Source organism: Lolium perenne, chromosome 6 (assembly GCF_019359855.2).
Source record: "Lolium perenne isolate Kyuss_39 chromosome 6, Kyuss_2.0, whole genome shotgun sequence".
Lineage (NCBI taxonomy): Eukaryota > Viridiplantae > Streptophyta > Magnoliopsida > Poales > Poaceae > Lolium > Lolium perenne.
The window spans coordinates 109,745,236-109,817,324 of record NC_067249.2 but is presented as its reverse complement, the minus strand read 5'-3'; the positions used below and the strand labels follow the sequence as shown (position 1 = coordinate 109,817,324).

The window sequence follows — 72,089 nt, the reverse complement described above, 5'->3', positions numbered from 1 at the left end:
TCTGGAGCATTGGGATCAACATCATCTCCAGTTTCATACTCATTGTCCTCATTAATAATCATAACTTTGCTGTTAGGACAATCTCGCTTGAAGTGACCCTTGCCACCACATGTATGACAAGCCATATCGCGGTTTCGCGCTGTCGACATGTTAGAACTAGTTCCACTTGCTGCAGGGACGGGCTTCTTTGTGTTGGACACATTGGAGACCGGCTTGCTAGATGAAGTAGGAACATCCGCAGGGCGCGACGATGGCTCCATGGAGGGCGGCGCACGAGGTGTGTAACACCCAGCGCCTGTAGCACGGCCCTTCATTTGTTGTTCTTCAGCCAACTGTGACTCAGATTCTCTTGCATGATGTAGCAATTCATTCATAGTAGCGTAAGTATGATGACGCACAATGCCCTTGATAGTAAATCTGAGACCACTCAGAAATCACTGTAGTGTCATCTCAAGAGACTCACGGACACGGGCACGCTGCATAAGCATCTCCATCTCCATGTAGTAAGCATCAACTGTCAACACACCTTGCTTCAATTGGGTCAACTTGTTAAAGACGGAACACAAGTAATTGGTAGGCACAAAACGAGCTCTCATAGCCGCCTTCATAGCACGCCATGTGATAATGGGCAGCTCACCATCTTCTTCTCGAGCACGAACAAGTCCCTCCCACCAAGGCAATGCATAGCCATCAAATTCAGAGGAAGCAAGCTTGATCTTCCTATCTTCAGTATAGTCAGGATGTAAACGCCATAATCTCTCAATCTTCAGCTCCCATGTAAGATATTCTTCAACATCAGTACCTCCTTCAAATCTGGGAATTGAGAACTTTGGCTTACCCAAACCATCTTCTTGTTGTTGTGGAATACGTTGGGCTCCGACGGGGACAAAACCACGACCACGGAACGCTTCACCAACACCACGGCCAATACCACGACCCATACCACGCCCTGGACCATTAACAGCTTCAGCATTGTCACCTTGCACACTGCCATCGTCATCATGCGGTGGTTGTTGTGTTTGCACCATAGTACATATCTCACCAACGACATTGGTCAAAGTTTGTATAGATGCTTGAAGAGTCGTCATTGTTGTTTGAACGGTGTTAACCGCTTGAGTAGCTTCATCGACCTTCAAGTGAACACCCTGAATATCTTTATCCAATACGTCATTAGCAACTCGTATTTGACGTTGCATATGATCACGAAGTGCCTCAAATTCACGCCAAGTAACTGTTGTGTTGGCGTCCTTTTTCTGCATCACATCAACATCCTCAGTAGACATGATTAGTAGGTTAGTGCACTAAACAAAAAATTGTGGTGGTACTCTCACAACTCACTCAAAACTGATAAGAAAGGTAAATCTTACCGCTCCAAAGTGAATTAGTATTGCTTACCAACTTGGATTGACGGACTAGTGCACGGATGTAGCGAAGCGAATATCAAGGGTATAAGAACAATCACACGACAAAGCAGGATATAAGTGGGGCTGTAGGTGGGCTACCTATTTGAACCAATAACAAGCTCTAGCGCTGACCGTAGACAACCAATGATAATCACACAAGGCGATATAATGGGGCAATGCAACTATATGTAGGAAAGGTTGCAATGCACTAGAGAGACGCTAGCAAAGCTCAACGAGACAGGCACAAGATTGCTCAACTACGGGTGCAGTAAAGTAAACTTAGGCCTTCACTTGATTCAACTAGCACTTCACTTTTCTTTTTGGATTTTTTTTCTTTTTGTATAACACACGCAACTATGTAGCTCTTTTTGCTTCTTTTCAATTTTCTCCGTTTTTTTTATTTTCTGACGCAACTCCTTGATAACACGGCCAACAGAAATATGCAAAGCACCAATAACCTAACGAGCAGCCTGTCGAGCGGTAAAACTAGTCTCTTCTGGGGAAGTTCCTAGTCACTTTATATCGAAAGGCTGTGTCTATGGTTGGGAACAAGCACACTGTACGCTATGTGGACTCGGAGTAACAAAAACTGACACTAGACGAATAAGTAACACAAGATGATAGAGTAAACACAAACCCTAAAATACTAGATGAAAGAAAAAGGGACGCAAAAACAACTACGAAAAGCAACTAAAACTTGAAATTAGTGCAATCTAAGGCTATGGCAAACCCTAACCCTAACTTTTTATGGCTTTTTTTGGATAGGAAAACACTCACAACTCAACTATGGGGTGGATTGTGGATGGCTTACCGAGGAAAACTGGAAATCTGATACCAAGATGATATGGGGTGGCCCGATCTTCTCAGTAAGCGACGGGTGGTGATGAACACACGATGGTAGCAGCGGATGGAATCGATGATGATGAGAAGGATAACTTGTATGATGCCGATGAAGTCGCTCGATTGATTCCTGATGCCAATGCAACAGCTCTCAACCCTGCAAGATATTCGCAACTCCACACACTTGCGCATGTAGCCGCCGACCACGAAGCGGTAGATTGCAATCTTCTAATCCCCAATGGAACAGCAGATCACACAAACTTTCAGTAGCATAAAAATCCAGATCGCAACGAACTGGAGAGTAGTATTCAATAGTTTTGCATAGCAAACAACTAAGAACTAGGGTTTATCTTAAACATGGTCTAAAGCAGCTAGGGGGTCGTCCAAGGCACTTATATAGGCGTCCGGGATGAGTTCTGGTCGAAAGATACAAGTAAAACCGACCCAGAATAGATCTGGTCGAGATAGACTGGGACTAATCCGGTCTGGAATCCGGTCAACCGGGCCTGGGACCGGGCTGGCCGGTCTGGCATCCGGTCAATCGGGCGGCAACCGGAAAGTTCACAAAACTTCGTCCGGTTTGGCCCCGGTACGACGCATCCGGTCTTCCGCCCGGTCAACCGGGCCAGGGACCGGGCGCGCCGGTCTGGAGGCCGGTCTAACCGGGCGCTGGGCCGGCCTGGACGTCGACTTCTCCTCTCGCGCATGCCTCCCGCTCCTCCCTCGCGCGTCAATGAGATATCTTCATGTCCAGCTCCATGTCCAGCTTCACGTCCATCTTGACGTCCGTCTTCATGTCCAGCTGCTCCTCTACTCCTCGTGCGATGCTCGTCTCCTCTTGATACCTAATGATACATAAGTAATAGGACTTAGGCAGTATAAAGTTCTCATCAATCAAAGTATCGTTTAGAAACAAGTTCACTTGTTGTTTAAGTAGCTTCGCACGAGCCCTTGTAATTGGTCCAATCCGAACTTCATTGGACTTGAGCTTCACAACAGGTTCATCTTCATTTATCAATGACGGAGGTAGTGGTGTAGTAGGGATGTCCTCATCATTTGGAGATAATAATAAAATAGTATCCAAGTACTAAATAACCATAGGCATGTGTTCCGTATATAGTCGTACGTGCTCGCAATGAGAAACTTGCACAACATCTTTTGTCCTACCAGCCGGTGGCAGCCGGGCCTCTAGGGAAACTACTGGTAATTAAGGTACTCCTTTTAATAGAGCACCGGAGAAAAGCATTAACACTCCGTGAACACATGTGATCCTCATATCACAGCCTTCCCCTCCGGTTGTCCCAATTTTTGTCACTTTGGGGCCTCGGGTTCCGAACAGCAATATGTGTATACAACTTGCAGGTAAGATCATAAAACAATGAATATCATCATGAATCAATAACATGTTCAGATCTGAAATCATGGCACTCGGGCCCTAGTGACAAGCATTAAGCATAACAAGTTGCAACAATATCATAAAAGTACCAACAACGGATACTAGGCACCATGCCCTAACAATCTTATGGCTATTACATGAACAATCTCATCCAATCCCTACCATCCCCTTCAGCCTACAACGAGGGATTTACTCAGACATGGATGGGGGAAGCATGGATGGTTGATGGAGAGGCGTCGGTGGCGATGATGGCGATGATCTCCTCCAATTCCCCGTCCCGGCAGGGTGCCAGAACGGAGTTTCTGATCCCGAGATTGGGTTTCGCGACGACGGCGGAGTTCTGGATGTCTTCTGGAAAATTGGTCGAACCCCCGTGCGTTTTTAGGTCAAGGGATTTAAGAAGTCCAGAGGGGAGCATCGGGGGCTGGCCGAGGCGGCATCACCATATGGCGGAGCGGCCCAGGGGCCCACCGCGCCGCCATGTGGTGTGCGCACCTCGTGGCCCCCCTCCGTATCATCTTCTGGCACCGTAAGTCTTCTGTGAAAATAGGCCCATTGCAATTATGTCCGGGGATTTTCCTCAAAGAGTATTTTCTGCACAAAAATAAGACACCAGGGCAATTCTGCTGAAAACAGCGTTAGTCCGTGTTAGTTGTATCCAAAATACACAAATTAGAGGCAAAACAATAGCAAAAGTGTTCGGGAAAGTAGATACATTTTGGACGTATCACTTGGGGATGCCCATGTCACCCCAAAAAATATAGCATTTATAGCAATAGTATCAATATTACAACGTAATGATCTGGTACGACAAATAAGGGGAGATACAACTGGCATAGTCAAAATGACTAGCATTCAAATAAAGTTCAAATATCTAACACAGCGGAAATAAAGTAGCATGGAGCCTCCATCTTCATCATGCGCCACAGGCAGACATGTTGGAATGTAGACTCGAGATCCTATCAGTAACCTTCATCAGAGCGACCTGCACGTTTGAATATGCAGCCCCACGAATAGAGGTCAGTACAATGATGTACTGTCAATTGACACTTATTTGGTGGCAATTTTGAAAAGACTAACTACATGATATTTGGCTGGTGGAGCTAGGCTATTTGCATAAAGCCAGTTTTGTCATATATTTGAAAAAACGTTTGATAACTTTGTAAATTCATCATGGGTGTTCAGAGGGCGCACCATGACACACCATGAAGTTTGTAAAGGGGCACAGAGGGCTCACCATGTGCACCTAAAAGAGGTTTCTATCACATTTTATTTGATTTCAGAAAACAAAAGGGGTGTTGAGATCCTTCAGTACAATCCCTGCCTAGTAGCTCAAATTGTCCATGACCGGGGACACGGCTAAGATCTTAGATTTAACTCTCGAGAGGTTGTGCACTTTCACCTTAAGACCCATCCTAACCAAGAGTAAGATGAGACAAGACCTTTGGGAAGAGAAGTTCACCCATACTAGCCAGACCCGTTACTCACTACAATTCTGCTACCACCAACTGATCTGACAACAGGATGAACCTCCACAACTTAAGAATCTTGGTAGAGCCATATACCATAAGGCTGCACTGGAAGCTATCTAAAACAGTGAAGACCTACAAATCTCTTTGTTCCTGGGTGGCAGTCCACAAGTGCACTCTCAGGCGAAGACAACCACATGACAAGTACTAGACATGAGTCATGTGGCCATGAGTAGCCACTCAACATTCAACCACAATTCCAAGCCAATCCACCCAGGGGTGCATTAAGGTTGTTAGTTTTCAAAGCTTTGCAAATTTTGTAATCCACCAAACAAATACAAAAGCGGAGACAATTTTGATAGTAGCCAGGTACGGCAAAGCATTTACCTAAGAGGGGGTGGTTCATGGTGGCTATACACTACTAGGAATTCTAGCATTGCATAAACTTGGAAAACAAAATCAATCTATCATGCATACTACTAGAAAAATACTAATGCATTATATAAAACTGGGTGAGAATGGAGTGTCACTTGCCTTGCCCAAAGCAGCCTGAACAATCACAACAATCACAAGCAAGACCATGGTTCTCCTCACAATATAACAAGACAAATAGGAGCCAAATAAACATAACATTCCAAATGCACAATCATAGATATGTATGCATGCATGATATGCATCGTTTCATTTCCCACATAGGTATGATGTGAAAATGTTGTATTTAGTGTCCTATGATATTTAGGATGTTGGTAATGATCTCTGGTTGATTTGATTTATTAGGATTTCATTTATAGCACTATCAATCACTTGAACAATACATAGACATCAAATAAAATAGCTATTGCAAGGTTTTATGTTTTGTAAGAATATAAACTTGACATCTCTGGATAGGGTACAGTAATACGAGACTAATGCAATTGGATTCATTAAAAAATAGTTTGTAGAATTTGAATTATTATCATATTACTAATTTGAACATATTTGCAAAAGAAAGTTTGCGCACGTAACAACTTTGGTCAACTATGGTTCCATGATGATCTATATGTTCTAAGGATTCCAGAGACTACAAATTTGTAAATTTTGGCCCACTGGATTAATTTACACGAATTTTGTAGTGTCAGAGGGTTAATTCTCTGTTTTGAATTATGGTGCAAAATTCATCACAGAACATGTACTGTATTATTCCATGGTTGTATTCTACAGGTTTCAAGCTTTCCAACGGTATAAAATTTGCTAAATTTGGGCCTATGGTTGATTTTATATCAATTTTACAAGTTAGGGACAGAATCTGGAATTTGAATTCGAATTTAAAACAGATTTGACTGGGCGCTGACTGTGCAGGCCACGTGGCATCACGCGGTTGGCTGCGCGGGCATCACGCGGATCGCCCTCTGGGGAAACCGTGGCCATCAGATCCCAAGTGATCTGGATGGTCCAGATTAGAAAGGAGAGGGGAGGGGATAAGGGGGAGGTGTGGAGCTCACCTTGGCCGGCAGGTAATGGCGCGGCGGCGGCGTGCTCGGACGTCGATGGGTCGGCGGAACTGGCGGTCTCCAGCGGCGGAGAGGACCACGATGGGATGCGCTGCGGCTCGGCGAGGCGCCTGGTGGTGGCGGCCTGGCGTGCTGCTGCCTCTTGTGGCCGCAGGCGGCGGCTGGGGTCGGCGGCGCGAGGCGCAACTCCGGCGAGGAATTACCTCGGCCTGGAGGCGCTATGGCAGGGGAAAATAGGGGGAAAAGGAGGGGGGCGCGCGGGCTTTAAAGGGGGCAGCTCGGACCGAGGGGAGAGGGCGCGAGGTGGAGGAGAGGAAGTGGGGCGGCGACGTGCAGGAGGTGGCCGGGGTGGCGGGCAAATCCTACACCGACCAGATCGGTGCCTACCAGGCACCGCAGACCCTGGTTGGGTACTGGGCCTGGCCCATTTTCACCATTTCTCTTTTTTTAGTTTTCTGTTTCTGTTTTTGTTTTTGTTTTTTCTTTTCTTTCTATTTCTGTTTTCTTTTTTGTTTCCTTTTCTTTTCTGTTTATTTTTTTATTTTTGTTCAAAATTGAAAAGTTCAAATTTGAAAAGTGTTCAAAACGTAAAATGTTCAAAGCTAAAAATTGTTCGTATTTGAAAAATGTTCAAATTTAAAATATGTTCATTTTCTAAAAATGTTCAAATTTTGGGAAAATAGAATTTTTGGAAAAACGTTCAATCTATTTTTTTCAAATTTTGAAAAAAGTTCAATCTAAAAAATATTAAAATTTTGAAAAATATATTTCAAACAGAAAAAATGTTCAAATCCGAAAATTGTTCAAAGTCCAAAAAATGTTCAAATTCGAAAAATGTTCAAATCCAAAAATTGTTCAAATTCAAAAATTGTTCATATAAAAAAATAAAAAAACTCAATTTTTTCAATTTTTCGAAAATATATAAATTTAGAAATATTCAGATTGGAAAGTTCATATTATAAAAAAATATTATTTTTCCGAAAAAATTTCACATTAGCATTTTAGATTTATAAAAAAGAAAAGAATGAAACTGCAAAAAAGGAGAAAAGGAGAAAAAACAAAAAGAAACGTGACTGGGCCGGCCCAACAGGCTCCCTTGGGGGTGCAGTACCTGGTCCGCACCGACCAGGGTGGTGTATAGCACCTCCCGGGGTGGCGCTGTGCGTGTGCGTGGGCAACGTGGGGAGAGGGAGGTTGGAGATGGCCTCGTGGGTGGGGCCCACGGAGGTGGGGTCCGGTGGCAGGGGCGCGCAGCCTGACCGTGTTGGCCGGTTCGTTTCATTTTCTTTTCTTTTCTTTTCTCTTTTTCTTTTATGTTTGCTTTTATAACTTTTGATCTACAAATCCGAATGACTTCAAACCTTTTTCTAAAAATTTGTAAAATCCAGAGGATTGTTTTAGGACTAAGAGATACAAAAAAGGTTCATTTGAAAAATAAATAAAAATAACTTTGCCACATAGGTCAAATAGCAACATAATACCACTAGGGTTTTACTTATTAAGGTTTATTTATTTTATTTGGATTTTAATGCATGGATGAAATGAATGCATGATGAACTTTTAATTTTTAAAATATAGGAATTTTCCAGCCTATAGGAAACCCTTTCGACTGGTCGATGTTGAGTCTTGTACTTGTGAAAACTATTTGAAAGCTAAAAGTATTTGCAAAAATCTGAATAGGACTCTTTTTACTCCTTATCTGGTCACTCTAATGCTGAGTCATCTTACCTTGTTTTGATTGAAAAATATTTTACCTTTACCATGTTATTTCCAAACTTATAGGATCTACGAGTTTGGGTTGTTTTCTCCAAAAGTACTATGTACTTGGTTGCTTAACTCAGTGTTCCTAAGCTTACATCAGTTGATCTAAATCTTGCTCCTTTCATTCAGTGAATCTTATCATTCCGTTGAATTCTTTCCAAGGAATCCGTTACTCATGATCTTTGTCTTTCTCTTCAGGATGGCTGGTCGTGGTCGTAACCGACGTGGACAAAACAATGCTGAACAGGAACTGCCGCCACCTCCCACAATGGCGCAGGTTCTTAACAACATTGAGACCAACATCCTGAGGAATGAACAACTCCTGGAGCGTGTAGCTCAAAACACAGAACGTCATCCCGACAACTGTGTTGCACTTGGGGACTTCATCCGTGCACTTCCTCCTGGCTTCACCCACCCCAAGGAGCCTCTTGATGCTGATGATTGGCTTCGCACCATCGAGCGCAAGTTCAACGCTCTTCATGTTCCACCAGGTGAACGCGTGAACTTCACCACCTACAAGTTAGAAGGTGCCGCTGGTTCTTGGTGGGGAGGTTTTCTGGCTCTTCAAGCGCCATGACATGATGTTACCTGGGAGGAGTTTGTCACAGCTTTTCGTGCAGCCTATATCCCAAAGACTGTCATGGACATCAAAAGGAGGGAATTCCTGGACTTCACTCAGGGGAAGCTGGAAGTGGAGACATATGGACGTGAGTTCACTCAGCTGTCTCGCTATACACCCCGTGATGTGGTTGATGATGCTGACAAGCAAGATCTGTTCCGCAAGGGACTTAACCCCGAGCTTCGTTATGAGATGCTACATTTCAACTTCCTGTCATTCCAAGACCTGCATAATCGTGCTCTTCTGATGGAGAACGGAAGGAAGGATATGGAGAAATCCAAGAGGCGTGAAGAAGGTGATTCTTGTGCGTCTTCCTCTAACAACAAGAAGCGTCGAGTCTGGATCCCTTACAGTGCTATACCTCGTGCTCCCTATGCACCAAGGTCTTTTGGCAATAACTCAAAGCCACCCTCTGGTGGTTCAAGTTATCGTTCTGCTATGGGTACTGTGCCTAGTGGTGCTTGCTACTCTTGTGGTCAGCCTGGCGACTACTCAAATGAGTGCCCCCAGAAGTTTGCTGGTCGTGGATATTCTCAGCCCAAGAAGGATGACAAATATCCCTCTGGTCGTGCTTGTCTGACCCATGTCTCTGCTGATGAGGCTGAAGAGGATCCAAGCGTCCTCATGGGTACACTCTATATAAACTCAATCCTAGCTATAATTATGTTTGATTCCGGAGCATCACATACATTCATATCTCAAGAGTTTGCACGAAAGCATGATATAACCTTCGAGACAATGCCCTCCCCTCTAGAGATCACAACTCGTGGTTCTTGTTGGCAAACCATCTGGGTTACCCGTGAGGTTATAATCAGTATAGGGCATATGTGGTTCCCAACCTCTCTCATTGCCCTCAAGTCAACTGATATTGATGTCATTTTGGGCATGGATTGGCTAGTAAAGCATAAGGTTGTCCTTGATTGCGTAGCCAGGTCTATTGTACTGACCGATCTTTCCAGCAAAAGAATTATATACTGGGTTCCATCCGCCATACCTTCGTCGGCAAGGTTTACTCCTGAAGCCGAGTTGTATGCCATTGAAGCCCTAGCTAAACCAGAAATCTCCGATGTCTGGGTGGTCTGTGACTTTCCAGATGTCTTCCCTGAATAGCTACCTGGCATGCCACCTGATCGAAGTGTGGACTTTGTCATTGAGTTGGTTCCCGGAACTGCCCATGTTTCCCGAAGACCATATTTTATTCCTCCGGAAGAGTTGGTAGAACTGAAGAAGCAGTTAGAGGAGTTAGAAGAGAAGAACTTCATCCAACCTAGTACTTCTTCCTGGGGTTGCCCTGCCCTCTTTGTCAAGAAGAGAGATACCAACATTCCGCGGTTGGTTGTTGATTACCGTCCACTCAACGCAGTGACAATCAAGAACAAATACCCTCTTCCTATAATCAATGATCTTTTTGATCAGTTGTCCGGTGCCACAGTATTCTCAAAGATGGATTTGAGATCAGGGTACCATCAAATCAAAATCCGCAAGGAGGACATTCCAAAGACAGCGTTTACAACTCGTTATGGCGTTTACGAGTACACTGTCATGTCCTTTGGACTCACAAATGCTCCTGCCACTTTTATGCGGCTCATGAACTTTGTTTTCATGGAGTACCTCGATAAGTTCGTCGTGGTCTACATCGACGATATTCTGATCTACTGCAAAACCGAAGATGAACATGATGAACATCTTCGTCTGGTGCTAACAAAACTTCGTGAGCACCGTCTCTACGCCAAGTTCTCCAAATGTGAGTTCTGGTTAAAAGATCTCATCTTCCTTGGTCATGTTATCTCTGAAAAAGGTGTTGCAGTCATTCCAGGTAAAGTTCAAGCCGTTCTTGACTGGAAGACACCTAAGTCAGCTAAGGAGATTCGAAGTTTCCTAGGTCTGGCGGGTTATTACCGCCGATTCATTGAAAATTTCTCTAAGATTGCAAAGCCAATGAACGATCTTCTCAAGAAAGACAAGAAGTTCGAATGGTCAGAAAAGGCTGAAGAAAGTTTCCAGGTTTTGAAAACCAAGCTGACTACTGCTCCAGTGCTCGTCCTTCCGGACACAAGCAAAGACTTCGTTGTCTATTGCGATGCCTCTCTCCAAGGTCTCGGATGTGTGTTGATGCAAGATGGCCATGTGGTGGCCTATGCCTCTCGACAGTTGAAACCACATGAGCTCAATTACCCTACTCATGATCTCGAGCTTGCAGCTGTGATCCATGCTCTTAAGCAATGTCGACCTTACCTTTATGGTAATCGTTGCGAGTTGTACTCGGATCATCAAAGTCTGAAGTATCTTTTCACCCAACCGGATCTGAATATCAGACAGAGAAGATTGTTGGAATTCATCAAATATTATGACTTGGGTCTCAACTATAGACCCGGCAAAGCCAATGTCGTTGCTGATGCGCTAAGTCGGAAGTCCTACTGCAACAATCTGATGGGTAAGCAAGCGCAACCTTCTCTCTATGAGGAACTTGCAAAACTCAACCTTGAGATTGTTCCTAGTGGATTCCTTGCTAATTTATAGGTGAATCCCTCTCTTGAAGACCATATCAGTAAGGCTCAGAAGCAAGATTCTGGCATTACCGAGATCAAGAAGAACATTGCTAGCGAAGTTGCTAAATGTTTCCCCATCGATGATCAAGGTACCATTTATTTCGGTAAGCGTCTAGTCGTGCCGGATAAATCGGATCTCAAAGAGCTAATCCTTAAAGAAGCTCATGAATCACCCCTCTCCATCCATCCTGGTAGTACCAACATGTATCAGGATCTTTGCTAAAGATTCTGGTGGTCCAGGATGAAACAAGAGATCGCTAAGTTTGTTGCTGAATGCGACGTGTGTCGTCATGTGAAAGTTGAACATCAAAGACCTGCTGGCACTCTCCAACCTCTATCTACTCCAGAGTGGAAATGGGATGAAATTGGCATGGATTTCATTACTGGTCTCCCCAAGACCAAAAATGGAAAAGATGCTATATTGGTAGTGGTTGACCGTCTATCCAAGGTTGCTCATTTCCTTCCTGTTCGGGAAGATATTCGTGCTAGTCAACTGGCCGATCTATACATATCCCGGATAGTCGCTCTTCATGGTGTTCCCAAGAAGATCATCTCTGATCGTGGAAGTTTGTTTACCTCCAAATTTTGGGAAAGCCTTCAGAAAGCTATGGGAACTCGTCTTTCCTTCATCACAGCCTATCATCCTCAAACCGGTGGTCAAACCGAAAGAGTGAATCAAATTCTTGAAGAAATGCTCAAGGCCTGTGTTATATCCTTCGGTAAAGATTGGGGAAAGTGCCTTCCATTTGCCGAGTTCACCTATAACAACAGCTTCCAATCTATCCTGGGCATGGCACCTTTTGAAGCTTTGTATGGCAGAAGGTGTAGAACTCTTTTGAACTCGTCCGAAACTGGAGAAAGAAAGTTCTTTGGATCAGATATAATCAATGAAGGAGAAGATCAAGTTTGCATCATTCACGAGCGTCTGAAAACTGCTCAGTCACGTCAAAAGAGCTACTATGATCGCCATCATCAAGAAATGAAGTATGAAATTGGTGATGAAGCCTATCTTCGAGTTACTCCTCTCAAGGGTGTCCGTCGTTTCGGTATCAAAGGCAAACTAAAACCTCGCTATGTTGGTCCTTTCCGCGTCCTTGCCAAGCCTGGAAATGTTTCTTACAAGTTGGAGTTACCTTCCAACTTTCCTGAAGTTCATGATGTCTTCCATGTGTCCCAACTCAAGCGTTGCTTCAAAGATCCTATCCGTGGTGTTGATCACGAGACTCTTGACCTTCAAGAGGATCTAACTTATCGAGAACATTCCGTTCGTATCCTTGATGAAGCCGAGCGTAAAACTCGACATCAGAGCATCAAGTTCCTGAAAGTTCAGTGGTCTAATCATTCTGAGCAAGAAGCAACCTGGGAACGACAAGATCGTTTACGATCTGAGTAACCTTTCTTCTTTTCTAAAATCTAGGAATCTCGAGGACGAGATTCTTGTAAGGGGGTAGAGTTGTAACATCCCAACCTTGTGTTCATAAATAAATGGGTGATCATGAGCATTGCATGCATATAGTTTGAATTTGACCAAAGTTTGCATCAAACCCTGATATGCAAGCAAGGAACCGGATCAATGGTCTGACACAAAAAAGCGGTTCCTAGTGTTGGTTCGCTTCTTTCTTTGTAAAGTATGCATGCATGCATGAGCTAAGGAGAATGGGCCCACATGGCATAGACTAAAAAGAAAAGAGAGATTCATCAATTGGCATGCATGTATGTCAGAGCAAATCGATTCACACATAGTAGCGAATCAAAGCCGGTTCCTAACCCTGCCATATTTTCCTTTGAACCGAACACACGTAGTACATGGTCTAAGGCATTTTCGTATAGGAACCGATTCAAGAGGCAGAGGAGCTTTCATGAACTGCTACCAATGGGGCTCACCTTGATTCTCTCTTTCCCCTAGCCTGGCACCAGACTATCCTTCTATCTCCTCCGGTGGACATCACCTCCGCAGCTGGCAAAAATCGGGCTAGCTGGCGCCGCCCCGGAACAATTCCTCGCGGGTAGAGGATCTCCACCTTGCGCGGATCTATTTGTATATATCTATCTGATTGGGAATTTCTCTGTTTGTGGCTAATCTCAAGTACGTGGGCTACAGAGCCATAGAGCCTCGATTTGTATCGATGTCTCCGCAATTTGATTGCAAGAATCACGGGACTAAATCAAATCAGCTGGTCATGCTCCACCGAGTTCACCCCTTCTCTCCCTGCCATCCCATGGCTGATATCCATCGCCATGCCCGAGCTCGTCCCATCCTCCAAGTCCCCTCCCCTCCTGGCTTACTCAGCCAAGCTCGTTTGACCTGACCTGAAGAATGTTCAGTTCCTGTTATTTTTTGAAATAGCTTTTGAAATCATGCAACTTGATCTTCTCATTCTCTAAATTGGACGTGTGGCACAATGTTGCTCCTGCACCTAACCACAGCTAACAGTCTGACGCTGCAAATAACACAGGAACGCCAAGCTAATGCAAATTAATTATTTGTCATGGGAGATCTCCATTTATCGAACCAAACATCATCATCCGAAATACAATAGCAGACAGAGGCTGCAGGGCGAAAATTTCAGGCTTAGCTCTAAAGGCACGATGTTGATGGATCAGAGACGAAAGCCGTTCGTGAAGGTTCTGACCAGCTGTGGAAGAACCGAAGAAGTTGTCGCTTGTGCCCCCACTCCCGCAGCACCTACCCGAAGTCCCGAACGCACGCGAGCCCATCCTCCTCCAGCGACGTGGCGGGCTTCTTCTACTCCTCTTTCATCTCTGCCTCGACGACTACCAGCATGGGGATACAAGGGCGCGGTCGGACGATGATCAACCAACCACCAAAGAAAACGACTCCATGGCGGTGCTCTCGACCGGCGACAATGAAGATGATACCTCGCCTCCACGGCTCCACCACCAGTTACACCCTTTGCGCCACCCTGGTGAGCCGCTGCACAAGCTCGTCGGATCCACGCAGGCCGCGTTCAAGGTCGCCGCGCGCGGCCGGGATAACACAGCTGACAGTCTGACGCTGCAAATAACACAGGGAACGCCAAGCTAATGCAAATTAATTATTTGTCATGGGAGATCTCCATTTATCGAACCAAACATCATCATCCGAAATACAATAGCAGACAGAGGCTGCACGGCGAAAATTTCAGGCTTAGCTCTAAAGGCACGATGTTGATGGATCAGAGACGAAAGCCGTTCGTGAAGGTGATGACCAGCTGTGGAAGAACCGAAGAAGTTGTCGCTTGTGCCCCCGCTCCCGCAGCACCTACCCGAAGTCCCGAACGCACACGAGCCCATCCTCCTCCAGCGACGTGGCGGGCTTCTTCTACTCCTCTTTCATCTCTGCCTCGACGGCTACCAGCATGGGGATACAAGGGCGCGGTCGGACGACGATCAACCGACCACCAAAGAAAACGACTCCATGGCGGTGCTCTCGACCGGCGACAATGAAGATGATACCTCGCCTCCACGGCTCCACCACCAATTACACCCTTTGCACCACCCTGGTGAGCCGCTGCACAAGCTCGTCGGATCCACGCAGGCCGCGTTCAAGGTCGCCGCGCGCGGCCGGGATGGGGGGCGTTCCGCTGTCGACCATGAGGCGCGTGGCGCAGGGGTGCTGGACTGCAGGTTAGTTCTCACTAGATTTAAATGTGCGCCTTGGCGCACGACCCCGTGAAATTCAAATAGATTTACATTTAAATAGAAATACGTTTTAGAGGATTTAGAAAACAAAATTAATAGAGTGCAATTATAACTAAACACACAATTCGGAAAAGAACAACAATGCTTATGCACAATCAGGAAAATAACTAAATATACTACAATAACTAACATTATGTGTTTCCTTTTGAGATCAACAGAAAGTACAAAAGTTATAACATCTACATAAGCTTGTTGCATTTCGATCTTTAGAGGCCACAATGCATACAAAACATAAATCTAATATGTGGTTGCACCGCCAAATGCTAACACCACTGACATCACCAAATGGAAAACCCCTGCCCTGCATCGTCATGGAAGATCTCTATCCTGGGAGCACGCAACACTGTTTCTCTGGCCTTTTACCCAGCAAGTTACGGTCTCACTCCCCTTCCCAAGCCACTGCAGGAAATAAGTGTATCTTCATCTTCATTGAGCACACAAGAAAAATGAGGTACAATCATATAATGCACAGGAGAGCTCCCCTCAAGAACATTTTTTAGCATATAATCATGCAGCAATATCTCATATAATCAACCTTATATTATGAAAATGAATAAAAGAGACAAAAGATCAAATGTGAAGAAAAATCACGCAAAAACTTGTACCTCAAAACATGATAGTACCCTTACTTTTTACGTGCTCTGTGATTTTTCCATTTGCGATCTGCACCTCAAAACATTTTTACCTCAAACCGGAGGCCAGCAATCAAAAGTGTCAGTCGGTCACTATGCACCAAGAAGAGGGGCAGAGGATAGAGGCGGCACCGTGAAGGCGGGGATGGAGACAACGGAGCTCTGCTGCTATTGCATGCAATGAAGTTAAACATCGACTAACCTCAACACAACGCCCTTAAACTGAAAAGTCGACAATGTTTAATCTAGAAAGCTATCACATGTAGGAAATATTTAGGGCTTCAACGAAAAACTGGGGAAAAAAGTTATTGCCCATAAGCTGTTTATTGCGCGTTGATGATCGTTTAGTCATTCACTTGATAATAAGCTAAACAATGCTACATTGGCATTTATACCATCCATGATATATACAGATGGATGATATTTAGAAGTAGATCAATTAAAGATGGGTAGTTTGTAGTATCCATAGACATTACGAAAAACATTTGAGGACGATGATACGATTTCTTGTGTATTATAAAACAAAATCGTAGGAAGAACTTAGGGCAGGAATAACTTAGTATAAAGCACACAAAATAACAAACAAAGTAGGAATTTAGATGTGTGCCTTCCCATAGGATCCATGGAGCTTGTGTGATGTATATTTTATATAACAATGATAAAATCAAATGCCAATATATAATACATTTCTTAGGTTTCGCAAAACGATGTCCCTAGGATGGAACTGATATAAATCACACGTAAGTAAAAATGGAGCAGACCAAGTGTACCAAATAGGTAGCAATTTCATGGACAGATGCATGGGTAAAATCATTGCATAGGTCGGGAGTTGTAGTAGAAAACAAAATATAAGTATACAAATAGATGCAAATATTAATTTAACATCCAGCCTGAGAGTTTTTTCCTTCCAATATCACTTTGTGGCAAAAAAAATAAACAAGCATAGTTTGGAAGTTTTTTGGCTATTTTTGAACTACGGCTAGGAGTACTACCACTGAAGCCACAAGTTACAACATCTGACATCACTATCATTCACTGATTTGGTAGAGAAATTGGTACATCTAGCAAAAATCTGTCCAACTCTGCTCTCTCCCCATGTCGACCAAAATCCCCAATCCATCTTCACGTGCAGCTTCAGCTCTCTCCATGTCGAACAAAATCCCCAATCCCTCTTCACGTGCAGCTCTAGCTCCTATCCTTGGTCCTTGATTATTTATTCCCAACGGATTGAGAATAAACAGTGGAGATTGGGACGACGGGAGAAGCTAGCTGGTGGAGGCAGCGCGCCAGCCGCATGGCAACTTGCGGCAGCGACAGAGCTGAGAGCTCCATGGCGCCTGCACCTGGTCGCCTCGCCGCTTGCTTTTGCCCACCTCGACCGCCGACAAGCCGCCGTCTCAGGCTCTCGTCCAACAGCAACTGGACCGCTGAATCTCGGTGAGGCCCTATACTTTTCAATCTTGCATTCGTATTGAAGCTGCTGGTATTGTGCCATTTTAGAAATTTTAGTGATTAAAGCAGTTTTTATTTCAAGATTATATTCTTTGTTACAATTTCTGGCTCGAATTATGTACTCCCTTCATTCAACCAAAGTTGTCTGAAATTTGTTAAAATTGGATGTATCTAGAGAGTTGTCAAAATTTGTGTGAAATATCTTAGGAAAAGACAGATCCAAATTTGATAAAATAAATGAAACATACCTTGAGGTAATATGGTGAGTCACTACCAGTCTCAAAGCAAAAAATCCCGATTCAAACTTGCATATGCTTCTGTTGCTCAATTGTCCGAATAACACAAGGCATTCTCAGCTAAACCTGAAGTATGAAGGTATCAACTGTAACATGACTTAAAACCGTAATAATGCAAAATAATACATCCACAACCTAACTTGTACACAATAGCTGTCTTAAACCTCCATCTATTCAGTCAAAAAAGAGCAGAGAAAAGAAGAGATATTTTTGGAAAGGCTACTGCATAAGTAGTAAATACTCAATCCGCCTGTAGAGATACAAAACAATCAAAGCATCAAACCTTGGTAATTAGTAAATATACTTGTGTTTTGGAAGCATTCGTAAATAACTTATATGCATAAATACTCAATCCACTTGAGTAAAAAAATTCTAACAGATACAAAACAATCAAAGCATCAAACCATGTTAATTAGTACATATACTTGCTTTTTTGCAAGCATTTGTAAATAACTTATCGTATATTTCTCTAATAAATGATTAACCTGAAATAGTATCCCAATGCAACCTTAGAGGGCATCAACACTTGTTTGCTATTTTGTTGTAGAAATCATGAATCCAGAGCTTAATATTCAAAAAGATTGTAGAGCCATAAATTGTAGGCACCAATGCTTTTATTGGGAATTAAAAGACCATATTTTTGGGACAAATTAATTGCCGAATGTTGGATTAAACCAGGCATGATCCAATCCAAATTTTCACCGTGCTAATGTTAGTGGACTCCTTTGAGTAAAAATAGTGTAAGAAAGGTGCAAATTATATCATAGGAAAGGTGTGAATTACTCAATACAAAATTCTAATTGTCCAATTTTCCTGTACCTTTTGGGCAGAATAATGGTGACCAAGTACGCAAGTACTGCAGAATTCAATCTCCATTTCACACTTTCTGCACACAGAAATAATAATACCAGCCATGTTAGCTTCCTATGGCGATGATGCACTATTGAAGGCCAAATGCAAGGAAGAAAATACAGTACTCGTACCCATCAGATTAGGTTACTTACACATTCTACGATAATAATATATAAAGCCAGCGACATGCATGATGCTCAACCATATGCATTTATACATGCATCAGTTGCAAAGTTTTCATCCAGTGAAACGTATGTCGAGTCTTTAGCTTCCATAACACCACCTAGATGGGGCATGAAACTGTAATTCTAGGTAAAACTACGGGTGATGCACCTAAATGCAAGAAAAGCAGAAAAGAAGATCCCTGGTTCAGAATAATGAGAGAGTGAGAATTTTTTTGATCTTTTCTACTATACAGATTGCAGGATGCCTGCATTTTTCTTAGATAATACAATTTACAAGTGAGCTATGTAGCAATATTATGATACACACACATCCTAGGATTTTCATTATTATATTTAGACAAAAGAAAATAGAAGTCATCGGTCTCTACTTGCGTCAGTTCTGCCTCACCGCTTAATCATTAGGAAACATGCTCTCAAAAACATTAAAAAACCAAGATTGCTTCAGCAAATTGAAAAAAAATTACTTGAAACATCTTTAGGAAAATGCAAACATAAGCACCTCAATACTAACGAATCAGCAATTCAAATCATATCACTTTTACTCGGTGTCGTACAGAACCACAGATTTACGGCAATTTGTAAATGAAGAGAACCAATACCATTGGTCAAGGCTAAGTTCTGTGATGACAACAATACATAAGAACTTAGTTTTCTGCAAAGAAATGCCAAGATTAAGCACTCCGGAAGATGATAACAGACAATAGATAGACCACAAAATTGTGGACACACCTCATAAACATTTCCCTCCTAAAGCCTTTCCATGAACAAATCAACACATTCTCGGGGAGATTTCTCCAGACATGTTGTTTCCCTAGAACAGAAAAATAAAGATCCGTCAATGAACAAGTCATGTAGCCAATTATGTGTAAAGCCTAGGCAGTAATGTGTGTTGTCCACAAATAGCAACACTTATGTAAAACATGAATAAGAAAGCATCTATTTGACACCGACAAAATAGAGGAGTTAAAGCACCATTGTTTCCATCCAATGTCTGAACCATATGTTCTTTCCCGATACAGATATATGCATCTAATAAAGCCACTATATGCGATGAAGTATGCAATGCATTGCCGCTGTACAGATACATGCGTAGTATTTTGTAAACAACCTTACAGAGTATGCAATGCATTTTGCATTCACATTCAACTTATGTGATCAATGAATTGTGTCCCTATTATACATCTCCAAAGGTCACCAGCTAGGCCATTTTCTTCTCCTTAAATAGTACATACAACCATATTAGCTAGGATTTTTATCAAGCACCTTGTAAGCAGAGACAAAAATAGATCTGCACAAACAAAGATGAGATTGTCCCGTACGTCTGAGAGAGAGAACCTGATGGTCTTTGAAGAAACTCAGTAGTGGCAAAAAACAAATATTTTAGCTTGCATAGTTTTATTAGGAAAGTGACATACCACTTTACAGGAAGAAGGCTAATTCAAACTTTCGATTGTAAAACAGTGAAATCACGAATAAATGTATAAAAGACATGTTACCAAAATTGTAGGTCAGGCTGACAAATTCATCGCATCAACCCTTAGTTACAAAATAGAATATTCTAAAAAAGGAAGTATTAATAAGCATGCAGGTTTTAAGAGGCAAGTTGTTCAAACCATAGAAATAACATATCATACAATCCTAGCTTGGAATTATATAATCCAAACTCGTAAAATTGGGAGGGGGGGATGATAATCCAAATACTAACCTGAACAAAATCCATTTGAATTGCAGTGTAATAACCTCCTGTTCAGGTCTTGAAACAAAGCATTCACAATATTAGAAATGGACATGCTTCGAGGAGAAAGAGATGAAGCAAGGGAACCTGGAAAGGGACATGAGTACGGGCATCAGTAACCATGCATGAGGCATATGGCCAGAAACACCAAATTGAATTAGCTGTGCATGACTCACCTGCAGAGGCTATAGTTGCGTACGTGCATAGGTTTCGTGCGAGTCAAGCCACATAACCAACATTTGTACCTGCCTAACAGGCTGCAAACATCACGAGATAGGTGCACACCATGGATTTTCTGGACTTAACACTGCACAATAAACCACACCAAGTAAGCATAAGCATATATACACAATTTCTGGCCTGTTCGACATAAGACACATATCAACAAAGCAATATTCCATGATATGTAACATTTAAAAAGAAGATAAAAATAAACTCATCGGCATTGTAAGTGATATGACCTAACGACAAACATGAACCAACGGATGGGAAAGATCTATTCCAAGGACGTACAAAGCAGTAACAACAAAAGTGGTTCACGTCGTGGGGGCTGGGCCTGTCCCGATTCACCACTGCCCATGTTAAAGAAGAGGAGAGTAGATCAGTTAAAAAACAATAAAAAGATAATGAGAAAGGAGGCATAAAATAGAAGATATGTCTATTTGGCAAATTGATTTTTCTATACATGCATCCAAATACGCGTGTCAAATGAGTTCAAATCACGGGGGTGGTACTGATTTTAAGTAAGTGAAGACCATTAATTTAACAAGGCCAGTTTCAAGGTCAAACAATAAATAGATGGGTTGTACGACAATAGTAGCAACCTCGAAAGCACAAGCGATATAGATACAGTGTGACGCCATGGTTCCACCACAATTTCTAGTATTGGCATCTTTCCCTTGAAGTTTGGCCAATGAGCGTGAAAGCAAGCACTGTGATGTCAATGAATCTGATATATCACCGTTAATTAAAAAAACAGAAGAAAACTCTTGGAAACATATAATTATGCAATCTGACTTAAAGATGGATGTTCAGCGCGACCAATAATGTATGGAACATCTACAATGCACAAAGAGAAATGTATGCAGCACACAAGAAGAACCCAAATGTGTGAACCTAGATAGGAGAAGTATTAACTGACAGAGAGAAGCAAGATAATAGAAACATTACAACCTGTACACTGAGAATGTCTAAAACATAACTACTACATAGCAGTACAGAAGATGCACACTGAGCAATTCAGTCCAATAAAGAGCATGAGAACTGAGTTCCAGCTCAGTGGCAAGGCAAGCGAGTGCGCAGCCAGCCCACCCGGGTTCGAATCCCCATCTCGCGGTAATTTCGCAGGGAGGGGCGAATAAACCGGGTTATCATCCTAGCGTCCATCCGCGGGGAGAGTCTCATCCTACCTAACAACGTATAGCCAAGGGAGGGATCATTCCCCCGTTGGTCAACGTTTTTTTTCCAATAAAGAGCATAGACAACAATATATGGCATGCCAGTAATAACAAAGTACTCCAGACAAAAAGACAACGTACAACACCATGGTTACTACAGGACTGCATACCAGGTAAAGAGTAGAGCTGACCTTTTTTGAAGTAATATATAGATTGAAAGTAGGAAAGCTGATCGTTATGTGCCATTTCAGGGATAGGTAGCCACCTTGCCCTGTAGACTCTATAGGGGCATTTGTTTCCAGTAAGACACTAATCTGCATAATAGTGGAGACCATAGAGTGTCATATATTGTCACAACGCAAAGAGAAATAATGCTTAAAGCTAGCACAAAAATAACCTACATAGAAAGAGAGCCAATAACTGCAATAAGTAATGGACGTGGATCATACCGTCTGTAAATTCCCCCAAAATTACCTTGGAGCTCACGCCCCACATGTCTTACTTTGCTCAACTCACCCTTGTCAGCAAGAATTAATGCCACAAGAAACTAAGATCCTTGTACGTATAACTATTGAATAATAAAGCCTAGTAAAATGTGGTCTATTTCACGTCATCACCATGGTAGAACCGCAATCAGGTTGCACATAATTGAAGCTACACACCGACCAGTTTTGATATTGGGTTTGGGGTTTTAATCCTTTTATAAACCAGTGATTTAGATTGTACCTAAACATGGTAAATTATTTATTAAAATTCTACTACTTTCAAACAACGATCTTGCATTCCAGTTGTTCATTCATTTTTTGGATCATTTGAGCAAGCATAGTTGATATAAAGGATAGTAATATTAGCATGTATAATCGCATTCTAATCTCTCATGGGCATAAGTTGCCGGAGAAAACCATAAATTCAATTATAATCCGTTAGAAGCTAATGGTATGTCAAGATAGTCAAATAATGGACAACAAATCCAGGTCTTTGTATATGGGCTGCAGTAACTACGGAAGAAACAATAATTGTCTGTAATGAGTTCTATGCAGAGTCATGCATCTATCTATCAAGAGAAAAAGAAGCCTAGCCAAAGAGTAAGCAAGCAAGATATAGAACGGGGTTTTTAACATATAAATAGTACAGCAAAACCATTTGTGATTATTGACACAAGTGCTCCTGGTACTATCACATCTGAACTGCAGCTACAAATAATTTCATGCATAACATGGTAATAATTTGTTCGTAAAGACACATTATGCAATCAAGCAATCATGTTGTTTTTTGGCCTACATACATGAAGATAAACAGATTATGCCTCATTTTCTCATGTGAATGGAAATAAATTCATATGAGTTTAGCTTCGGAGGCACCTAGCAGCTACTAAAAATGTTGGGCAATGTTTCATATCAAGAAGAAACTTTAAATTTGATGCCTGTTCACAAGAAATCCATCGTGGTTTAGTGTAAGTTTTCTAGTGATCATTTATTCTGGTCAAGAAAGAGGGCGAGTGACTATTTGCCGACAAATTATATAATAGTATAAAAGAATTACGGGATGCGGAATTATCCTTCCTTTTGCAGTATTCTGATGAATCGATGGGGCAAAGCAATGGAAAATCCGCTGCAAAATTGCCCTCCTATTTTTAAACACGTTACAAAGAAATAAATTACTGCTCTGCGAGCTTATAAAATTATCTTACCTATCCTAATTTAGATGCTTTATTTTAACTAATCCATACCATTGCCATTTTCTGCATACTATGATCATCAACACTGAATGGCACATAAGGCAGACACACTACTAAAGTATAACTCTATGGGAATATAGAAAAAAATGCAAACACAAAACTTGCATTGCTACTGGATGGGGACCATATAAAAGTATATGTTCAGATCTCTAGGTCAAATACCTCACCTCTATGAAGCCTTCTTGGCAAGCTTGGGTAACAGCAGATCAGACCCAGCCTCCTTGGACACATGAAAGTACCAGAGACTATTTTTTCAGGAAAACTTGGAAGAATATAAGAGAATGAACATGACAAAAAGATTCTGAATTTATAAATCTGCAAGCGCTGGCTCATATATATAACATATATTTATGTAGGAAAAATTAAACAGAAAACTGATTACTATGGTAATGAAATACGATGATGCACGATTGCAACTAAGAAATATATAGAACACAGATGCTTTAAATGTCCACATATATATTTAGAAAAGCATAAAAGCTACTCTGAAAGGGTTGATGAAAAAGTAACTTTACCTTGTATCACCAGAACAAGTACTGGTCCACAAATATATTAGGTGTTCTCTGAATACCCTGGTTTCAGCTAATACCTCCACAGATGGTATTCAAAAAGGGATTAATTCTTTTCGGAAATTTGGTAGCAAACCTCCAATGCATTAAAAAAATCAACATTAGTAAGAAACCTGGGATGCACCAAGACGACCAGAATTAGTAGCAAACCTGCTATTCTTCATGAAGCAAGTTTAGTAGGCATGAACTTTCTGCTTTCCCTTCAACCGTTGACAAAGTTTTATAGCAAACCTGGAATGCACCCAAATAATGATTAAAGTTGCAGCAGACCAGCAATGTACCAATGATGAGAAAAATTAACAGCAAACCTGTTATTCTTCCTGAAGCAACTTCCAACATGGAGATAATTGTGTTTATACGATAACATCAAACTTCTTATTCTGGTGCGCATGGGAAGGTTGATGACACATAATAGCCTGCAACAGGTATTATTTCAGGTCATGCATAAACATCTGCAAAGTACTCACATAGAAAGGAATTATTTCGTAAGCAAATACATTTAGAGTTCGCTTCATGCAGTGCTGCAACCTCCACCCTTGCTCCACCTTCTCCGATAGTGGCCGAACGCTGGCCACGACACCTCACCCTCATCCTCGTGCCACTGCCATCTCCGGCCAAATCAGCAACGCTAGTGAACCATTTGATGCTACTGGCAGCAGAACAACTCACCTGCTGCTACTGGCAGGAGAACCGACGCCTTTACTGCTTCAACCGTCACCAAGAAGAACGATGCAGGAGAGAATGTGTAGAGCCTTCTCGACACCAGGTTGGGCGACCACCCCACCAGCCAAATCTTCTGCCAACGAGCCCTCTCCATCAGGTTCGGTGTGCCTGTTGCTGCTGTCGTTCTCTGGGTTGAACCCCTGGAGCAATTGGACACGACCAATCACATGCCAAAGCCAAATATGTGCAAAAGCACCTTCACACACATCTCTTTTCCTGACCAATGATACAACCATCTGCACCAAGTTGGTTCATCAGGAAGAAGGGGATCCAGAGAGAGAGAGAGAAACCTGCAGGTCTTGGATGAAGAAGAAGCCATCTTTGCATCCTCCCCATCTTCATCATCGCTGAGGACGCGGGGCTTCTTGCCCCTCCCGTCCTGTCCCTCTCCTCCTTGTCGGTTACCATAGATCTACGCAGAGGGTGCTGAGGAGCAAGCAAATGAACACTGAAACCAGTTCAAGAAATCCACACATAGATCTACCCGAGGCCAACCACCATAGTATTTCTTTCCAATTTGCTGTAGGGTAAACCAGATCCCATGAGAGAGAGAGAGAGAGAAGACGAACCTGCTGCTAATGGTGTGAACATGTCGTTGCCTGCGGAGATCCACCTCTCCATCGCCGGCAGCGGCTCGCGCCACTGTGAGGTCGCCATGAATCCGCAGCCTCCGCAACTCGCCATGAATCCGTCCGCCGTGGCACCACCGAATCAGGGGAGGGGATGAATGCGGGAGACCCAGGCGGCGGCTGCAGGTTGGGGGAATGGTAGTCTAGCACTTCCTCCTGGCGACGGCGGCGCGACGGACTGGTGCAGGCGGCGCAAGGGGATTGGAGGAGGATGGGAGTGGAGGAGGCGTGCATTGGGGGAGCTGCGGGACACAGGGATTGGGGAGATCGACGAAAAACCCAAACTACCCCGTCGTGAGAAGCTATTTTCCACGGGCCGGAGTGATGCACGACTAATCCAAAATCGACCCGCAGCTACCGACGAGCGGACCCGGCTGGACGTGGGGCCCGCGCACAGCCGCAGGTGGGTACACCAGCGCGGTTCCATGGCTTTCTCTAGTGAGGGGAACCAATGGTAAAACGCTCATACGCCCACACAGCCAACCAGGGGGTGCGTTGCTACCTAGAACGAACGGACGAGATTCACTGGCTGATAGCTGCTGACAAGATTCAACGGTCCAGAAGCTGATATCGCTGTGAAGCCCCCATGGGGGGGCAGCTATTATACCTTTAGATTTTGTAAGGGACTAAAATTAAAATATGCGGACGACGTACAACGCACGAATAGCGGATTCCAATTTAATAGTAAAGATATATATATTTATATCCACAATATATACGATGCTTTTTTCTTTCTTCGACTCGAGTCGCCCGCCTTTCCCCGTATTTCCATACTTATTACTCCGATCCAGACAGCCGCTGCCAGGCAAATCACTGCTAAACGGATCCTCTCGCCGACGGAGGTAATCGCTTACCATGGAGGATGAGCTGCGTGCGCTTCTTCGAGACCTCGATGCGCTCAAGCAGCGTCCTGACCCTGCCTCTATCGATCGAGTAACCGATCCTCCGATTCTCCGCTCCGTAGATCTTGATCCTTCCCTTTGGCCATTGTCTTATCTGCTTCTTCATGTTGGTAGATGCGAGATCGAGTGGCTGGGATGTCGAGCCTTGCCAGCGCCGCGGCCGCCACCGGCCGATCGAAGATTAAGGTAGGATCTGACGGATCGCCAGGCTTTAGGTGGTAAAGTCGATGCGCACGGTTTGTAGATTGGTACAGTTGACGGTGGTTTGCCAATTGGGGTTTTGTGGCGCAGGACATGAGCCCGGAGGTTGTAGATAGCAACCCTTACAGCAGGCTCATGGCGTTGCAGAGGATGGGGATTGTTGGCAACTACGAGCTCATCCGCGACTATTCTGTCGCCATTGTGGTAAGCATCTTTTGCCCTCACCTGGCTTTGAGGAGTTACTTAAAAAATAAGTATAGCAATTCTAGTTGGAAATTGACGTTGAGAAGACCTGCACAATGTACCTCTTTGAGTAGATGATGTTAGTCGGTATGCTTTGAAGATATCAGATGGAGATAATGGGTCAAGCAAATATGTAGTATTCTGGGAGTAGTGACTAGTGAGTACTTTTCACTTGTGTCTTTGGCATAGTTCATGTACTACCTCTGTCTGAGATTTATCTACATCTGGATGTATCTAGATGCTATTTAGTGTCTATATACATTCACATTTAGACAAACCTCAGACATCTATTTATAGAGGGAGGGAATACTAGGATTCCATTGATGAAATACCATGGTTACCAACATGTACTCAAGCCCAAGAGAGTTTTATGCCAATGCAGTAATAACCAAATTAATATTTAGGATTGTTTTAGAAAAATGAGCTTATGCAAGGTTCAAGCTTACTTGTTTGCTGCAGAACTGCAGCTGAGCTCATTTATGTTGAAATTATCAATTTGTACAATCAAACTCGGTAGTCACAGGGCTAAGAGCATCTCCAGCCGCGTCCCCCAAAGCGACCCCCAAAGGTATTTGGGGCGCGCCGGACAATTTTTCGTTCCCAGCCACGCGCCCCAAAGGCCCTTTCCGTCTGGCGCGGCCCAATATGGTGTCCGGCGTCCCGAGCCCATCCCCGGTCCACAGGCGATGCTCCCGGCGCCGGACACAACGAAAAGCGAGGCGAGGAGACGCGGGCCTGACACGTCAGTGACACGGAAGTCTAAAACCCCGTCGCCTACCTGTGGTCAAGCGACGTTAATGGCGTCCAGATTTCCCAGGCGAAGCAGTGAAGCGTCTCGTCGTGCATGGCCGCGTGGCCATCTGCGCCGGTGTTTATTGCGGACAACGCCCCGCTGCCGCCTCGCCTGCCGCCGAAGTACAATAAAGAGTGCCCCTCCTTCCTCTCAGCACGTTCCACATTCCAATCTTGCCGCACCTCCTTCCTCTCGCCGCACCTCCTTCCTCGGCGCCAATGTCGTCCTCCCGCAAGAACATCCTCGCGGCGAACGGCTTCGGCCGCGGCAGCCTAATGGTGGCGGAGGTGTGGGCGCTGTACCGCGCGTGGTACCCTGTCCCGCCGGACATGCACCTGCCAAGCAGCGGCGGCTGGAGGATGACCGTCAACGGGGTCGGCATCCCGCCGCCGGCGGGAACCGAACGCTAGAGGGACGCGATCTGGACCTAGCGTGCTCGCCTCAGCGTCGAGGAGCGAGCCGATCCCACCTAGGCCCCCACCGGTAACGACGACTGGTGGGCGGACTTCTTCCGGGCGCAACACGACGCCAAGATGAACAACACCCATGGCCTTGTCGGCCGGAGGAACACTTGGAACAAGGAGGGGTGCATCCGTTTCTGGCGCGTTCCCGGGTGCATCCGTTTCTGGCGCGTTCCCGGGTGCACCCACTGGTGTGACCCAAGGCTGGAGATGCCACCTTCCCCGCCACCATCTCCTTCGGCCGCAACGCGGTGGCAACCGAGGAGGATGTACTCGTCCTCCTCGAACTCTTTTTCTTCGGGGCCGGCGCGATTGACGCCTTCCTCGCACCGCCCCACGCCGTACAGCGTGCCGAAGCGCGAGGTGAAGGAAGAGCCACAGTACGTAACTCCGCTGGCGAGTCGGAGGCGCGGCGGCAGCAGCGTCAACATCCGCGAACCAACGCGACAGCAGCATAGGCGCGTCGGCGGCACCCTCCTTGTTCCGAAGCCGGAGGTGAAAGAGGAGCAGGACGACGAGGAAGCCGCGGCGGCCGCGCGGGTGGTGGAGTACGAGCGGCAGCAACGCCTCATCGCCAGCAGCGACTTGCACGCAGCGTTCGCTGGGATGCCGCTCGTCGACCTCACCAACGACGGCGAAGCTGGGCCAAGCGGTGCGGTGAAGGACGAGCCCGTCGACAAGCCCGACGAGCGTGGCAAGCAGGACGTCGTCGTCGACGACATGTACAACTTCCACTAGTACTGCGACCCCTCTGGCCGCCGCAAGTACCACTAGATTAGGGTTTATGTTTAAATTTCATCGAATTTCGTTTGAATCTATGTAATATATAGCAAGTTTGAATAAATTCAACTGTTTTCGATTAAATTTTAAAAATCTCAAATTCTGTTCGGGGGACGCGGCTGGGGAGCGACGTCCCCCAAACCCTGCACGAAGAAAACGCGTCCCCCAAACGCTCGATCCGACTCCGTTTGGGGGACGCTTTGGGGGACGCGGCTGGAGATGCTCTAACTATAATTAGAGGTATACGATATGTAACTTTTTTTTTTCTTGCTTAACATATATCCGTGGTTTGTTGGCTGCCCTTGCTTATCAGAAAAGAAACTAGAGCAGCCACGTTTTCTTATCTAAGGCCAAATTCTATTAATGTTAATTAAATTTCGTATTTTTTGTTTTGTTTGGTATAATAGTATCACACATGTTTTATCTGCACAAAATTACGATACTAATAGACCAACCTATCACCTTGCAAATTTTGTACTCCCTCCGTCCATAAAAGAATGTCTCAACTTTGTCAAAATTTGCATGTATCTACACACTAAAACACGTCTAGATACATGCATATTTTGACAAAGTTAAGACATCCTTTTATGGACAGGGGTAGTAGTTTTTATGAAAATAACAGAACATAAATGGTCGTAACTGTGCTGCTTACTTGAGCAGAAAATTTCATGGCTGAAGATCTTTAGTTACCAGTCCAAAATTTGGACTTAGTGATTTCTTGATACATTAATACATGCTCCACAGGGTACAGGTGGTGTTGGTAGTGTTGCTGCTGAGATGCTTACTAGATGTGGGATTGGGCGCCTCTTGTTATATGACTATGACACAGTTGAGTTGGCTAACATGAATAGGCTGTTCTTCCGCCCGGATCAGGTAAGCTTCTAGGGGAAATTTCTTTATTTGTTCTCTCCTTTCTATGCATGATGCCGTTTTGTGCATTTCTTGAATGTGTACTGTACATGCAAGCTTATTTTCTGAAACACTGTCACTATATACTGAATTATTTATATCTCCTAGAGCATAATGTTGGCCAGACCAAGTAACAATATCCCTTTGCTGTTAGGTTGGAATGGCCAAAACTGATGCCGCTGTGCAGACACTTTCTGAAATAAATCCCGATGTTGTGTTGGAGGTGAGAACTATGTCCACTGGTGACAGTCACTTATGCGATCTCCCTTTCCTTCAGCAAATTGATTCTTTCATCAGATTCGTTACAGTACAAGTTTTCGTGGAATGGTGAAAACGTAGGTCTTACATTTTTCATGATAATTTTTTTCTTCACCCAACGTTGCCCGTTAGACAGTTCTATCAATATCCATGACCATAACATTCGTTACACCAAAGAGAATTTGCCTTTGTGTAGTGGATCTTTGGATTGAATAATGTGTCTTGTACTCTCGTATTTTTCCTGCTTTGTTGTGCAAACTGATGACATCTTTCTGTCCCCGCAGAGCTATTCATTGAATATCACTACAGTCAAAGGATTTGAAACGTTTTTAGGAAGTCTCAAAGCCAGGAGCTCTCATGGGCGTAGCACTGGAGTTGATCTTGTTTTGAGCTGTGTTGATAACTATGAAGCTCGTATGGTTGTCAACCAGGTGAAAACTTGTGAAAATTCAATTTCATGATTTTATGTAGCTCTTCATCAACCCTCTCAACATTTCTTGTTCTCTATGGCTTTTGTACTTCACATGCATGGTTGCGCATTTCTGAGATTCAATTGTGCGTTATTTGTTTTTGTACCCACTTTTCAGGCTTGCAATGAGCTTTGCCAGACATGGATGGAATCTGGTAAGTTCAAAACTTGCATTATTGATCATGCCCTATTGAGAATATACTTACTATTTTTTGGTACTGCTCTTACAATCAGCACTGATATCTTCCTGCTATTATTTGATCACACTTTACATAAAAATTCAATCACCAACCTTGTCTTCAAAAGTTAAATCCCTAGTTGTTTGTAAACTGAGTATGAATCTTTTTGCAAGAGCATGGTGGCCTCTTTGGTACACAACTATTTGACAGGTCTGATTGAAACAGTCCAATTTTGTTACGTTGGGAATCCACTATAGTATGATTAAACCCCAGCCTGTGGTAGGATAGACTATATATGAGCAGGAAGGGGCATATTGCCCAGGATTCCTATTATTATATTTCCCTATGGAGAGAATTCAATGTGTACTTGGATAGATTGCCTTTTGCGAAAGAATTAGAAGCCGGACTTGATAGAAGGAGAGGAGGTTTATACAAGATTTTCTTAGGCTCTTAGGCACCTCCAGGCCATGGTTACGCCCTCCGGCCCAAGTCTCTAACTGCTTGGTATCAGAGACCATGTTGTCCGATTAAGAGGATGGTACAGTGGCTTCCCAGCCGCTATATGCGACGGTCCTGGTAGTGCTGCAGCAGATGAACATGGCTTGGACATCAAGGTTCGACGTCACGCTGAGAAGCTGCACCAGCAATTCAGTGACTTCACCACCCAATTCTTATGCCCTCCTCTTGGTCCACTCTCTGGCCACACTCCACCTCTACTGTTTCCAAGTGGAATTCCACCTGGCCTGGGGGGTCCCCTCAGGCAATCTTCAACGACAGCTCATCGACCTTTACAGGCTGGTGACCACAACCGTCACCTCTGCTGCATTTCTCACCACTGGGTTGCCCTCCCCAATGCCACACAACCAACCATACCACCACCATGTCTGTCCAATCCAAAACTCTGCTCATCGACCTTTACAGGCTGGTGACCACAACCGTCACCTCTGCTGCATTTCTCACCACTGGGTTGCCCTCCCCAATGCCACACAACCAACCATACCACCACCATGTCTGTCCAATCCAAAACTCTTCCACACGCCTCAGCCTACCTACAAGTTAGCTCTCCCAGACTTATATGCGCCAGCATCTGGCCAACCACTCTCCTAACGTCCACTCCACATGCTACCCCCCATTTCACGACTACCCTGACTATCCCCAAATATGCCATGCTAGAATTTCCCCAATCCGGAAGCATGGGAGATCTGTTGGCATGACTGAACCAGTGAGCAGTTTTTCGATGAGCAACACGTCAGATAAAGTGTAGCTTGCCTCCTTCCACCTCAACAACAATGGTTTGTGGAGCTATGTCATCTCAACTTTGGTTCCCCGAAGCATATGAACAAGCTGGGGACTTTGTCTCTCCTTCCCTTTAGTGGGATGGTCGACAACTGCCATCGCTTGCCCCACCTCACCGATGAAGACTAAGTGGAACCCACTACCGGACTGTTGGAGTCTCGTCGCACGGATGTCGAGCTTCCGCGTCCTGAAGATCTCGACAAGGTAGTCAGTTTAGCGCTTTCATACGAGCGCTACTACCAACCTGTCCAAACAGCAGCTGCATGGATACTCTTCGGGGCCCTTAACTCGGGCCTCCACTCCGGTTGCTCTTGCACCCATGCTAGAAGCAAGGGCCTTCATGGTGATACCATCAACAACAGCGATGCCTACAACAGGCTGCACTTCCGTCATCTGTCCCATGCTGAAATGACATAGCGTCTAAGAAGGGCTTATGCTTTACTGTCGATGAGCAGTTTGTCCTTGCCATCATTGTGCATGGCTGTTTTGGATGGATGTTGATGATTGGGAGGAGGCAACGAAACCACACCGATGTCTTAAGAGGGTGTTCGGGCAACCCTTGCAGCTCTCACGAGTCTTTTCTTAATGACACAATCCTCAAGCAGGCTTCTGTGACACCAGTAGTCTAGTACCATCCCTGGTCTCCGGGTCATAGTTGGCAATGACGACTAGGTCCGTGGTAATGACTTATGCCATGTGGTGCCGCTGCATATTGGCGACCATGATTTTCGGGTGGATTGTTTTGCGATCCTACTAGGAGGCTTTGACATTGTTGGTATGACAAGGTTGCTGTCGTTTTCATGGGAATGGTAGTCCCCGGATCCAACGGGTGGACCATGACTCCTGGAACGAAAGGACTCCAAGTAGGCCGTGACCGGGAACCTACCCGGGAGCCCGGGGATTGTGCTTCTGAAGAAGCGTGCCCGGCTGGCAAGCGACCCTCAGTCGGGATCAGGCCGATGGGACATGACTAAGCCTGCTCCTGTGCACCCACACACCACAGTGCATCATGTTGGGCGACCGAGCCTCGCAACCACGTTGAGCCCATGCACACAGCGCCTCGCCGCATGTTACCGGCACCTGTGGTGACCCCTTGCCATTATAAAAGGAGGGCCACGCCGGACGAAGAGGGGGAGGCTTAGAAGGAAAGGAACCAGTTGATCCTTCCCCGGGAACAACCATTGTAACCCATCCATCGCCATCATATACACCATAGTTGTAGGGGGCTGCACCCAATGCAGCCTGATCCTGGGTAAAAAACCTGTGTCGCTCGACTGCTGGTCGACTTCACCACACTCTGCGCCCCTGGCCGAACTCAAAAGGGGAGTACCAATCCCCGGTGTCCAAATCTTGGACACGACAGTTGCTCTCATTGGGCCCAATACTGTGGGACGTTGAAAATCTTCGTGGACAGTTTAGCTCAGTGGATAGGAGGTTACATGGCTCGGAGGCGAAGAACCGGCAGCATTTACGGATGAGTTTCTCGGCGAGTTTGAGGACATTTTGGATATCAAAGCAAAGATTGCCTTCTGCACGCACAACACCCACTACGAGTTCCTGGTCATGCCTTGTAGCTTGACAAATGCTCCAGCCGTGTTTTAGACCTTAATGAATGAAATACTCTGCCCTTCCTCTTTGTCCTTGTTTTCTTTGATGATATTCTGATATATGCCATCTCCGTGCAGTTTCTCATGTCATGCAGCAACACTCAAGCGCCCCAAATGTATGTTTATGTCGGGGGGAAGACCCCGGATAGGGCAATGGACGCGGAGCAGCCGGTTGGCCACTGGCCGGCTCGCGGCAAAGGCCGGCTGAGGAGCAGCCGGCTGGCGCCGTGGCCGGCTGGTCCGAGCCGGCTCCAGTCCTAGTCGGCGCTACGGCCGCCAATGCTTGTGTTGGGCCGGCTTCTACAAGCCATATCCGATCGGGGTTTGTACCTCGCACCGACTCGAGGTCGGGCGAGTCTTGCACCGGAAGGAACCGGGTTGGTGATCCGGTTCCCAAAGTCCACGCCGACTCCATCTTCCGTAAAGTGCGGGGCACCGTGGAGCAATAGTGCCGCGCGGCCGGACAGCCGTCGTGGCTTACGACGATCCGTCTGGCCACAGGTGGGCGACGACAGGGCAGCTCCTCTCCATACCGCCGACCGTGGCAGCCGGATGGGACAGCCACGATGCCTCAACCACTCCCGACGTCACCGCCTCGGGAAGGAGCGGAAGCCGAAGCCGGCCAAGCCGGCCAAGAACTATAGGGTCTTATATGTAAAGTGCCGGTGCCTATATAAGCCGCACTACCCCCTCTCGTGCAGAGGATCGATCATTTTATTGCTTTCACCCACCTACGGCGTAGCCGCCCCGTGAGAGAGACCATCGTCTCCCTTAGCCTCTCAGGAGCAGCGGACACAGCTCTAGGAGCACCATTGTATTGTGTGATCATCATATACACTCATAGCAGAGTAGAGGTTTTACCTCCATCGGAGGGCCTCGAACTCCGGTACGTCGCCGTGTCGCTCGTGCCCATACCCGCATCCGGATACCGCCGTGAGATCCCTCAGAACCACTTCGATTAGCCACCCTATGGCATATGCCGTGACGATACCACGACATTTGGCGCCCACCGTGGGGCCTTCGGCATCCTCGGCCGGTGTCTTCATCCGGACGGGCCTCACCACCACCACCGGCGAGCGAGTCGCTTCGTGCTTGATCCGGAGATTCGGCTCCCTCGATCGCGCGCCGACAACGCCGGCTGCTTCGCCGATCGGCCCTTCCCAGCCGGCGGCGGCGTCATCTCCTTCGGCGGCTTCGACGTCTACGTCGCCACCGTCGCACCGCCGCGCGCTACCCGCGCGGCAGTGCCGGCGCCGCGCTAGCCCTCCTCCGCGAGCCGGCAGCAGCTCCCGCCACCCCGCCGTCGTGCAAGTCATGATGGGTCGGCGACGAGCTCCCCACCAAGAACCCGCGCGCCGTGGCCCCAACCTCGGAGCGCAACATCGACCCCAACGCCTCCGGCTCGGGCCCGAAAGCGCCACCACCACCGTCCCGCCGGATGCGGTCCGGCAAAAGCGAGCACCCCACTCACGCTGGGTGCCGACCCCACCGCCATCGAGGCGGACTTGGAGGCGCACCGCCACTCCTCCTCAAGCAAACCGAAGAGCCGGCTGCCGCTAAGCGCCGATGGAGATCACCCGCCGCGAGTACAACCGCGCCCACGGCCTCACCTGTGCGGCGACGAGCCAAGCCGAGCCGGCCACATCCGCCGCAGGGCCGCGACCTTGGCGCCGAGATCGCCCGCGACGGCGCTCCTTCGCCGGCTCCGTCCGCGGAGCTCCCGTCTACAACACCCCCGACAAGAACATGCGCGCGGCACAAGCCGCCGCAGAAGAGCTGAACCGCCTTCGTGGCGAAGAGTTACGCCGCTGCACCAAGCGGGTAATCGAGCCGCTCAACGCAGCCCACCAGCAGCGGCCGACCCCGTGTATGTCAATGCCCCCGCAGCTTCTCACGCTCGTGGAGCTGCGAGCAACGACAGGAAGGCGCCAGGACTCGGCCGAGTCCGCCTCCGGCCGCCAAGCCGGCACCATGACTCCCGCGCCACGCACGCAAGCTCGAGCAGCCGAGCCACCGGTAGAGCGGCGCAGCGGCAGCCGGCCTCCTCCAAGCCGGAACCGGGAGCAAGACTCGGGCCCCGCCGTCATCACCGAGCGGCTCCGAGAGCAAGCGGCGCGCGCCGGGCCCAAGACACTCCCCGGGCCGCGCTGTCGAGCCCGCCGACGCCGAGATCGCCTCGGCCGGCTGGTCGAATCCCGCATTGCGGAAGAAGAAGCTCCGCCCGGCCCAAAGTGCTTCGGGCCCCGCATCGCCAACGAGCCCACGCTTGAGGGCTTCACGCTCCCCGCGACACCCCCAAGTACGACGGCACCGCCAAGCCGGAGGACCGGCTGCAGGACTACTCCACCGCAGCCGGCATCGCCAAAGGCAACAAGCGCCGGGCCGTGCGCTACTCCCCCGATGCTGGTCGGCTCCACCCGCACATGGCTCAACAACCCGCCGCCCGGCAGCATAAACGGCTGGCTCGACTTCAAGCGGCCTTCATCGGCAACTTCACCGGCACCTATCGCGGCCGGGTCGCCTCGCAGCTCGAGATGTGCAAGCGGGCCCCGACGAGACGGATCGCGCGTACCGACGCGTTGGTGCGAGATGCGCAACTCCCGTGAGGGCGTGCACGAGATCCAGCCATCGCCTTCTTCATGGGAGGCTGTCGGCCCAACACCATGTCGTGGCACAAGTTGCGCCGCAGCTGACCCCAAGTCGATGGCCGCCTTGATGGCCATCGCCGACAAGCACGCGCTGGCCGAGGAAGCCGGCAAGGCGCCGCCGACGTTTCGCCGGCCCCCACCGAAGGGACAACAACAAGCCGGCCGAGGGCGCTCGCACGGCAGCCGGCGGGACAACTACCGCGGCAAGCGTCCACGGCGACCAGCCGGACCGCCGGTGCGGCTCCGCCCACGTGGCCGCCGTGGCAGACAACGCGGCAGCGGCAGCCGCCGCTGTAAGCAAGACCGGCAATGGAAGCCGAAGTACACCTTCGAGCAGATGCTCGACTCGCCGTGCAAGTACCACAGCGGCAAGAACCCTCCAACCACACCACCCGCGATTGCCACTTCATGAAGCGGCTGACAAGCGGTGAACCTCTACCGCCTCCACCCCCGCCTCCACCAGCCGGCGGGAAGGGAGGCCAAGCCGGCGCAGAGAACGCCAACCTCGGGCACCACGAGGCTAACCAAGTGCACCATGGCGGCCGATATCCGGCCGAAGACGCCACCTACATCATCTTCACCTCCGAGCCCGAGGACAGGACGAGCCAAGAGCGCCGTTCCCTCGAGGTCAACGCGGTCATACCGCCGGTCCCCCGCACCTAACCGGTCGGAGCAGCCATCACTTTTGATCGCCGCGACACACCGGCCGTCCCGCCGAAGCCGGCAGCTACGCCATGGTCCTCGACCCCACCATCGGCACAACCCGGCGCGGCGTGCGTTTCTCGCGCGTCCTCATCGACGGCGGCGGCGGCATCAACATCCTCTACCGCGACACCGCCCGGCAAGCCGGGCATCCAAGAGGCCGAGTTGCGCCCCACCCCCACCGTCTTCCATGGCATCGTGCCGGGCCACCGCTGCCGGCCGATCGGCCGGATCACGCCGGAGGTGATGTTCGGGAAGCCGACCACTTCCGCACCGAGAGAATCGAGTTCGAGGTGGTGGACCTCGTGAGTCCCTACCACGCGCTCCTCGGGCGTGCCGGCCCCGACCAAGTTCATGGCGGTGCCCCATTATGGGTACACGAAGATGAAGCTGCCCGGCCCCAAGGGGTCATCACCGTAGCCGGCGACTATCGCCGCTCCATGGACCGCGCCACGCGAGCTCCAAGATGGCCCAGACGCCGGTCATCGCCACCGAGAAGCGACTCATCCACGACGCCGTCGCCTCGCCAAAGCCGCGCAGACATGCACATGCCGGCTGCGGCAACCCGGCTGGGACGACTCACTTCCACCGGCCGACAACACCAAGAAGATCCTGCTTGGACCCGGCGCAGCCGGACAAGTTCGTCACCATCGGTCCGGCTTGAACAAGAAATAGGAAAGCGAGCTCACCAGCCTTCCTCCGTGAGAATCGGGACATCTTCGCATGGACTCCAAGAGACATGCCGGGTGTGCCGAGGAGTTGGTGAGCACCACCTCCACGTCCGGCCTGAAGCCAAGCTGCCTGAAGCAGCCTCTCGTGCGCTTCGCCGAAGAACGAAGGAAGGCCATCGGTGAAGAAATCGCCCGGCTCCTAGCTGCCGGCTTCATCATGGAAGTGCCGCACCCGGACCGGTTGGCGAACCCGGTCCTGGTTTTGAAGAAGAACGGCTCCTGGCGCATGTGTATCGACTACACCGGCTGAACAAGGCGTGCCCAAAGGATCCCTTCCCCCGCCGCGCATAGATCAAGTCATAGACTCGATCGCCGGCCGTGAACTGTTGTCTTTCCTAGATGCCTATTCGTGCTACCACCGCATTCCTTTGAATCCGGATGATCAAATAAAGACTTCGTTCATTACCCCGTATGGGGCTTATTGCTACACGACTATGCCGTTCGGCTTGAAAAATGCGAGCGCCACCTACCAAAGGTGCATGCAAAAATGCTTGCAGGATCAAATCGGCGTAAACGTTCACGCATATGGGGATGCTGTCGTTGTAAAGACCACGGCGCCGACTACCCGCCTTGATGACCCGAGCTAAACCTTCACCAATTTGAGAAGATTCCGGATGAAGCTCAACCCGGCCAAGTGCACATTCGGCGTGCCGTCCGGCCGCCTCCTTGGCTACCTCGTCTCTCGGCGAGGGATCGAAGCCAACCCGGACAAGATCGGTGCCCTGGAGAAGATGGAACTGCCGCAGTGCCTCAAGGACGTCCGTAAGTTTGTCGGCTGCCTGGCCTCCTTGAGCCGCTTCGTCACCTGGCCGTGGAGAAGGCACCGCCCCGTATCAACTAATGAAGAAGGCGGACAAGTTCGTCGGGTCACCGCAGCGGATGAGGCCTTCCGTGACTTGAAGCGCGTGCTCTCAACCGCGCCAATCCTTGCAACGCCGCTTCAATGGAGCCGATGTCGTTGTACATCGCAGCCACCAACCGAGTGGTTAGCGTTGTCCCGGTGGTGGAGCGCAAAGAAGCCGGCAACGAGGAGCAACTGGTTCGGCCGCCCAGTCTATTACCTTAGCGAAGTGCTCTCCCGCCGAAGCAAAATTACCCCCACTACTGAAGGTCACCTACGGCGTCTACATGGCGGCCAAGAAGCTCAAGCACTACTTCCAAGAGCACCCCATCGTGGTGGTTGCCACAGCCGCCTTGGCGTAAATCATAGGCAGCAAGGATGCCAACGGCCGGGTTGCCAAGTGGGCCCTGGAGCTAGCCGCCCACACCATCCTCTACGAGCCACGCACGGCCATCAAGTCGCAGATCCTCGCGGACTTCTTCGTCGACCGGGCCGAGATGCGCACTCGCCGCTGTCTTGCGGATTCCACACACTGGAAGATGCACTTCGACGGCTCGAAGATGCGCAACGGCTTGGGAGCCGGCATCGTCATCACCTCTCCCAAGGGAGACCGGCTGGACTACGTCCTGCAGATCCACTTCGCCGCCTCCAACAACGTGGCGGAATATGAAGCGCTCATTCATGGGCCGAAGCCGGCCAAGGAGATTGGCGTGCGTCGCATACTCGCTTCGGCGACTCCGACTTGGTTATACAAAAGCATCGGCGATCGGGACGCGAAGGACGCCAACATGGCCTCGTACCGCTTCCATGTCCAGCGGCTATCCGCTTCTTCGACGGCCGCGAATTCCACCACGTGCCACGAGCAAATAACGAAGCGGTGATGCCTTATCCAAGATTGGCTCAACCCGGCAAGCCATTCCGCCGGTGTCGCCTTGGCGGTTCTCAAGAAGCCGTCCATCATACCGTCACCGGACTCGGATTCAATATTCGTGCCGGCCGACCTGGGGCTGCTCACCAACCCGGGGCTTCATCGCCCAAGTCGGGGCTAACAAGCCAAACCCGCCGGCTAGCATGCCGAACCCGGGGACTTCTCGGTCCAACCCGGGGCTTCATCGCCAAACTCGGGGCTAGCAAGCCGAACCCGCCGGCTAGCAAGCCGAACCCGGCGACCATGCGGTCGAATCCGGAAGCTCCCACGCAGAGGCCCCGTTGGTCAGCGTATTCGAGATAAGATGCGTACCTTCATGGGCACAAGAATTCCTCTCCTACCTCACCAACGGTGTGTCGCCCGATGATAGAGTCCAGGCCAGGCAGATTGAGAGAAGGGCCAAGGCCTATACCATCATCAACCACCGGTGTACAAACGCAGCGTAAGTGGGGTGTTCCAACAAGGTGCGTCGAGCCGGTCAAGGGATTGAACTCCTACGGGAAATCCATCAAGGAGAGTGCGGACATCACGCCTCATCCGCAGCCATAGTGGCCAAAGCCTTCCGCACGGTTTTTATCGGCCGATCGCGCCAGAGACGCAGAAGATTTGGTGAAGAAGTGCAACGGCTGCCGCTTCGCAGCTAAAGACACCACCGGCTTCCGCCTTGAAAACCATCCCCATCACATGGCCATTTGCCGTATGGGGCTTGGATATGGTAGGCCCATTCGTAACAGTCGCGAGGCGGCATGACACACCTCTTGGTGATGATTGACAAATTCACCAAGTGGATCGAAGCCAAGCCAATCAAGAAACTGGACGGGTCCACAGCCGTCACATTCCTCAAGGAAATCATTGTGAGATTCGGCTACCCCCACACCATCATCACCGACAACGGCACCAACTTCTCCCAAGGCATCTTCTCTCGCTATTGCGGGGAAATGGGGATCCGGATGGCCCTATCTTCTGTGGCACACCCAGAGTCCAACGGACAAGTGGAAAAGGCTAACGGCTTAGTCCTAGCCGCCATCCGGCCCGGGCTGGTGGAGCCGCGCGCGCCAGCCGCCGGCCGCTGGATTGAAGAACCGCCCAATGTCTTTGTGGAGCACTGCGCACACAACGACAAACCGCTCGCCGGCTTCACACCATTTTTCCTCGTATACGGGGCCGAAGCCGTCTTGCCGATCGATATCGAGCATGACGCGCCAAGGATCAAGCTCTACACGAAGCCGAAGCCAAAGAAGCTCGCGAAGATGGAGTTGACCTGGTCGAAGAGGCCCTAACGGCTGAGTCTAGATCTACTATCTACCAAAGCAAAGCCTCCGACGCTATCACGGTAGGAAGGTCCAGCCCTTAGCATTCCGAGAAGGAGACCTAGTGCTCCGGCTGATCCAGAGGACAACGGACAAAGATAAACTGTCATCCCCATGGGAGGGTCCCTTCATCGTGAGCAAGGCAGTAGGCAATGATTCCTACTATCTCATAGATGCCCAAGAGGCTAAGAAAAACAAGCCGGACAAGGCCGACGAGGAGACTAAACGTCCCTGGAATATCAGGTTACTCCGCCCATTTTACACATGAGAGCAGGAATGTATGTATCCCTTGTATCCCTTTTTGTGAGTTATGAAAAAGCTTGCGCCAAGAGCGCCGTTTCCGACAAGTTTTTCGCGTACTTTACCTTGTTTCGCCAATTGGCTTGAACCCTCTCACGCGGCCGGCTCGATGCGTGATCCGGTTTCCGACACCGGCTTCCGATCCATTCTGACTGCAACCCGCTGTCCCAAGTGGAGTAAGGCCTAGGGAGCCGGCACGCGAAAAACGAGGGAAAGAGTAAAAGCGAGTTGACTTGCAACTTTTCATAAAAGTGCTTAGGATTGCCGAATTCAGCTCGTTCGATCGAAATCTTGTCGGCCTCACCCATGGCCCGCTCTTGATCCGGCGACGGATCGCAAGTCGGACGTACGACCGGCGAGGGCACAGCCAAAGAGTGGGGCGGATGGGAAAAAGCGAACGAGTCGAAAGAAAGCAACTCGGCACACAAATGATTAACAAACACATTAAAGCGTGACATAATTAAAGGGCGATAATATTCATACATTCGCACCCGGCATCCCGGGGATTTAATAAATTGTCTTGGCAAAAGAACTGGAAAGCAGGAAATCTAAGCCGGAGGGGCATCAGCGGAGCCGGCCGGGTCGTCCTCGGGCACGTCCTCCGCCTCCTCATCGTCCATGTAATCTCCATCGGATGGAGGAGGGTTCGGTCCGCGACGAAGAGGGCCTTGTCGACGAAGTCGGCGATGGTGCCGGCTCGAGCAAGGCGGGCGGCCTTGAGATCGGCCGGGAGCTTGTCCTCCACGCCGGCTCGCCGGAACTCAAGCTGCCCTGTGTCCACCTCGTTGTACCGGGAGAGGACGAAGGACGGCGCCATGTCGGCACCGGCGCGCGTGGCCGACTCCTTCCGCCGAGGAAGCGGTCCGGCGCCCGCTCCATCGCGGAGATGAGGCGGAGATATCTTGCGGCGCCGCCTCTTCGAGGCCACGGCATGGGCACCAGCTCTTCAGCCGCCTTCCGAGCTCCCAGCCGAGCTTGGTGACGGGCTCGATGCGGGCAGCCATGGACGCCGGTGGTCCTCCATGGAGAAGTACTCCGAGCTGCCCTCGCCGGTCTCCCGCCTCCCGGAGTCGCGCGCGACGCCAACGGCTGCCAAAGCCGCCTCCTGCGTCTCCGGAAGGCCGGCGCAACAAGAAGAAGCAAGTCGAAACCATCAAAGCCGAAATAAGCTAAAAAATGCAAATTTTCGAAGTCCTAAGCCAAAAGGAAAAGCTCAGCGGCGGCCGGCAAGAACCGACTGTCGCCACCGAAGATGAGGATAACGAAGAAATCGGGAAGTTTCTGCTGCCGGGCCAGCTAACGAAAGCCGACGATCGGCAGTGAAGCCGGCAAAGGGAAAGGAACATAGAGATGTACTCACCCGCCAAGCCGCGATCAAGCGCGCTAAAATCGTCGGTCCGGCGTTTGGCGGTAGCCGTCGGCTCTGTGGACTTGGCGGTGACCTCCTCTGCCAGCCGCAAGCCGTCGCTTCTCCACCTCCGTCACCGGCCGGCTCGGATCATCCACCTTCTCCTTCTCCGCCGTCCCGAGGGAGTTGAGCTCGGTGAGATGGTTCGCTCCAGCCAGGCGCAGCTCGCGTCGCTCCTCTGCTCGACCGGCTTGAGCTTGCCGGCGGCAGATCGGCCCGCCTCCTCGCTCTCGGCGCAGCTGCGCGCGAGCGGCTCGGAGATCCGACTCCAGCTGCGGGACCTTGGCGGCTTCAATCGCGAGGCGGCCGGAAAGAAATGTCACCAACCAAGATCGAAAGAAAACAAGACATTAAGTCGAAAGAAGCATAGAGCTTACCCTTGACGGCTTCCGACTCGCGGCCAAGTCGGCCCTGGTCCGGCTTGGCCTTGTGGTAATGGGTGACGGCGCGATTGTACAAAGTGGTGCGCCGGTCCATCACACCTAAGGAAAAGAAAAAGTTAGTCGATCAGCGAAACCCGTGCCGGCTCCAAGCGGCCGGCCCATGCCTCGGAGGCTACCAGGATAATGATCGGATCAAAACGAGACGAAGCTTACCTTGCCGGCTTCCTCCACCTTGGCAACGTTAGCCGCGGCCTCGGCTGCCCCGGCCTTGAGATTGGCCTGCAGCCGGAGAAGAACATCTCCACCGATGCTTGGCCGGGGTTCCCCTCCCGGCTGGTCACCTCGTAGGAGTCGGCGCGGAGCCACGCCCGCTCCATGGTGGCAGGCGAGCCGAGGCCGGAGTCGGAGGCGGACGGCACCCGAAGAAGAAGTGCGCCCTTGGCCACGTGCAGGCCTTGCGGTGACGCCGATGGGGTCCCCGTCCTCACCAGCGCGCGCGAGTCGGCGCCTCCATGCGCGCCGGCTCGTCTCTCGCCGGCTCCTCTCGCTGCCGGCCATGCGCGGCGGCGCGTCGCTCCGGCGCAGCGGATGGCCTGGCCGGCCCAGCTTGTCTCCGGCGCACAGGGCGCCTCCGGCTCTCGTCCGCCTCCACCACGGTGGGCTGGTGCCGGCTCCGGCCGCGGGCGGCGCAGCCCTCGCCAACGCCGGTTCGAGGAGCAGCCCCGCCGGCTCCGGCTCCGGCTGAAGGCGGCATGCCCCGCCCGCCCCGCTGGCCGGGTCCGTAAGAGGTGTCCGGCGCGGGAACATGTCGTCCAGCGTCGGCCGCCGAGTCGGCTCGACCCGCGTGCCGCGATCGGCGCCGAGGCCGGCGGCACGGCGAAGGAAGGTGCCCTCGCGGAAGGCGCAAGACCCGCAGCGGCGGTGGCGTAGGAGCGCGCGATGAAGGCTGCGGCGTCGGCTCCCTCCTTTGGCGCACGGCGGCGACGCGACGCGCGGAGCTCGCCGGAGCCGCCGCCCGGGCAAACTTGATGGGAGCCCTAGCCGACAAACAGAAAGACAATAAGCATGAAAGTAAGGAAAGAAAAGGAATCAAACAAGAAAAAGAAAGAGAACTCACCCGGCCCGCTCCGGACCTTCTTCGGCTGCTGCCGTGGCTGCTTCTTCGCCTTCGCCTCCCGAGGCGGCGGTGGAGCCGGCTCGCTTCGTGCCCTTGGGCGCCGAAGTTGCCGTGGTGCTTGGCGGCCTCGTACGCAGAGGCACGGCGGGATTGGCCCCGTGCCGGACGTCGCCGGCTCCTCCTCCTCCCGCTGCCCTGGTGAGGGGGCGGATTGTGCTCCCCCCGGCCGCCTAGATCGGGCGCTGCGGCAGGTCGTCGTCGCCGGCATGGTCGCCGGCTTGGTCACCGGATCGACGTGATCCGGCGTCCACCTCCTCGTCGCCAGGTCGCCGTCCTCGGCGTTCCGCGCTCAAAAAGCTAGAAAGACGGAAAACATAAGCATATGACAAGCCTAAGTCGGCAGAAGAAAAGGAAGTCGGCCTCGCAGCCGCAAGCCGGAAAATGGCAAAGACACGAGGCTTACCCGCGCCGTGGACGGTCCTCGCCGTCGCAGGCACCGGCCGTAACTCCGATCCTCCGACAGGTTCGCCTTGGTGATGTGGTTCACCCGGCTGGCCACCTGGGCCTTGGTGAGCGGCGCCTTGGACGTCCGGTTCGGATCGAACCGGCCGGACATGTGCCCGATCTTGTGGGTGCGCATCTGAGCGGCAGCACCCGGCGCTCGGCGATGGTGCAGAGGAGATCTTCGGCGATCAACCGCCATCGGTGGTCGTCGCCAGGAAATCCCAAAGCGAGTTCACCTCGGCGTTCGATCCGACGAGCGGGCGTTGTGGCTCCGCTGATCCGGCCGTCGGAGGGGCCGGGTTGAACTCCGGCAAGTTGATCCGGTCGACGAGCTCCTCGTTGCGCACGTAGAAGAACGACATCTCGCGCTTCTTCACCGAGTCGACGGTGGGGATTTTAGGAAAGGCGTGCCGTGCCGGGTGTAGATCGAGGCGGCGCCGCAGTGCTCGCAGCGGCCGTCGTTGGTCTGCGCCTTCAAGAAGAAGAGCCGACTCCAGTCGATGTCGGGCCACAAGCCGGCGTAAGCCTCCATGAACGCCACGAAGCGACTTAGGAGGACGCACGCGTTGGCCGGCAAGTGATGCGGCCGAAGGCCGAAGTGGTCGAGGAACCGCCGGAAGAACGTCGAGGCCGGCAGTGCCCAGCCCGCGATCCGGATGCGCGCCGAAGACGACGCGCTCGCCGGGCCGCGGCTCGGGCTCCACCTCCTCGCCGGGCACCCGCGTGATCACCGATCGCGGGATCCGCCGGAGGCGCACCAGGCCGTTCGACGTCGTCCTCCCGCATGTAGGAGCCTCCACGATCCGCCGGGGGACGCCATTGACGAGGTCGAGGAAGAAGATGACCAGGAGAGACTAAACGGCGAGGAAGAACCTTGCGACCGCGGCGGCGACAACGGCGGCCGAGGACGCTCCGTCGAGACGCGCGGCCCCGTGGCGCCGGATTGACGGAGTGGCGGCGGCGGATCGGTGGAGATTCGCCGCCGGAGTTCGCGCCGGGAGGCGTTCGCCGGAACAACAGCCGAGCTCGAGCGCGCAGGGAGCGATGGAAGCAGAGCGCGAGGAGGAAGAGAATGGCAAGTGGCCGCCTCGATGCCTCCCCTGCGGCATTTATAGCCTCTGCCGCGGGCGGTTGGCCTCCAAGTGGCGATCGTGGGCCACGTCCCCGGATTTATCTGCGCCGTAACTCCTCCCACGTCCACGACGGTTTCGGAAACGGCCACACCACGTCGCCCACTACCGCACCGGATCCGGGGACATTGATGTGACCAGACGAACCGACCGCCGGGCCAGGCATCGATCGATCAAGTCGGGCGCAGACCCGAGGCGGCGGAGACTCCGGCGCGCCGCAAGCGGAGCCGGACAATAAGTTCCACCCGAGCCAAAATTCATCGGCAAGGCGGAGGCGCCATCGGATCTTGCGAAAGCAAAAGCTGTACAAGTGTAAAAAGCGGCCGGCTAGAGGCAGCCGGCAGAACGAGCCGGATGAGGGCGCAGCCCGGCTGAATGGAAATTCTCGGTCGGCCCCTCCAAGTGCCGTCTAATATATTCGAGAAGCCAGAAAACCTGCCTAGGTCCTTCGGACGCAGGACCTTGCCGCCTTCGGGGGCTAATGTCGGGGAAGACCCGGATAGGGCAATGGACGCGGAGCAGCCGGTTGGCCACCGGCCGGCTCGCGGCAAAGGCCGGCCGAGGAGCAGCCGGGCCGGCGCCGTGGCCGGCTGGTCCGGAAGCCGGCGGCTCCAGTCCTAGTCGGCTCGGCTACGGCCGCCAATCTTTGTGGCTGGGCCGGCTTCTACAAGCCATATCCGACTGGGGTTTGTACCTCAGACCGACTCGAGGCTGGCGAGTCTTGCACTGGAAGGAACCGGGTTGGTGATCCGGGTTCCCAAAGTCCACGCTGACTCCATCTTCCGTAAAGTGCGGGGCACTGTGGAGCAATAGTGCCGCGCGCCGGACAGGCCGTCAGGGCTTACGACGATCCGTACCGGCTACAGTGGCTGACGGCGACAGGGGCAGCTCCTCTCCATACCGCTGACCGTGGCAGCCGGATGGGACAGGCCACGATGCCTCAACCACTCCTGACGTCACCGCCTCGGGAAGGAGCGGAAGCCGAAGCCGGCCCAGCCGGCCAGTAAACTATAGGGTCTTATATGTAAAGTGCCGGTGCCTATATAAGCCGCACTACCCCCTCTCGTGCAGAGGATCGATCATTTTATTGCTTTCACCCACCTACAGAGCTGCCCTGTGAGAGAGACCATCGTCTCCCTTAGCCTCTCAGGAGCAGCCGGACACAGCTCTAGGAGCACCATTGTATTGTGTGATCATCATATACACTCATAGCAGGAGTAGAGGTTTTACCTCCATCGGAGGGCCTCGAACCTGGGTACGTCGCCGTGTCGCTCGTGCCCATACCCGCATCCGGATACCGCCGTGAGATCCCTCAGGAACCACTTCGATTAGCCACCCTATGGCATATGCCGTGACGATACCACGACAGTTTAGTTCAGGGGGTCAGTGTTTTGGCACTCAGGTGCAGCTAATCCCGATATCTGGGCCGCTGATAATGTCGTGTAGATCTGTGCCTGGCCTATTTTTGGTGCAGATACGGGAGTGCAGATAGTATCATATTGATGGCCCCTTATTGATTGACTTTGGCCCAGTAATTGACTGTGTTTTTCTGAATCTGCCCATCTGGCGAGGCAGTTTGTGACGCATTGTGGAGATCAGGCTAGTGGACTGGCAGTCTAGGAAACGATGTGAAAGATAGACTGTGGGACAGGGACTTTATCGTTGATGCCCGAATATTCACTTGTGTCTGCGTATGACTGTGTTGCACCTCACTTGTCGTGGTTGACGGCACGTACAAGCAAATAAACCCCTTGTGCCTCACTTTTACGCTCTTTGATTCTTCCCTGGAGGACATGTATTGATAACTTGATGTAAATTTATAGATGCCTAGCAAACTTGGCGTTGACCATTTTGTGCCACCAGCATCATGTAGACGAGGGGCATGATGATGCCATGACAGATGAGATGGACACGTCAACTGATCTAGATACTTCCCTGATGACCCTACATGAGGGCTGGCACCAGGCGACATGAAAAACAGGGTGGCACCGAACACCAGAGTATCAGACGGTGCCAGCTCTGGTCTTGCATCAGTGATGCCCTGGCTGGCTGTGCGTCACTGATTTCTGAACTAGCAACACCTTCTTTGTCGGTTGCTGTGATGAAGATGAGGCCGCTCCAATCTTCAGGCGATGCCGACAATAGTCTTCTTTTTTTCGAGAGTACGATAATCTTTTATGATACCTTGGGCCACATGAAGGCCCCAGCGACGGCGTCTTCAGTGGTCAGCAAGCATGACAACGGGTAGCTCCTGGCGTCACCTCTGGGTAGCGGCAGGCCGCATGTTATGGCGTCCTGACCACGCCGGCCTCATGCTCGACGGCACCCCCGTTATACTCTTCCACCCAACACTATTGGGTAGCTGCTTGTTCCCCCTTTTTGTGTGTGCTTGTGTTATCTATGGGTGCTACGTGCGTGCATGTTCATGCACCTTCAAAAGTATACCATGCTAGTCGTGTAACCAGTGTATATTAAATGGATGGTATAGAGCCGTAGGAAATAAACTGTCCAGTCCATGTTTCCCAACCTGGCATCTCGTCCATGAACCCAAACGTCTGTGCCGTCGGGTTCCAACGGTACCCTCTGTACTGCTAAACAGATGTGTACCCTCTTGCATTCTTGCATTTCATAGAAATACACTACATTCTTAGATCATATATGGCAGACAGAATAGATGCTTAGTCCTTGCTACTTATACAACCAACAGTCAGTGAGAAATGCACAATTTGAATCATGACAGAACTCATCCATCATTTCATCCTAATACTCTTCACTCATAATAAACTCATCCTTCATATCATTGTGAAATGCACTTGACGTGCGAACTTATGCACCAGGTGTTTCTGAAGACGCTGTTTCTGGCCATATACAGCTACTGATTCCTGGTGAAACTGCATGCTTTGCATGTGCTCCTCCATTGGTGCGTTCTATGTATCTTCAGTATTATGCTCTTGATGCTTTAGTTGTGTTCTGTTATGCTTTTGATCGTCTTAAGTTGTACCTGAATATAGTTTTGGCAGTTCATTTGGATCCTGCCATTTTTTTATCCTGCATAGTTGCTCTAATTTGTTGAGGACCTGAGGTGCCCCTAGCTTTTCCTGTATTTGCATTCAATTTCTGTATCTTTTGGTAACCTGTTTGTGATACCCCTTCTTATAGGTTGTAGCATCAGGAGTGGACGAGCGTACACTTAAGCGAGACGGTGTTTGTGCTGCCTCTTTGCCAACTACAATGGTGATCATTTTTTTTGTTGTTTCAGTTGTTTTCTCACCTGACAACAATTTGCTCAAAGCTATGTGAGGCTTGGTTCTGATTAGGACATTCTTGTATGTTTTTAACAGCTATACTTGGGACACTTGGACTGTTATTATTATGGTTTCGGGCCTACTTGCTTAAAATCTATGCATATCTACTGTACTTTTGAGTATCAGCCTATATTACTTGATATTTCTTTCTAATTAATCTATGCATTGGTGGAGATAACTGGTTTTCAGTGCACCAATCATTTAATGACTCAGCAGTACCATCCCAAAGTGAGAATGCATTCTAGTCATAGGGTTCTTATCTCAATGCTAACCAAAACTACTATCCTTGCAACATTTCTCCTGTCACTATTGATTTTAGCTGATGAACATGTTCTTTGTAGGGTGTTGTTGCTGGCCTCCTGGTCCAGAATGCTCTGAAATATCTGTTGAAATTTGGACAAGTTTCTCCGTACTTGGTAATTACTTGAATCTAACTCTTCTGATGCTGTAAAAGCCGTGGCATGTTTTAAATAACATTAAGTTGAGTTCTCTTTCTTTTTTAAGAATTTTTTTTCACAATATTTTTGTTACTCCCTCTGGTTCAAAATAATTGCTCAAAATTGCATTTATCTACACACTAAAACATGTCTACATACATTTATTTTTGGGCAATTATTTTGAACTGTAGGGAGTAGTATCATTTAGGCTAATTTTCGTTCCTGTATAAATAGGCAAGACCATAATATAGTACTCCCTCCGGTTCACAATAGTTGTCCCAAAATGGACGTATCTAGACATGTTGTAGTGTGTAGATACATCCATTTTGGGCAATTATTATGAACCGGAGGGAGTATTTGGTTTGAAGGTTGCATCATTGTTGCAGATGTTTATCCAGCACGTTCAGTCCAAAATTCTGAACATCTGCTTATTTTCACGTTGTCATTTTTTCTTAATTTGCAGGGATATAATTCACTTAAGGATTATTTTCCAACAATGGAAATGAGACCAAATCCACAATGTTCAAATCTAGCATGTCTTGAGAGACAGGTGTTTATTTTCTCACATGCTTTGCTACTCTTTGGTACTCCGTAGTTAAAATGGTGACTGTTTCCCAATGACTTCCTGGTGTTCATCATATTGTAGAAAGAATATATGCAATCAAAACCTGCTAGAGATGCAGCAGCAAAGGCTAAGATAGAAGCTGAAGCATCTGCAGCAATTGAATACCCGGTTCACATAGACAATGAGTGGAACATTAGGTACATCTAGTATCTCTCTAATCAACTTTAGATAGTATGCTAATTGTTCTGTGTTATCCGGAGTTTCATACCTAGTGGAGCTAACAGGATATACCACCTTGACATGCTTGATGAACTGAATATCTATTGCAAAAGTTGCATGGGTTTTCTTACTTGCAATTTGTTTTCCCATATTCAGTGTTGTTGATGATAGTGACATAGCGCTGTCAAGCATTCTAAGGACTGCAACAGGTAAATTGAATTCCAAGAACGAAGTGTTTCCTTATTTACCACTCTTAATGTATTTTACCTCGTTTCAAAAATTAAACAGACAACCTTCCAGAAGGCCTTCTCCGCGAACTTCCACATGAAGATTTCTATGTAGAGCCACCTACACCAGCTAGCTCTGGTGCTATCGATGATGATCTTGAGGAGCTTCAGCGGCAACTTGATGTCTTGAACTCATCTTGAACTCGGCGCATATCTCGCCCAACCTGTTGGCTTATCCCTGTGTACAAGTAGGGCATTGGAAAACCAAACCAGATACTCCCATTATTTGCATCCGTTCTGACAGAATTAGCAATTTTACTTGATACAACTTATATACTCATCCTAATTGAGCAAAGTTATGTTAATTGTACTCTCTTGTCATGCAATTCTGGATTAGTTGATGTTGATTAAGAGGCAATATTGACTTAAAATATTTTATTGTATTATAAAGGATGACCACCGGTCTGCTGGATTGGCTGTTTGATCAGATAAGGGACTGCGGGTTCGATGCGTGAAGAAAGGAGTACAAAAATGTTGGTAGAATTTATAGTGTATAGCCCAACTGGTATGTAAACACAACTAGTTGAGTGCCCGTGCGTTGCTACGGCTTCTCTAGTTTTGTTCTCACTGCATAAGTGAATATTATGCATATCAAAATTTAAAAGTATAGATTATATACATATAATTGCATAATGTTTCAAAGCATTATTCAGAAACTTCATAATCCCTCTTGAAACATGATTTAGCCCCGCTGTATAAATAATGCAAACCGGATGAACCCATTATGTGGCGAGGGAATACCCTTACAAAGTAGATAAGAGGTAAACAAAAAAAATACATCAAAAACCAAACTTGCCATTGAACTGGAGCTTGACGATGGAGCGCATCACCGTCATCGAGACCAAGACGGTCATTGGGTTTCACCATGGGCTCTAATCCAGAGAAAGTAACAAGAATGGTACCCCAAAGATGGTTACGCCACCCGCAGGCATCACCGCCATTGGCGTCAGCGAGTTTTAAAACCACCTACTATCTCTGAGCCAGGCTTTCAGAATGTAATATGGTAGCTATTGGTTCATAAGACCTGCCACAACCAGAATTCCCGCGTTGCCTGCTCCTCGCCATCCACATGGCCAAAGAGATAGAGCATCACAACCGCCACATCACCCTCCATAGAGTTGCATGCACTGTCCACCTTCGGAGGCTAACGCCTCGGCATCTAGAAACTCAAACCTATGGCGCAACAAACCGCATTCTGCGAGGCCGATGGATAAGACATGGTAGGTCGGCACCAAATCCAAGCCCACCTGACTCGGATCCAGGCAGAAATTGGTCAACATAGGTGTAACAGAAAGACGACTTCGATAGACCCGCTGGTCTAGGCACCAGCCCAAATCTTGCCTTCGGTCGCGCCGCAACCAATGGGAAGGGATAAGATGATCTCCAGCGCTACAGACAATTTCTGTCTAGAGGCAGTAGGCAGGGCAGGCCTAGGTTAGGGATCATATCATGCATTTTCATCCCAACATCAAGAACCTGCCGCCATGTCCAGCAATCGGTTCAAATCTTAAGTATCGTTGCCACCTCCCACCACCCCCCCCCCCCCCCCCCAAATTAATCGGGCACCCACCAACTGAGGCATGTGAGCGGCCCTGTAAAAGAACCACACCACCACCGCCAAGCCCAGAAACAACACACAAGCCGGTAGGAGCTGCCGTCGCTCCACCGCCTGTCAAGTTCAGCATCCCAATCATAGCCGCACTACCTCCTCTCTCTCTCTCTCCCTCCCTCCCTCTCCCTTTCCCTCTCCCTCTCCCTCTCTCTCTCTCTCTCCTCCCTCCCTCTCCCTCCCTCCCTCCCTCCCTCCCTCACTCACTCACTCTCCCTCCCTCTCTCTCTCTCTCTCTCTATTGAAGACACTCCAAAACCAGGTAAATAAGATCTTGCCGGAGCTGACACCATAGGGGCTTTACCTGGTGAGCTTTTCTGAGGCGACGACAAGGGGAGGAGGATTTGACATGCTACGTTGGATCTCGGTCCATCGCGTTTGGGGCATTTTGCGAGACGTGAGCCTCACCAGAATCCCTGTCATCATAGGTTATCATGGGTGTTTACTCTTCCTCTCGTCGACCTAGAATACACACGCTGGAATTACACCAAGATCTGCACTGTTGTATGGTCGACTTTTCTGCCGGAAAGAAACTTACCTTACTAAAATGACAATCTAGGCAGTTAGAAATGTTGAGTGACGATGCAAAGGTTGATGTTCTTGCATGAATCAGCTGAAAAGAAATGCACCACGTAACATTACTCTCTAAAAATGAAAATTACTTGATAGATTATGAGCTAGTTTAGTTTACAAAAAAAAGAGCATGAGATACTTTATATCAGTACACCAGCAGAAATTTGAAACCAATACTCACTTCGTAGTGTGAGTTGAGCAACGGTAGAGAAGACTCCTCAGATACTATGTTGCTGAGTTGGCCATGTGTCCATCGACTAAGAAAAGTTTGTAGCCATGGAAGCAAGAAGACCGGTACATAACTCATGCCAATTAAAAAACGCAGATATGAGGCCTCTATCAAAATATGACTGTACAGAGGAACAGAAAATACCTGAATAAGTATCTTATGATAAATCCTGCTAAACATGTAAGTCAACAAAAAGAATTGAGGGTTCATGACAATCGTGGTGTGCCACGTAACATTTCCCTGCCATTTCTGTAACAAATTTACAAAACAGAGACTCAAAAGGATTATCATACCTAGATTTCATAAGCTTCAAGGACATTAGAAGCTTCAAATCATTAGCTGGCGTAAGAAGCTATACCGACTTCACAATAACCTGCATGTAAGCCAAACATTGGGCATATTTTCGATATCTTGATTGCTTTAAGAACCACTGGTACGTAACAACTGTCAAACCGTGAGTTGGTTGCCTCAAGCAGGTAGATTTCAACTGGTCATAACTGCAGTTTCAATTTTCAATTTATCTGGAGGAATTGGTTTGACATATAGACCAACTGAATAAAACATCGACTAAGTTTGATCAGACTGAAACTCAGCCTCATTCTCTTTCTCAATGGTTTGACCCAGCCAAGTGTGATTGGTCATGGGAAGGTATAACAAAGTAATAAGCATTGCTTGCTTATCAAGATATAATAAAACTCTCCAGGGAGCAAATTAAATCCACGTGGATGCATTTGATCGCATGCGCGAGCCAGAGAACAACCAGTGTGCTGCATCACATGAACAAAACTCCGAGTAGGCTTTGCCTGTAGCAGAGCTGGTTGTTAAGTAAACTAATTCTGGAACAGCCCATCATCGCCACAAGTTGTTGTAGTGCATTTCTTTTAAGATTGCGAGTATTGCGGGTTTCTGGCCATAACTTCAGTTTCATTTTTGTTTGGAGGAGTTTACTGAAAATGGTTAGTGTAGAAACCTACCGAACAAAACAATGCCTAAATTTGATTGAACCAAAACTCGCCCTGATAATCTTTTCGAATGTTTTGTTGAAACCAAATGTGATTGGCCCTCACGGGAAGTTCTAACAAGGTCTCTCGACTAACAAAGTCTAAACTGGATCACTAACCAGAAACACATGGAGTAAATCAAATTGAATTTTCCCTAACGCACTCGATGCAAAGCTCGCACCGAGCCGAAGATTCAGCGTGCTCCATACCACGAGCAAAATCGTAGCCACGCATTGACAGAAGTGACAAGGATAACTATTTCACTACTGAGATAACATAACTACATAAGCGAGACTGAAAAGAATAAGATGTTGAAACCTTCGAGCCCACAACGCGGTGTGGTCGTCGGCCCTTAGAGCCTACCTGGGCAGGACGTGGGCTGAGCCCGCGGTGGGTGGAACCACCATGACAGTCAACTGCTCCTCCTCCGCCATCCACATCGGAGAGCAGGTTCAGAATGGCGAGCTTCTCTGCCATGGTCGGCTCGTCAAGGTTGTATCGCCGAATCGACCCGGGGAGCAAGGAATCGTGTGAACGCCAGATCGGATCGTGGGGAGAAAGAAATGACGATAATAAAGGTACCATAGTGTGTCAATCGAATATGGGGAAACAAATGATTTGATTTGATCTGTTCCTAAAAGGCTGGTGAAACGATTAATAAAAATCCATCTAACGTGCAGGCTGGTCTAATGTACCATCCCACCTCCTATTTAATAATAGTATAAAAGATTTTATTTTTCCATGTTTTTCAAATTCCCTATGTCTACTTTCCATGTTATTTTAAATTCCCGTGATTGGTTATCCCCTGATTGATTGGTACATAATATATTTTTCCTTAAATCTTGTTTACACGTATTGGATGGATGGATTTTGAGCGGATGCCGTGAGATTAGATTGGATGGTCCGGATTGTTTTAATAACGACCATCAAAGTGCGTTGAGTGTCAAACGACCAACTCCCATTTAATAGTAAAGATGACATGAAAACTGTTTACTTTCACAATTAATTTCTCACGATTCGATGGTATTCTCTTAATGAAGTTTTTTTTGTTGAACAAGGGAGGGTCGTGAAGGACCCCCTTATATTAAAGTGGTGGACATACAAGTTATAGTCAAGCGTAAAGAAAAGGAAATACAAGTCAAACTTGTCATTTTACAGCAAGAACCTTGTAGGGAAATATGGAAAAGTAATCAGGTCCCTAGAACTCTTCACGACTTCACCATAGCACGAGCACAACTCCATAGTGAGAGCAGCGACGATCCCACCGGGGACGAACTGCTTGGGAGAACGACTCTGTACAGCCTATCGCCGGTTCCGAAGATCCTCCACAACGACCTGAAGCCAGGAGGAGGCACACCTAACCGAATTAGATGAAGAGGGTCGCCTTTTGACCAGAGGAAGCAGATGCAAGATGGACCTTGCCGGCGCAAGTCCTCTACTGGTGAGCTCCTGAGAAAAGCAGCAACAACCCTGCCACATAGCCAGAGGCAGAGCACCACTCCAGGGACCTCTTATCCTGCTAACTAGCGGAGGAAGTAGTATCAACCATCTCACCCCACCCACCACCAGATCTGGCAGTGAGAACACGAGCTTATTTAGTGGGGAAGAAGGGCCAACACCGCCAGTCGCACACGTCTCCATCCTCTGGAGCATGACAACCAACAGCATCAGCACCAACCAACACCAGAGACCGCTCGCGAGGTGATACATGCATGAAGGCCGAGGTGAAACCCAATTTCCGGACTCCATCAGCCTAGTTATCTTATTTTATGTATTTTATATTTCTGGTCATATGTGGGCCAATTAGGGTTTTTTAATAAGTTGAGTCAGTTTTGATTTGAGCCTGTCCAACTAAGTTAGGGAAGCCCACTTAGGCTGGCCGGCCACCTCCTCATATAAGGGCTGGTGCGGCTAGGTTTAGGGTTAGCATTGAGTTTAGAATTAAATTAGTCTACATACTTTGTGCTCCTTGGTGAAGCATCTCTCCGGGCACGCCGTTTATCTAATAAAGTTGCTCGCAGGTTCTTGTGTTCATCAAGGACTATCGTAGATTGGTTTGAGGCGTGGTGATCTCCATCATGCTGCTTGCTGGATTTATCCTTGCCTTCAGGTGAAGTTCTTCGATCGTTGTTGGTAGGTTTTCTATCCGGGTTCTCGCTGTGAAAGATCGGGCAAACTTTGAAAGGATCAGGTTGGATCCTCGTATCATGCAGATTTCTGGGTTGCTTATAGTGAGGTTTTGTTGATCGATCTCATCAGATCGGTTGCGAAGGAGTTTTTGCTCAAGATTGAAGGAGGTTGACGTGGAGGAAGGAGTGTGCTGCAGATTCTTTACCAAGACGCCTTTTTATCTATCGTCCTGGGCTGTTACAACAGGGAAAATCGCGAGGAAGAGGAAAAATCGCAAGGAAGAAGAAGCAGATTCGTCAGGGTTCTAGCATCAGGCTCGGCAGCACCGGACGTTTCACCGGACGGTCCGACACCAGGCCCGGCGTCGCCGGCTCTACCACCGGCTGGCCCGGCAAAAACCGGATCTCCCGCCGGTGCACACCGGGGCACCATCCAGGGGGCTTAGCCCTCTCGCCTGACGCCTAGGCCTGCAGTACCAGATCCCAGATCGGAAGCTCCGGTCTCCAGGCCAGCAGTACCGGTTCCCGCGCCGGACGGTCCGGTCCCCAGGCCAGTGTACCGGCATCCAGGCCATCTGCACTATCCCTGCTGCTGCTGTTTGATTTTCTGCTGTTGCTGATTGTTCCTGTTTCACTTGACAATTATGTCTACTCTTTTGCCGTCGTTTCAAGGTGAATTCTATGGCAAGAGATGTGTTTCTGGAGCAAGATCAGGGGATGTTTTCAATGACTATCTCGACATGTTGGATGGTGTGGCATTGGATGAATCAATGGTCAAGTGGAGGCTTCATAACTTTGCATCGGTTTCATAATTTGAGCTATGGGAAAATCATATGCTTCAAGGTTTCTATCGATGTGATACATATGAGTACTTGGATGATTCTACATGTTTGGCACTTGCCGTTCGACGCGTGGATGAGGAGATATATAGTTGGTGGAATGAGGAGATGTGTGAGAAGGGCATCACTTCTACAACTTGGTATGATTTTCAGAAATTCTTATGTACATGTTTTGTATCTTGTAACAAGGCTAGAATTCATGTGAAGGCAATCAACCAGCCATGTCAGGTTGTGTCACCACTGGCTGATCTTGGCAAGAGGTTGCAGCCATGTTCCAAGGAAGCTATAGTTGTGTCTATTCCGTCTCCTACAAAGGAGGTTCCAAAGGTTGTTCCAGTGCAGAAAGTCATCGAGGCAGTGGAAATATTTTCGGAAGAGAAGAAACCTGTAGTTGATGAGGTTGTTGTGTGCACTGATGTTCTCGTGGAGGAGGGTTTACCATTGAGTGGGCTGAATATGCAACTCAAGAAGGTACAAGATGATGCTTGCAAGACAGTTGACAATGGTCAGTGGTGGAGTTTGTTTCAGACTCAGTGCATTATAAAGGGCAATGCTTGCAAGTTGATGATTGATGGTGGTAGCTGTACTAATGGCATAAGCAAGGCGATGGTGGCATCATTGGGGTTGTCTACATGGCGTCTTCTTGAGCCTAAGCGTCTTTAGTGGTTGAATAGCTGCGGTATGCTGAAGATTACTCATAAGGTGCATGTGCTATTTACAGGTGCTGATTATGTTGATGAGATAGAGTGTGATGTGTTGCCATTGGAGGTGTGTGGATTGTTACTTGGGCGTCCATGGCAGTATGATTGTAATGTGACACATGATGGGAGAGCAAATACATATTCTTTTATGCATGGTGGCAAACAGCGGACCTTGAAGCCTATGGGTGATGATCATATCAAGTCTGATGTGGAGTTAGTGGTACATAAGGCGAAGTTACACAAGCCTAAAGTGCAGCATGAGGTGCATGATGTTACGAGCGTCGATGTGGTGATGTTTCAGTCATGTCTGTAGATGACAAGTCTGTACTTGTTGGTGACAAGCCGGTTGAAGTCAAGCCTATTGTTGATGAGGCTCATGTGGAGGTCACTGAGATGCGCAAGGGAGGAGCGGGTGGCGAGCGCGTCACAGGAGAGTGGCACCAGCGGCACTGCCACTCGATGCACACCGGCACTGCCGGTCGCAGTTCAGCCATAGTGCGGATGCACCGAGGCAAGGATGGACGTGTTCGACATTTATGTGGTCCATGCATTACACATCTTGTGCAGGGTCATGTTCAGCAACACAAGGGTCCGTCAAGAGTTGATAGGAAGAAGATGTTGGCGCCAAAGTCCAAGTTCATGTGGCGAAGAAAGGAGGCGACAAGTGTTGTATCAAGTCAAGCACGCCGAGAGGGAGGATGTGGTGTGGTAGGCAGGCAAGACTTCAAGACGGCGTGGACGTGTGATGTTCATATCACATCACCTTTTCGAGAAGATCCTCACGCGTTGGGGACAACACTTCTTGAAGGGGGATGATGATACGGGCATGAAGGCCTAGGTGAAGCCCAATTTCAGGACTCCACCAGCCTAGTTATCTTATTTTATGTATTTTATATTTCTGGTCATATGTGGGCCAATTAGGATTTTTAATAAGTTGAGTCAGTTTTCGTTTGGGCCTGTCCAAGCAAGTTAGGGAATCCCACTTAGGATGGCCGGCCATCACCTCATATAAGGGCTGGTGCGGCTAGGTTTAGGGTTAGCATTGAGTTTAGAATTAAATTAGTCTACAGACTTTGTGCTCCTTTGTGAAGCATCCCTCCGGGGACGGCGACGCCGTTTATCTAATAAAGTTGATGCGGAGGTTCTTGTGTTCATCAAGGATTATCAAATAAAGTTGCTTGCTGGATTTATCCTCGCCTTCAGGTGACATTCTTCGATCGTTGTTGGAAGGTTTTCTATCCGGGTTCTCGCTGTGAAAGATCGGGAAAACTCCGAGAGGATCAGGTTGGATCCTTGTATCACGAGGTCCGGCGATGGGCTTCCCGGTGACATACTCCAGACGGAACAAAGCCACAATGACTAAACTTAAGCCTAGTATTCACACTACTGAAACCGGCATTGTTGTGGGTATACTTCATGGGTGTACCATCGACAGTGCCTAGATCCGGCAAGCCCGGGTGGCCCATAGACGGTGATGTGGCATGTGGCCTATCGGGCAGCCCAGTTGCTGTTGATCCTGAAGGATGAAATCCAGCCCAGGATAGGGAAGCCGGATCCTAACCGACCTTCGGAGGAAGCCGGATCCGTGGAGGCCCATATGGAACCCGGATCCAGTACGACGTAGATGGGAAGGCGAATCCTTGACGTACACGGCAAGACATTGTACCGTAGTTAGGCAACCTGTAATACAGCTAGGACTCTCCATGTAAACCCTATATCCGTGCGCCTTTATAAGCCGGATCCCGGGAGCCCTAGAGGCACAACCACAACTCATTGTAACAACGCGAAAGCGCCCAGATAATTCCAGACGAGCAGCAGTAGGCCCTGTCATCGTGCAGGTGTTCCGAAGCTGGGTAAATCGCGTACCACCGTCCCGTGTGCACTCCGTCCTATGGCCCCTACTTCTTCTCCCCCTCGTGAGGATCCCTCCTCCGAGGCATCGTCGAATAGGCAACGACAGTTGGCGCCCACCGTGGGGCCAGCGGCGTCTGGAGGCCGGAACCGGGAGGGTTCCGCCATGGGAAGCTACGACGACACCATCGATGTGGGGCGCGTCCTTTACGCCGGAAACCTTCCGATCGTCCCTCCGGACGAGTGCTGGATTCCGGCCAAGACAAACCCCGTCAAGCTCTCCATCGTCCCAGTCGGCGGCATACACATCTTCATCGGCGAAACCGTCGATTCCGACGGAAACGCTCTGGTAAGTAACGCTGACGCGACCGCCGCGGAGCAGGACACAGTCGCGAAGATCCGATCTGAGATGCTGGAGCTTCCTAAAGAAGATTCCGCCTTAGATCTGGAAAAATCAAAACCCACCCAATCCGCCCCTGAGCAGGAAATAAAGGTGGAAGACCAATGCAGATCCGCCTGGGTCTCCCAGGTGTTAGAGAAGCAAAGGTGTCACTTTGTACACTTCTTAGCCCATACTGCAGGAGCCACCCCTCAAGAAGCCGGAGCAGGCCCCATGCTGGTTGAGGAACCGGAAAATAACGCTGCTCCGGATCAGCAGGAGGCTGTCGGAGAAAGCAGCGCTCCGGCTGAAGAATCAATCCTGGGCAACCTAAGCCCAATCTTCGGGGATACCCCCTCCATGGATTTCTGAAGAGTTCGATCGCAAGGTGAAGGAATTTGGATACGGTGATCAGCCTGAAGTTGAATCCGTCCAGCCTAAACAGGTTCTCGCAACCTTGGCGGCGCTGGATCAACGGGAATCAGAGGATGAAAACACCCACTCCGACCCACAGCCATCCCATGCAGGATCTCCGCTCTCGCGGGAACGACCGCATAAGGAAGTCCTGTCCCTAGACGAACTGGTTGAGCAGGCAGGCATGGAAGCAATCGCACACTCGGATATCCTTAACAAGCCCATAACTCCTGAAGACGCAGCAAACGCGGAGGCCCTAGAGGCCAAAAGGCAGGAGATGCTGGCCACAGCCAAAAAGTTTGCCACCACCGCAGCCGCAATGATTGACGAGAGGAAGGAAGCCGTGAACTTCGTGGACAATTTTCTCAAGCGAGAGCGTGAGGTGTACGAGTCACTGGTGAAAGTAAAGCAACTCCGGAAGTATTGGGAGGACAAGATCACTGAGGCTCAACAGGAGGTTGATAGGATCAGGAGAGAAACTATAGCTCCCCGTAAGATCACCTTCGCAACTCCGGCCGAGCAATAGCCGTACGCAACGCCAATGGATAATATGAAGAAGGCTGCGGAGATCTTGAAGAAAAAAGACGAGGAGATTGACATCGACTACGTCCGTACGCTCGTTGCTTCAGCAATGAAGTAGCAGAGCAAGGCAGATACTTCGCGCAGGTTGGAATCCAACCCGGAACATTGCATCTCTACCGCGCAGAAGGACGCCTACGACAATCGCCACCGCGATGACGAATCGCGAACCGGATCCTCGGAACACAGAAGGAAAACCAGAGAACACCAAAATCCAATCCCCGTACCATCAAAGACGCCTCCGTCAGATCCGAGAAAGGGAAAGGATGCAATGTACACTGGTAAGAACAAGTACCGAAATCCCTCACCTCCGCCTAACGGATACCCGCGTCCTCCACCTCCTCGCCGCCGTAGTCCAGCCGGAAACACCAGACCCCATGGGCCTGGTGGAATCAATACCCGCGACAACGTGCAACCCCCAAGGAACAGGAACAGGGAGCGAACGCCGGAACCTCGCCGGAGCCAGATCAATGATCGCGAGCCTGAGCCAAGGAGGAGTCAGAACGAAGAACGCGACCCGGAGCCTCGCAGAAGCCGGAACGGCCAAGGAAGCCAGCACCAAGGTGAAGGCAGCCATCTAAGCCAGAGTCAGCATCGCGAAGGGCGGGGAGAATCAGAAGGCGAAAGCAAAAGGTCGCATCGGCCCCCTCGCAGGTCTCCCTCACCACCACCTAGCGGTGGAGGAGGAGGTGGAGGTGGAGGCGGTGGCCGGAGATCTCGCTCACGCTCAAAATCCCCCCGCAACGGCTCGCGTGACGCGCGGGAACGTCTCAATGAATACAAAACTGACTACATTGGCCCAAAGTGCTTTGGCAGGATGATTCGAGAGGAACCAAAGCCAAGGATGAACCTCAAGCTACCCGGAAACCTGAAGAACTATGATGGCACGGAAACGCCGAATACCTGGATTGAGGATTACTATAATGCAGTAACCTTCGCCGGAGGAACCCCTAATATCGCCTCCCGCATGCGTCAGTTGTACCTTGTAGGTCCAGCCCGGATCTGGCTCAACGACCTCGAGAAGAACTCCATCTTTTGCTGGTTTTACCTGAAGACCGCTTTCGAAAAGCACTTCAGGGGCACCTACAAAAGGCCTGCCACAACAAGCGACTTACAAGCATGTATCCAGAAGAAGGGAGAAACATCAAGAAACTTCTCACATGATGGTTGGCAACCAGGAACGAGTGAGAAAACGTTGATAATCGTACAGCCATGCACGCCTTCATAGGTGGATTGCAGAGGGGAGGACTACTGCGGCACAAGCTCACTTGCTTGGTCAACGCAAATAAACTGACCCTGGATGACATGATCACCATTGCCAGCGATCACACCGCCGCCGATGACGACACAGGCGGAGATCTCGCAGCTACAGCAATTCCCCTGCATCAGCAGAAGAAGAACCGTGATAACGGTAACAATAGCGGCAATAAGCGGAAAAATCCCCCTGATGACCAGAAGAGTGGCAGATCCGAGATGGTCGCCATGGCTTTCCAACGCGGAGGTCAAGGAGGCGGAAGAGGTCGCGGTCGCGGAGGCGGCGCCGGCAGAGGCCAGCAGCGTGGTGATGAAGTCACCGCTGCCGGAACCCGCACCCCCCAAACCTATGAAGAGTACAGAGACATGCCCTGCCTGGCCCATTTGGATCCGGCTACGGGAAAGTCCACTCACACTAACCGCAACTGTAAATGGGTCAATGATCTCAAAAACGACCCGGAAGCAGGATACAAGCGAGCCCGGAAGCACCGCCCACGCGGTAAAGGAGGCAAGGGCAAGAACAAGGACAAAGAGGAAGATAGTTCCGAGGCGATGGATGAGGATGATGCTTCACCGGATCCCAAGGAAGGATCCGCAACTAAAACCAACCCCTTCGTCAAAAAGAGCGCAGGCGCGTATCACACTTTCCTCGGAACCCCAACAGTCCGCACCAGCAAGTCAGCTCTCCGGATCCTGAACGCCACAGTTCCAGCTGTGCCGCAGTATGTCAGGTGGTCGGAAGTTCCGTGCACATTTGATAGGCAGGATCATCCTAACATTGTGCCAAAAGAGTGCTATGCCTTGGTTGTAAGTCCCCGCATCGACGGCTATGACTTCTCCAAGTGCCTCATGGATGGCGGAGCCAGCCTAAACATTATGTACCTGGAGACTCTAGAACGGATGAACCTTACCAAGGAACAGCTCAAACACAGCAACACTGAGTTTCATGGCGTGGTTCCAGGTAAAAAGGAGAATTCCCTCGGCAGCATCAGACTTCCCGTGGCCTTCGGCGATGTTAATAATTTCCGCGAAGAGATGATCACGTTTGAGGTCGTGCCCTTCAAGAGCTCCTACCACGTCATCTTCGGCAGGCCCACCTACCACAAGTTCCATGCAAGAGCGTGCTACATCTACAACAAACTCAAGATTCCGGGTCCCAATGGTATGATTACCTTATCCGGAGACTACAAGAAGGCTCATGAGTGCGAGTTGGGCGAAGCCGCCTTCGCAGAGTCTGTGATATCTGGAGAGGAGCTGAAAGGCTACAGAGCCACGGTGGATCCGACAGAGATGCAGACCACCAAGAAACAGATCTCCGAACAGGAAAATTCCTTCAAGGCCGCGATAGAGACCAAAAAGATCAACTTCAAGGAAGGAGATGCTACCAAGCAGGTCTCGGTCGGAGCCAACATGGACCCCAAATAGGAAGATGCGCTCGTCGAGTTCCTCCGCGCTAACATGGACATCTTCGCATGGCAGCCTTCTGACATGTCCGGAGTACCTAGGGAACTCGCCGAGCACTACCTCAACATAAATCCGGGGGCTAAACCGGTGAAGCAAGCCATGCAACGCTTTGGAGATAAGAAGCGCCGCGCCATAGGAATGGAATTAGCAAAGTTACTAGAGGCAGGTTTTGTAATAGAAGTTATCCACACTGATTGGGTCGCAAATCCCGTCCTTGTACCCAAAAAGAGTTCTAAAATACTAAGAATGTGCATCGATTACTCCGGCTTGAATAAGCATTGTCCGAAGGATCCGTTTCCCCTGCCACGCATTGACCAAGTCATTGATTCGACGGCAGGGGTGGAACTTCTGTGTTTTCTTGATGCATATTCCGGGTATCACCAGATCCGGATGAAGAAGTCCGACCAAAAGGCGACCTCGTTCATCACTCCGTTTGACACTTACTGCTATGTTACCATGCCTTTTGGTTTAAAAAACGCAGGTGCCACCTACCAACGTACGATGCAGCGGTGCCTAAAGGACCAAATTGGCCGAAACGTACACGCCTACGTCGACGACATCGCGGTCATGACCCGGAAAGGATCCGACTTGATCAGCAATCTCACAGAAACCTTTGAGAATCTCCGACGGTACAAGATGATGTTGAATCTGCTGAAGTGCGTCTTTGGCGTTCCAGCCGGAAAACTCCTTGGCTTCATTGTCTCTTATAGGGGCATTGAAGTTAACCCGGAGAAAATCAAGACAATCATGTGTATCAAAAGGCCAACTTGTCTCAAAGATGTGCAACGACTAACTGGTTGTGGTGCAGCAATCAGCAGGTTCGTTAGCCGTCTTGGCGAGAAGGCGCTACCCATGTACAAGCTGTTGAAGAACACAGAAAAATTTGTCTGGGACGATGCAGCGGATGCAACACTTCAAGGGTTGAAGGAAATAATTACCTCCCCACCTATCCTAGCAGCGCCAGAAGAGTCAGAGCCCATGCTCCTTTACCTGGCAGCTACCAACAGAGTCATCAGCCTCGTCATCGTGGTGGAGCGACAGGAAGAAGGACACGAGTATGGAGTCCAAAGGCCAGCCTACTACATTAGCGAGGTGCTTACGGAATCCAAACAAAGATATCCTCACTTTCAAAAGCTAGCCTATGGAGTGTTCCTAGGTAGCAGGAAGCTGAGGCACTACTTCCAGGAGCATCCAGTAACAGTTGTGAGCAAAGCTCCGCTCCGCTGTCAACGATTCTCAACAATGCTGACGCAACAGCACGCACAGCAAAATGGGGCATCGAGTTATTTGCCTTCGACATCAACTACAAAGCCAGGACTGCGGTTAAATCCCAGATCTTGGCAGATTTTGTCGCAGATTGGACAGAGGCTCCGGATACAAATTTGGAGCCGGAACCAGAGACATGGGTTATGCACTTCGATGGATCCAAGCAGCATCAAGGCTCGGGAGCCGGAGTCACCCTGAAGTCCCCAACCGGAGAAGAACTGCAGTACGTTCTGCAGATCCACTTCGAAGCTACAAACAACATGGCGGAATACGAGGCTCTACTACACGGTCTGCGCATCACTAAGGAAATTGGGATCAAGCACATCATTTGCTGCGGAGATTCCGACCTGGTGGCACAACAAGTAGCCGGAACCTGGAATGCCAGAAACTCCGTCATGACGGCTTACAGAGACGAAGTTGGCGAGATCGCCAAATGTTTCCTCGCATACGAAGTCAAGTACGTCAGGAGAGACGATAACACAGCGGCAGACATGCTATCCAAGCTCGGATCCGGCAGGAAGCCAATTTCGCCTGGTATTTTCCTGGAGCATCTCCGGATACCCTCGGTGAAGGGCGCTAACCCGGAAAATCCAGATGTGGCAGTATCGCCAGCTAAGGAGGTGATGGTAATCACTCCGGCCTGGACATAGCCTTTCCTGGAGTACCTCATTGATCAAAAGTTGCCAGAGGATGAGGTCCTCGCACGACAGATCATCAGACGAGCAAGATCCTACACAATCGTTGACGGACAGCTCTACAAACGAAGCGCAACAGGAGTATTTCTCAAATGCGTCTCCCATCAAGATGGCATTGAAATCCTCAGAGAGATCCACGCAGGGGATTGCGGGCATCATGCCGCCCCCAGGTCACTCGTTGCAAAAGCTTTTCGGCTTGGGTTTTACTGGCTCACAGCTAAAGAGGATGCTGACAAGCTGGTGAAGACCTGCCGAGGTTGTCAGTACTACGCTACTCAACCAAATGCTCCAGCCCAAGAGCTGAAGACCATCCCTATCACCTGGCCATTTGCGGTCTGGGGGCTCGATATGGTTGGTAAACTAAAGAAATCATCTCCTGGCGGTTGTGAATACCTCCTGGTCGCTGTTGACAAGTTCAGTAAGTGGATCGAGGCAAAGCCAGTGAGAAAAGCCGACGGTGCTACGGCACTAAGATTCATCTGTAGCCTCGTTGTGAGATACGACATCCCACACAGCATAATCACTGATAATGGCACAAACTTCGCATAGGGAGAATTGAAGGATTATTGTGATGACGTAGGGATTAGGCTTGACCTTGCCTCTGTGGCCCATCCACAATCCAATGGTCAGGTCGAAAGGGCTAACGGCCTCATATTATCAGGAATTAAACCACGCCTTGAAGAACCGCTGCGTCGCACAGCTGGAGCTTGGGCTGATTAGTTAGATTCTGTTTTGTGGAGTTTACGAACTACCCCTAAAGGGTCAACCGGATTCACTCAGTTCTTCTTGGTATACGGATGCGAAGCCGTGCTCCCCTCCGACATCATCCACGATTCCCCACGAGTTTCCGCCTATAATGAAGAAACTGCTGACGAGGCCAGACAGCTATCTGTGGACCTGATAGAAGAAGCTCGGAATTTGGCTGACCAACGCTCCACCATATACCAGCAGAAACTCCGGCGCTATCATAGCCGTCGAGTTCGGAATCGCTCATTCATGGTCGGAGACTTGGTCCTCCACCTTCGTCAGGTGAAAGACCATAAGCTACAATCTCCATGGGAAGGACCCTTTGTCGTTAGCAAAGTGCTTCACAATGGATCATACTACCTTGTTGATTTCTGGGAGTTAAAAGATAGACCTGCTAATTGGCACCGGAAACGCAAGAGAGAGGATCCGGATGACATATACGACGAAACAGATCGCCCTGGAACATTGCATAGCTACGTCCTTTCCACACTTAGTAGAAATTTTTCCGAGTTACATACTCTGTAATAGTTATACATGATCAATGAAATAAAGCATTTGGTTCACTCTTTGAGTCTTTTACCTCCTTTACTTGTTCATTTTTAGATCATGTATGTTTTCCGACTAAAACCGCAGAGCTGGATTTTTCCGCCTAGGCGTGTATAAAAGTTGTGATTTTCAAAATCGTCCTTTTCTAGACGTAAGCTTAAGTTTTCTGGTGGAAATCTTTTCTGTTGCAGACTCATGGATTCCTGGTAGCGATTTCCGACACCTATGCTGGGGGCTTGTTTCCGCGGTTATTGACGGACGCCATTGGGATGCGTTTCCGGCTAATGGTCCTCCGGCTCGTGGAAGGTCAAATGAGCAAGCCGGAAAACATAAAACTAGCACTTGCTTTCAAACAAAACGAAACATGCAAATAACATTCAAACGGATAGCAGGATAAGTATTTTCTGCCCATGCATAAGTGTTTCGTCCCTAGCTATTTAAGAATTTAAGTTATCTTACAAACCCACTCCGGGGCCAAAATGATACATCAGTTTGATTGTTTCACAGGTTTTCACTCGGAGGATTGCTCCTCATCAGAAGCTACGTAGGCGGAGCCATCGCCGGAGCCAATGCCGGAGTTGTCATCGGAGCCTTCCTCGATTTGATCAGCGCTCGATTCGGAGCCCTCCGCATCGCCCTCCTCCGCACCTTCCTCTTCATCTTCCGAGTTAGAGAAGCCCTTGGGGAGATCATACTTGTTGTACCAGAACGAGTGGTTAACTCGTCCAACAAAGATTCGATCAAATCCTTGGGTCTCCGCGAGAATGGCTCTCATGTTGGTGCCCTTGGGAGTGTCGCGCGCAATATCCGCAAACCTCATGGTTGGGAAGTGCGCTTTGCAGGTGGCCAAAACGAGCGAAGCGACTCCGCAAACAGAAGATTCTTGCCAATCCTTGATGAGCTCAGGCACCTGCTTCATGAGCTTGGTCATGGTGTCGATCACCGTGGTCTTGGCCCTCTTCAGGGACAATGACTTGGCAACTCCGCAACATGCCTCGAAGAGGTCGTCAATCAAACTCCGCGCTTCATCATATGCTTCAGTCCTCTTGAGGGTTGAATCCTTGGTCCATTCAAAACCAAGTCTCGCTGCGAAAATGATGATCAATTCTTCCGCGGACATAGCAAAGTGTGAGGAAGTTGGAGTTCAACAGGAAAGGTTCTTACGGAAGATCATTTTGTCGATAGCCTCCGCCTCCGCCTCTTGACTCTTATTTTTAGCCGCTAAGGTTGATACCCTTTGCTGGCTCTTTTTGAGTTTGTCCGCAAGTTCCGCCATATCGCGGGCATGCTTCTCCAAGAGCTCCTTCTTCTCCAAAGTCTCCTTCTCGGAGGATTCTTTCAGGAAGTTCTTGAGGGATTCATTCTCCGCCTCTAGCACTTGGACCTTGGCGGACAAGGCATCAACGGTGGGGCACTTGGCAATTTCTTCTGTAGGCGGAAAATCACACAAGTTATGCATCATAATTGTTCATGGCAAAGATTCGTGAGCAACTCGGAATTCCTACCGTTCAGGCGGGTCTCCAAGAGCGATACAACCTTTTTGCTATTCTCAGCATTTTGGCGCAGCCCTTCAATCTCTGTTATTTGCTCCAGCACATGGACGCGCAGGTCTTCGTGCAGCTTTCGCGTGTTCTGAGAAGCAGGCAGAAGTTAGCCGGAAATTCCAAATTCTAGGGGCTGGCGACAAGTTTAAATCCTTAGATTGAGAAAATTTTAAATTTCCGCTAAGGTGCACATCTAAAAAGCATCGGCTCACACATGTTACTCGGAAAAATTTCCAACCCAATGCTTGGGGGCTAGTGTTACCTGGCGCACGTTCTTGTGCTTAGCAAAGAAAACCTTGAGATCACTTTCGAGGTCAGAGAGCTCCTGCATTTCCGTGTTCGCAGGCCCCCACACTTGGTCCATCATGGCGGAGATCTCCGCATGGCGCTGTGAGAGGGGGGTCTTTTGCAGAGTCGGAAAGAGGTGAGGATGAGTCTGGGGCGTGCCGGTGGCACGACTTAGCAATAACTTCTTCTCAACTTCATCAGCTGGAGCTTCAGGTGAGGTAATGGTAGGTTGCTCAGGCAGAGGTGCGGATGAGGAGGCACCCTTGCCGGATTTGCCGTGGCCGATTTCAGCGGTTGGTTCTTCAAGGAGGTCATCGAGGTTGATGACGTCCTTAGGATCCGGCTTGGCGGTAGAAGAGGCCTTGGGCGGAACCTCAACTTCCGGTGTGACTGGCATAGAAGCCGGAGATGGCTTGGTTCTCTTCTTGGGGATCTTGGGGGGCTGGCTTCCGGAGCTTCTGTTGCATAATAAGAAAGGCATAACAGTTAAGCACATGCTGATTCATGGTGACAGAGGAATTTGAAGGCGGAAACCAAGCAATTACCCGGATGGTTTAAAAAAATGGTGCATGTCAGGTTGGGCTCGGTTGCTGGTGTCGATGAGCTTGAGGCGCTTCTTCTCCGCCTCCGCCTTGCGGGTAGCCGCGGTGCTAAGCACTTCACGGGCACGTTTGGTTGCGGGGCTGGAGGGAGCAACCCTTTTCCTTTTGGAGGGGCGCGGAGCCTCGGGAGCTTCCGCATCCGATGCAACTTCCGGGTCGGTGTTGCCCGCGTGAGGGACCCAGATAAGAGTTCCGAGTTAGCCCTCCTCAAGGGCTTCGAGCTACGTTAGCCAACCAACACTTAGACAAAATTCAGATTAGAAAGAAATCGACAGTTGAGTCAAGGAAACATACCGCGGTCCCGGAGCCGTTGGTGTGGATGTCCTTGTTACACACGTGAATCCGAAGATCACGCGGAATCTTGATCAGAAGTCGGATCCGCTTGTCGATGGCGTCAGCGGAAAGGTTGTCCTTGGAGGCGCGCATAGGATCGTCGCGCCCCGTGTACTGGAACATCAGGCGGTCCTGATGCTGAAGTGGTTGGATCCGCTTTGTGAACCAGGACATTGTTAGGTCCTTCCTGCATGCAACATCTTCTCGTCGCTTGCATATCCGCTCGATCGCGCGAGTCGATGAGGTGACTCGGAGAGATGTGGACATTGGGTCCAGGCCGGAGTCTCACTGGTGGGGCTATTCTTGAAGGGCGGCAGCACCCTCTCGCTCGCCGGGTCGGAAACATCCTTCAAATAGAAGAAGCCTCCGGACCAGTATCGCGCGGATTCGTGGCGGTCGATGTGAGGATACACGCGGCCGGGGCGGAGCATGAAGGTGATTGACCCGCAGGTGGCCAACTCGGAAGTTTGAGGAATCTTCTCCTTTTTGACGGAGAAGAAGTACTGAAAAAGAGAAAGTTTTGGGGGTACCCGGAGGTGGCCTTCGCATAGAGTGACATGGTTGCTGATGGCCAGGACGCTGTTTGGAGATATGTTGTGAGGCTGGAGTCCATACGCCTTCAAAATTTCCGAGAAGAAATCGCTTGGCGGAAAGGAGAAGCCACGCTCCACAAGCGCCTTGGTCACCACCATTTCTCCGGCTTCGGGAGCTGGAGCCAGAGCACCCGAAAGTGTCCGCCAGGACCCGGGTCTTAGAAAGCCCTCTGCCTCGAGGTTGTTGAGCTTAGTTTCTGTGGTGGTGCAAGGCCACCACTTCCCCTTGGCTTCGTTGTCTCGCGGGAGAGCCTTAGATTTTTTGGCGGCCGCTTCTTCCGCCTTCTTTTCCGCTCGCTCTGCTCCGGCGGTTTCCTCCGGGTTAGCAGACGTTCCCTCGATGTTCTTGCCGGAATCTTTGGAGGGTTCCAGCTGAACTGGGACAAAGGGGGGAGGGGCGGAGGAGATGGGTGTTGCCATGATCGGCTCGGAGGCAGGAGGCGGAGTCGAAGAAGACATCTGAAGAAGAAACAGTGGCGGAAAAGCTAACTTAGTCGGATCCAACGTTGAAACCCTAACTCATCCCTACCAACTACGGTGCGAAGACGAAGCTTGAGGGCTTACCGGAATGGCTTCCGCGGTGGTCGGAGTCGCCGGCGGCGAGGTTTAGCTGCGGTGGCTCGCTGAAGTTAAGAACACGATGAACAATGTGCGGCCGCAAAACGATTCCGGTGAACTCCGGTACGGCGGAGGAGGAGCTCGGAGGCGGCGCTGCGCTGGGCGGTGAAAAGGGGGCGAATGAGGTGATTAGGGTTGAACGGCGGATATTTATAGGCCGAAGGAGGAGATTCGTGCTCCGCATCCTATGGTCGGAACGCAAGCGTCGCACCGTTGGATGAGCGACACGTGTCGAAAACCCTAAGCGGTAAAAACGGCTAGGGATAAGTTACCGCTCAAATCGCGCGAAAATGGCGCCAGAATTGGCGGAACCGTTTGAACCTTTTAAGGTTTCGGGTTGCAGCATGAAGATAAGCAAACTCTTGTCCGCAGCAGGGGAGTAACCCGGAGACATGCCATATGCTGTCAATGTATGAAGTCCTGCAGGATGGGGGAATTTTCCGACCAAGAGTTGGGAAAGAAGAAAATGTGAAGTTGGAGTTCTTCAAGTTTCTCCGCGTTATCGAAATTGCCGGAAATCGTGAAGCGTTAGCAAGGCGGAAACAAGAGGTGAAACTCGGAGAACTCTGGGGGCTACTGTTGTGGGTCTACTTCATGGGTGTACCATCAACAGTGCCTAGATCCGGCAAGCCCGGGTGGCCCATAGACGATGATGTGGCATGTGGCCCATCGGGCGGCCCAGTTGCTGTTGATCCTGAAGGATGAAGTCCAGCCCAGGATAGGGAAGCCGGATTCTAACCGACCTTCGGAGGAAGCCGGATCCGTGGAGGCCCATATGGAACCCGGATCCAGTACGACGTAGATGGGAAGGCGGATCCTTGACGTACACGGCAAGACATTGTACCGTAATTAGGCAACCTGTAATCCGGCTAGGACTCTCCATGTAAACCATAGATCCGTGCGCCTTTATAAGCCGGATCCCGGGAGCCCTAGAGGCACAACCACAACTCATTGTAACAACGCGAAAGCGACCAGATAATTCCAGACAGGCAGCAGTAGGCCCTGTCATCGTGCAGGTGTTCCGAAGCTGGGTAAATCGCGTACCACCGTCCCGTGTGCACTCCGCCCTATGGCCCCTACTTCTTCTCCCCCTCGTGAGGATCCCTCCTCCGAGGCATCGTCGAATAGGCAACGACATGCATCTTGCCTAAGCCATCTCTGGGCAGCATTGCTGCCAGCTAGGAAGGCCTCGGTTCGGCCCGGTGCGGTGGAGAGGACTCTCAACTACTGTAGCTACGTGAGAGAAGATGATAATGGTTTGCCCAATCTTCTCAGTAAGCGACGGGGTGGTGATGAACACACGATGAACACAACAGAGATACACGATGATGAAGTGGATGATAACTTGTATGATACTGACGAGTCTCTCGATCGATCCCTGTCGCCAATGCAATAGCTCTCAACCCTGCAAGATATTCACAACTCCACACACTTGTGCATGTAGCCGCTGACCACGAAGCGGTAAGTTGCAACCGTCTAATTCCC

The 72,089-nt window shown here is 49.5% G+C and overlaps 1 protein-coding gene across 1 annotated transcript; it reads left to right on the top strand.

The window, feature by feature from the left end:
* The first annotated feature begins 26,165 nt into the window (after positions 1–26,165).
* Positions 26,166–50,660, top strand: LOC127325935 (ubiquitin-like modifier-activating enzyme 5). The gene is made up of 14 exons (XM_051352761.2): positions 26,166–26,370; positions 26,454–26,525; positions 26,631–26,744; positions 29,562–29,690; positions 29,881–29,949; positions 30,269–30,415; positions 30,572–30,608; positions 48,375–48,457; positions 48,697–48,771; positions 49,184–49,258; positions 49,743–49,829; positions 49,926–50,041; positions 50,220–50,272; positions 50,352–50,660. Exons 1-14 carry the CDS (start codon positions 26,293–26,295, stop codon positions 50,489–50,491), a joined length of 1,275 nt encoding a protein of 424 aa, XP_051208721.1. The 5' UTR covers positions 26,166–26,292; the 3' UTR covers positions 50,492–50,660.
* The last annotated feature ends 21,429 nt before the right edge of the window (positions 50,661–72,089 follow it).

Excerpts from the sequence above, each read along its gene's own strand:
- LOC127325935 (XM_051352761.2), top strand. The coding sequence starts at position 26,293 with ATGGAGGATGAGCTGCGTGCGCTTCTTCGAGACCTCGATGCGCTCAAG. Across the intron at positions 29,950-30,268 it reads ATCCCGATGTTGTGTTGGAG|AGCTATTCATTGAATATCAC; the intron begins GTGAGAACTATG and ends CTGTCCCCGCAG. Across the intron at positions 50,042-50,219 it reads GACAATGAGTGGAACATTAG|TGTTGTTGATGATAGTGACA; the intron begins GTACATCTAGTA and ends TCCCATATTCAG.